Raw genomic sequence first — 72089 nt, 5'->3', positions numbered from 1 at the left:
GCACATTGAGAAGGAAACCAGAAGTGAAAGATCGTAATGTGGAGTTCATGGAGAGACTCTTCAGGAACAATCATGCTGAGTTAGCGTCTCCACCAGGCCCCAGCACAGAAAACCGGTGTTTTCTCAACTTTGGTGTTTAGCACCCTCAGAAAAATGCACAAGTACAAGTTGTCTCTGATTCAAGTATGCAGTTCAAAGGCGTGTCACTGAACAATGTGCTCTTGTGGGGTCAAAGCCTCAACAACAGTCTGCTCGAGGTCCTCATATGCTTCAGAGCTGAGCCCGTCACAGCGTTGGCAGGTGTCCAACCAATGTTCCACAGCCTCCTATTGAGAGGGGATCGTCAAGACTACCTCAGATTCTTGTGGTTTCCTGACTGCCAACTGGACAACGAGATTCTGGAGTACCGCATGAGCATTCACGTATTTGGAAACCATTCCCCCCCCCCCCCGCCCCAGCTGCAGACATCTATGACCTTAAGAGGACAGCTACCGAGGGGCAGAAGGAATTCAGGACCGAAGAACAGAGTTACCTGAACACAACGGATACGGTGGTGAAGCTGGATTCTTTCTGGGCATGGCAGAGTTTACTCCTAAACCAGATCCCACCACTCTTCTCATTAGATATTACCACAAACAAATAAACCACCAGGGACAACATTTTCGAAGTGGGAACAGTTACAGATGGTGTAGTAAGACTGCTTTTAAGACTAGTCTATGAGACCATCCTTCTTTTGCCGAAGACTCAATGAAACGATCATCTGACTTTTAGATTCAGTAGTTAAGTTTGACATCCTATGGATGGCAGGTGGGGAGTGTTCTGAAGTCTGGAGGCACAGTTTGTTTTGTATGGATGTCTTACATACTTCTTGTATGTAAGCTGTTTGTTTATAAAATTTTCTGCACAGGTTAGTTTCGATTCAATGTGAAGCAAGCAGTGGAAAGACATACATCTCCATCCACTCTTTATTTGACCCTGAGTCATAAGTTTTGTTAATATCGGTAAGCATTTGGTAGATATACTTTGAGGGAAGTATTATGTTTATCATTTACCATTATTAAGATATCACTGGACCATGAGATGACTCTTGTTTACTGGAATAGTTTCGGAGTACAGTACTGCACACATTATCACCAACTGCGAGAATAATCAACATTAGTATATTCAGGCACACAGCATTTCTGTATTGAATTTAATACTTATTTTACTTAATTTTCTACAGTCTCACAAGTAAGATCTGATTAAAAACCTTGAAGGAAGCTTCTGGCTCGGGTGATTGTTGAGACGGTGCTTAACTCACTCATAGCTTTGTTCACGTACGCACTGTGAGCGCATTAGAAGCAGTATTAGGCATTCAAGGGCAACACAAGTGAATCTGCGAATGCTGGAAATAAATAAAAACACAAAATGCTGGCAGAACTCCGCAGGCCAGACAGCATCTATGGGAGGAGGTAGTGACAATGTTTCGGGCTGAAACCTTTCATTTTTATTAGGCTCTCAAGCCCCATTGAGTCCACTAAGCCATTTTTATTTTTAGCCCCTCTCTCCTGCCTTCGCCCCGTAACCTCTAACCCCATTACCAATCAAGAACCTAGCAGTCTCTGCTTTTAATACACACAATGACTTGGCACCATTGGCAACTGCAAGGGAAAAAGAGTGAGGACAGGTGAAGATGGAAGAGGGAGCTGCTGATGTAAAGCCAATCGATGAACAATGCTGGTGGAGAGGGGAAAATATAATAGCAGCAAGGTCAAACAGGGATTTAAAGTTTCACCGAATAAGCACGTTGATATACTATAAGTACTGCAGAAGCAAGTACAGTGCCATAAAATTAGGTTAAATTCTCCATACTATCCCTACATCAATCTGAAAAACACATAGTTATTATTAATCATTGATTTGTACAACATAGAAACAGGCCTTCCAGCCTTTGTGTCTCTGCTGACCATGATGCCTACATAGACAAATCCCATTTGCCTGCATTAATTTCATGGCCCTCTCTTCCGTGCTCCCTCAAGTTCCCGTCCATATGCCTTGTAAATGTTGTTACAGTTCCTGACTTCGCATTTTCTCTGATAGCTCATTCCAAGTGCCAGCTGCCCTTTGTGTGTCAGGTCTGCATGTGCAGGCTCCTCCCAGTCTCCACCCAGCTAGCACCTTGTCTCCAACTCGTCACCTGCAGTCTATTTAAACCCAGCTCTTATCCACAGTCCGTATTTACTCATTGAGCCAGCCAGCCTCAACCAGTTGCTCCTAGCCTTCAGTTACCTTCTACCTGTGAATTTAGTTTCTATTCTCCCTTGTTTTGTGGCCCCCTCATGTCCTGTTATTTTACAGCTGATTATTAAAGCTATTGCTCAGTTAAATTTGTCTGCTGCTCTGCTTTTAGGTCAAGCCTCCTCTACATTTCCTGGTATTGTGTGAGAGATTTTACCTCTTGGATGTCCTTTAAACCAACCTTCCTTTCACATTAAACCTTTAGTTTTAGACACCCCTAGTATTAGAAACAGATTCTGGCTATATATCTTTACATGTCTCTCATTATTTTATATACCTCTATCTTGTCAGTTCTTGGCTTCCTTTGCTGTAGGCAAAACAGACCAAGCCTATCCATTCTCTCCTTATAACACAAGCCCTCCAATCCAGACAACGACCTTATGAATTTTTTTCTGCACCCTCTCCAGCTTAGTCATGTTCTTTAAGCAGAACAGTACAATATCCCAAGTGCAGCCTAACTGTAAATGTACTGATAATTTTCTTGAAAGTTTGGTAGATTAAATTTTATTGTTCATCATTATGTGCCATGTTGTAGGATGTAGCTGGTCATTATCTCATGACCATGATTGCTCTTAGCAATTTTCTACAGAAGTGGTTTGCCATTGCCTTCTTCTGGGCAGTGTCTTTACAAGATGGGTGACTCCAGCCATTATCAGTACTCTTCAGAGATTGTCTGCCGGTGGTCGCATAACCAGAACCTGTGATATGCACCGGCTTCTCATATGAACTTACGCCACCTGCTCCCATGGCCTCATGTGGCCCTGATCAGGAGGCTAAGCAGGTGCTACACCTTGCTCAAGGGTGATCTGTAGGCTAGCAGAGGGAAAAGCAGCTTGCACCTCATTTGGTAGAGCTTTATCTCCACCCCACCACTGATTGTTCATATGTAACTTCAATTCATATACATGAAGTGACAAGGTAACATATGTCATCTCCCTCAAAAAAAAATCCCATGGGTAATACTCTTACTTCCCCGTATCCCTGCAACATATTGGCTCTCATTCCCCCCTCACCTCCCTATTAATTTCTTTCTTTGCCACTTTTCTGTGCCAATTTATCAGAGGAACAGAGATCAGGATCAAACTGAAGTCTTCAGAGCTTTGTGAGAGCATCACAGACTCCTTTAGTACACACCACCTGTATCAAGGTGCTTAAATTAAATAAATGATGAAATGAAAACTAACAGTTGTAGATCAGATCAGTTTTATATTCAGCAAATTAATTTGCTTTGTATTATAGTGCTTTTGGTTCCAAATGATAATTTGCTATTATAGAACAAATAAATGGAGCCAAACTACAGACAGAATAGACCAATAGTTGCAATATTTTCTGAACTTGTGTTCAGAATTTGGTGTTGGTTAAATCATGTTTCATTGGACACCAGAAAAGAACGCTCAATTTATTAGGAAATCCAAAAAAAATTCCTGAAGCGATTATAACCACAACCAGCTGAATATTAAGAGACCAATGATGTACTGTTTTTAAAATGACCAATTTAAGAATGAGCGATTAGCAGTCCTGTGCATTCTGTATGAACGAGGCCAACAACTATAAACACAAGAAATTCTGCAGATGCTGGAAATCCAAATCAGTGCACACAGAACGATGGAGGAACTCAGCAGGTCAGGCAGCGTCTATGGAGATGAATAAGTAGACGATGTTTCAGGCCAAGACCCTTCTTCCGGACTGGAAAGGAAGGGGGAAGACGCCAGAATAAAAGGGTGGGGGGTGGGGAAAGAGGTGACAGGCTAGAATGTGACCGGTGAAGCCAATTGGGTTGGAAAGGTAAACGGCAGGAGGAGAGAAGAGAGGACCATAGGAGAAACGGAAGGAGGAGGGGACCCTGGGGCAGAGGAGAGGTGATAGGCAGATCAGAAGAGGTAAGAGGCCAGTGTGGGGAATAGAAGAAGAGGGGAGGGGGAAAGGAAAATTTTGGCCATAGGGGAAAGGGAAGACAATAGGAGAAAACCAACAACCATTAACAATTGTAAAACTATAGCTGTAAAATCTGTATGATTCCAGAAGTGTGAGATATAAAAATTAAATTAATAAAAGTAGATCACTGCAGCTTGAACACATCGGGTGTATTGACGTCTTTGATGCGCTGCAAGGTTTCATCACATGTGGCACTCCGGTTATGCCTCGAGCAAAGATGTTAGTTCCCTGTGGGAAGAGAGAGGAAAACAGTGTCAACTAATTCTGGGAAGCGAGTTTTTATGGTGTCCTTGAAGTTACAGGAACATTTCCCATCCTTCCCTTTCCAGCACATCATGATTGGACCACAAGTCCATGAGACATAGGAGCAGAATTAGACCATGTGGCCCATTGTCAGCTCCACCATTTGTTCATGGCTGACTTATTATCCCTCTCAACCCCATTATCCTGCCTTCTGCCCGTAACCTTTGACGCCCTGACTAATCAAAAACCTATATACCCAATGACTTGGCCTTCACAGCCATCAGTGGCAATGATTTCCACAGATTCACCACCCTCTGGTAAAGGAATTCCTGCACATCACTTTTCTGAAGGGACATCCCTCTCTTCTGAGGCTGTGCCCTCTGGTCCTAGACTCTCCCACTATAGGAAACGTCTTTGCAACGTCCATTCTATCGAGACCGCTTATTATTCAATAGATTTTAACATTCTAAGATCCAGTAGTATAAACCCATAACCATCAACAGCTCCTCATACATTAACCCTTTCATCCCTGGGATCATTCTTATGAGCATCCTTTAGTCCCTCTCCAATGCCAGCACAACCTTCCTCAGATACGGGCCCAGAACTGCTCACAATACTCCAAGCGAGGTCTTATAAAGCCTCAGCATTATACCCTTGCTTTTATATTCCGGTGTTTTTAAAATGAATGCTAGCATTGCATGTATCTTCCTCAACCTACAAGTTAACCTTCAGGGAATCCAGCACAAGGACCCCAAATCCTTTTCCGCCCATGATTTCTGAATTTACTCCCTGTTAGAAAACAGCCTACTCCTTTATCCCTTCTACCAACGTACATGACCACACACCTCCCCTACACTATACTCCATCTGCCTCTTCTTTCCCTTTCTCCTAATCTGTCTAAGTCTGACGCAGGCCCACTATTTCCTCAACACTACCTGACCCACCACCCACCTTTGCCACAAAGCCATCAATTCCATCATCTAAATCATTGACATATAACACGAAGAGAAATGGTCCCAACAGCAGCTTTCAAGGCGGTGCTGGTGAAACGCAGCAACGTTTTACGGGCAGCGTACAAAGTAGCTAAATATACTTCTGAAGTATCGCACTGAAATCTGCAGCCTGTAATTTCCCTTTAACTAATGTACTTTTGAACCGTCTTAATGAACTGGCAACTTCACGATCTTCTGAAGGACTCAGTGGATTTTACACTCGGGAGTGCAGCTATGACACCTTTAAGCAGACGAAAGTTCTTGGCCGTGGCTGGAAGAGAGGAAGAAGGAGAGGACTCCAAGCCAAAACAGCGGGGTGTAAAAGTTCCTCTACCCTGTATCTTGTTAAGAAACGTACTGCCACTGAGAACAACATTGAGGACCTGAGGGCAAGATTGCTGTATCAGAGGGAAATGAGAGATTGCTGTGTTCATTTCATAGAGCCATGACTCACCTCAGACATGCTGGATACATCGGTAAGACACAAGGGCCTCTCGATACACCAGACTACTGATTCGAAGAGGGCAGATGTTGGGGATCTGTGTTTCATGATAAACTCTTCACGATGCCCAGACATAGCAATCTTGTTGCTCCCTTGTTCACCCAACCATGAACATCCGATGATTAAAAGCCAACCATTCTGTTACCGAGGGAGTTCTCTCTGTGATGCTGGCCGCAGTTTACACACTGCAGAAGGCCAATGTTAAGTTAGCGCTCGAGATATTGAGCGCAGCGATTAGCGAACAAGAAGCAGCCTACTGCGAAGCCTTTCAAATCACTGCTGGGGAGACTACAGTCAGGCTGGTCTGAAGAAACCTCTGCCCAGTTATCGTCAACGTATCGCCTGCTGCACCAGCGGTCCCAACACACTTGACGACGATTAGGAACGCCCACCATTCCATGCCTGGACTGCATCTCGGGAAATCCAGCCATCTGGCTGCCCTCCTCCTACCTGCATCCAGGCAGAGACTAAAGGGCAAGACTCCAGAGGTAAGGACAACAAAGAGGTGGTCACAGAGGGCAGAGGTGCAGCTAGGGGGTTGCTTTGAGTTAGTGGGCTGGGCCATGTATAAGGACTCGTCAGAGGATCTGAAAGAAAACACCACAGACTTTATGAAAGCAGTTGTAGATGAGTGCAGCCCCACAAAATCATTCAGAGTCTTCCCCAGCCGGAGCCCTGGACGGCCCATGAGATCAGCAGTCTGCTGAGGGTCTGGCGACCACGAGCTCCGGGTGCAGCCTCCGGAAAGCCACCTCACACGCGAAGCGGCAAGCCCAAGCCGAGCTGGAATCACCGAAGGATGCCCGGCGGCTGCAGCAGAGCTTTAGTACAATCACCTCCTGCGGAGGGAAACCGAGTGACGGAGGTGACGATGAGGTCTCGCCAGAAAACTGACCTCGCTGCTGTCAGTGCTCACGTTGACCAGCAAAGCGCGGAGGCACCTTCACCGACTCCCACAGCCCCCGGCAACCCTGTGATTTCAGTCTCTGAGGCCGACGTGAGAGCCTCCTTCGGGAGGCGAAACCCACAGAAAGCATCTGGGCCAGACGGGTTAACTTGCCGAGCGCTAAGTGCTGGTCAACTAGCTGGAGTGGTGACCAATATCTTTAACCCCTCACTTTGGCAGTCTGATTTACCCATTTGCTTCATACAGGCTTCAATTGTACCCATGCCTAGGAGGAAACCTGTCTCAATTACCATCGTCCAGCAGCACTTACATCCACTGTGAGGAAGTGCTTTGACAGGTTGATGATGAAACAATTCAACTTCTTCTGAGGAGTGACTTGGATCTGCTCCACTTTGCCTGCTGTCACAACAGGTCAAGAGCAGACGCCATTTCATCGGCTCTTCACTCAGCCGTGGGACATCTGGACTGTGAAGATACAGACATCATTCTATCATTCCCTCAAAACAAGTCAATAATCTCACAGGGCTCAATACATTCTTGTGCAAATTGATCCTAAATTTCCTCACTTACAGAGCCCAGTCAGTTTGGTCTAGCAACAACATCTCCTCCACAATCTCCACCAGCACAGGTGCATCAGAAGGACCTGTGCTTAACCCCCTGTTCTACTTGCTTATACTTATGACTGCGTGGCGAAGCACAGCTCCAAAGCCATATCTCATTCTGCTCTGTCGCTGGCCAGATCAAAGGTGGAGATGAATCAGCATGCAGTCTGAATTTATTATCAACATACAGTCTTTGAATGGTGGAGAGTATATTGACCGGTTGCATCACGGCCTGGTATGGAAACAGCAATACCCTGCAAAGAGTACTGGATACAGCCCACTCCACAGGCAAAGCTCTCCCTACCACTGAGCACATCTACATGGAGCGCTGTCGCAGGAAAGCAGCATCCATCGTCAGGGACCCCCACCACCCAGGCCCTGCTCTCTCATTACACCTGCCATCAGGAAGGAGGTACAGGACTGACAGTTCCCACACCACCAGGGCTTCAGGAAACCATCAGGCTTTTGAACCACAGGGGATAACTTCACTCACCCCAATACTGAACTGTTCCCACAACGTATGGACTCACTTTCAAGGACTCTTACTGCTTAGTTATTTATTTATTGGTTGCCCATCTTGTTGTGTTGTTTTCATTGAACCTATTGTACTTCCTATTTACTGCGAATGCCCCGCAAGAAGTTGAATCTCAGAGTTGTATATGGTGACATTCATGTACTCTGATAATAAACTTACTTTGAACTTTGAGCATTCAACCCCTGCGGACACTGCAAGTCACTAGCAGCCAACCAGAAAAGGCTCCATTTATTCCCACTCTTTGCCTCCTGCCAGTCAGCCGATCTTCTGTCCGTGCTGGTTTCTTTCCTGTAATACCATGGGCTCTTATCGTGTTAGCAGCCTCGTGTACAGCACTTTGCCAAAGGTCTTCCGAAAGTCCGAGTAATCAACATCCACTGACTCTCCTTTGTCTATGCTGTTGTTATTTTCTCAAAGAATTCCAACAGATTTGTCAGGCAATATTTCCCCTTAAGGAAACCGTGCGGACTTCAACCTATTTTATCGTGTGCGTCCAAGTTCCTCAAAACTTCAGCCTTAGTGATGTGCTCCAATGTCTACCCAACCACTGAAATCTGGCTAACCGGCCTAAAATTTCCTGTGTTTTATCTCTCTTCTTAAGGAGGAGAGTGTCATCTGCAATTTTCCTGTCCTCAGGAACCATTCCAGAATCTAATGATCCTTGAAAGGTCACTAGTGATGCCTCCATAATCTCTTCAGCTACTTCATTAGTGGCGTGGAAAAAAATAAAAAGCTGAATTCAACCAAATTACAACTTCAAAATCCTGGTCTTCAATTGGTTCATTAACGGCCTCCACGGTTCTCAAGGGTAGAGAATTCTAAAGATTTGTGATCCTCTGAGAGAAGAAGTTCTTCCTCATCACTGTCCTAAATGGATGCCTCTCGTTCTGAAACTGTTCTCTTCCTAGATTCACCCAGTAAGAATCCTTTCAACACTTTATCAACTTCATTAAACGATAATGGCACGCACATTTTTACCAATTCACTTGGCTGTTACAGCAATCGTGATGTTTAGAAATCCAGGTAAGAGACTGACAATTTGAAATTATTGTAGTTTGATTAGTAACGTGAATGGGTTATTTTTATTGCAAAAATACAAATTGAACAATTTTCTGAAAGAAAGGTCCTTGACTCTCTTTTTCTGCCTCTGATGCTGGTTGAATTGCTAAGTGCTCCAAGCATTTATGTTTGATTTTGGATTTCCAGTGCTTGCAGTTTCCCCCCCCCCCCCACCTTCTTTTCACACTACATTTATTTCAGCCTCTAGCACTGGATTTTATCCATCACAGGGACAGCAAATCAAGAGCTTTTCACGTCTTTGAGCAACTCTTCCACGGACAAAATGCTCATCGAGGGGTGAGGGGAGCCAGTACACCACACTTTGCCAAACTCAGAGGCTTGCAGCAAGATGAACAAATAAAAAAAAGACAATTTTATAGCAAGAGCAAAATAAATATCCAACAAAAATATGTTAAACCCAGGCAGCAGAATGCTATAACAGTGGAAATGTAGTGATAGCTTAATACAAAGCAATGAGTAACCTATAGGTACATTGCAAATACCATAATATCCAGTCACCCAAAATTTTCGGTTCCTTTAAAAAGCATGTTACAGGAGCATTGTCAGGCCACATGAGGAGGTACCAGATTAAGCCACTTAAGGCTTGGTCTGTACATGTTAAGATACTTCTTAGGTGGGAATAGAGGTGAGGAGACTGAGGGGTAATGGAGGAGAAAGGCAGATTTTACAGCAGTAGATTTAGACGACTGAATTTATAATCACCAATGACAGGGAGCTACCTGCGGGATTCTCACTGCAGGAGAAAAGAAGGAACAGGAGACAGATGGGTCTTGGAAGTGGGGTTCCTTACTGAACCTTGCAACAAGAACCTCAATCACTAAGACACCCTAGGGACAAAACTCAAAGGAGAGCCCTGAATCAGGAATCTAGAGACTAAAGGAAAGCTAATCATCTTATGCCTCGACGAGCATAGTGCTGTGTGCATGCTTTCAAGTTATCTTTGCAATGAGCTGGTTTTTGAAAAGCTAAGTATATCAGTTGTCAGTAGTTCTGGGCCAGTCCTCACCGGGAGAGGGTCAGCAACCTTAAATCCTTCTCCGTCATCACTTCAGAGGACCTGTCCTGGGCCCAGCATGCAAGTCCAATTACGAAGAAAGCACGCCAGTACCTCTACTTCCTTCGGAGTTCGTGAGGATTTGGCAGTGACGTCTAGAAGTTTGACAGATTTCTATAGATGTGTGGTGCAGAGTATGTCAACTGGCTGCATCACAACCCGGTGTGGAAACACCAATGCCCTTGAACAGAAAATACTACAAAAAGTAGCAGATACAGCCCAGTCCATCACGGACAAACCATTGACATGAAGCATTGTCGCAGGAAAGCGGCACCTGTCATCGGGGACCACGCTACCCAAGCCATGCTCTCTTCTCTCTGCTGCCTTCAGGAAGGTGGTACAGGACCCACACCGCCAGGTTTAGGAACAATTATTACTCCTCAACCTTCAGGCTCATGAATCAAAGGGAATAACTTTACTTGCCTCTTCACTGAACTGTTTCCACAACATACAGACTCACTTTCTAGGATCTTCATCTCACATTCTTGATATTTATAGTGTATTTATTATTATTGTTGTTATTAAAAATTAAAAACATATTTTCTCAGCTCATGCTGGTAAAACCTGCATAGCCAAGCATGCTCATTTTTCAATTGTTAGGAACTTTCAGACTATTCTAGTGGTGTTTAACATTGTGGCTTTGGCAAGATTTATTTACAGTAGATATTACTAATTGTTCATTGCTATTGTGTAGTGCCTTTGGGGTGATACCAGTTCTAGTTATTACAATTGGGACAATGTATACCCTGTTCCTGTTCCAAAGTCTTTCAATTTTCTCTTTTAATTCAGCATTTTCTGGTGTTTTTTCCACTTGCCTGTATTGATTTCTGTAACCTGTGTGTGTTTGGAATGGCTATGTCTATTAAATAAGTTGTTATTGTTTATCCTGTATTACTATATCCAGACAGTTATGGATTGCCCTATCTGTAATAACTGATCGATCATAATATAATTTGTGATTTTCTGACTCTAAAGCTGGATTAGGTTTGTGTCCATAGTAAGGTGCAATTTAATTTGTGGGTTCGTATTTTAAAGCAAGATTTGATGGATGACGTTTGCCACCTGGTTCTGCCTGTGTAAGTCATCAGATTGTGTTAAACTGCTACAGGATCCTGTCATGTATTGGATTGTTACCGTTTTTTTCTCCTCAGCTTTTTCTACATTTTTCATCCTTAATTTATTGGTCATTTATTATGAATTTTTCGATTTTGGTGTGTTAACCACCTGGTCTTATGTTGCCAGGAGGAACTCGTATGTTTCTGGTGTTACGGGTGAGGAGCAGCTCTGATGGGCAGAAGGGTACAGAATCGCAAAGTCCCCCCCCCCACCCTTTTGAGAATCGCAAAATCGCTATTATTTCGGGTCTGATACCCAGGAAATGAGAGAGATACACAGCATGTCAGTAATGAGAGAGAGACAATGCAATGATACACAAGGTGGAATGTCTCCTATTGACAAAGACAGAGATTACTGCTATTGTCTCTTGAAGAAGGAATTGTGTATTGAGTACTGTTCTATTCATTGAAACCCCTCAGGGGGCAACCAGAGTGGTCTGGTTGAGGGATTGCATCATCCCAACCTGATTACATCTGAGACCCCATGAGTGGGGATAAAAGTAGGGTCTGGGGTAACACCCCTCAGACGCACCAGGAGAAACGCTACGAGACTGGTGGGGGCTTATGTGTGTGTCCAGCCTTGCCTGGGTGATGACCCCTCCACGGAACGGTCTAGCTAAAGGACGGATACAGATCAAGATCGTAAAAGGAAAGTCAGTGTCTCTCTCTCTCTCTCTCTCTCTCTCTCTCACTCACACACACACACACACACACACACACACACACACACACAATTGCAACACAGTGATCAACAACGACTGCAGCCTGTATGAACTGAACTGAACTTTATATTTCCATCGGACAATTCATTATCCCCCAGACAACGATAGAGCTTATTTCTTATTGATTATTATTATACCCACACTTTTAGGTTTAGTATTGATGACGTATATTATCTGTAGATTTGCATTGATATTATTTTTGTGTATTTTTACTAATAAAAGCGGTCAAAAATAGTATCATCAGACTTCAACGGATTCTCCTATCTTTGCTGGTAAGACACCCAGTTACGGGGTCCGTAACACTGGGAAGAGGTCACCATGTCACAAGGTGGGCGCTGGGAGTGGACCCAAATGTAAGACACAGAAGTACTAGAGTTAGGGACAGGACATTGACTAGGAACACAGACTCGGGCTAGGACTTTGGCTAGGAAAGCGGGACCAGGACAAGGAAGTGGGAACTAGGAGCTGGGCTTGGACTCCAGGCCAGAGACTGGACAAGGACCCAGAACCTGGGTCTTGACTCGGACTCAGACCCCGGAACTAGGCGAGGACATGACGTGGCTGCTGGTCTAAACATGGAACTCCTGCACAGGATGAGGCACATGGACATGACAAGAACCCAAAACCTTGACTCAATCTTGGGACACCAGAACACAGAGCCTTGGTCTTGAGGGGGACAGGAACACAGGGAGCTGGAACACAGAGTCAGTACCCCTCCTAGGGAGCAGGACTTGGGGTCAGGGCTCTACACAGAACATAGAGAGACAGTTCCCAACACAAGGTAGCAGCAAACAGCCAGACCTACCTAGCAAAGACAGGGACACAGAGACAGTTGCAAACACTAGACACAGCAAGGCTCCAGTCTTGCTCCGGCAGTAGAACTTGACAGCGATACAGGCAAGGTTGCAGGCAAAGGGCTTCAGGAGGAAGGTGAAGGGGAGGGAACAGTCCAACAAATGAAGTTGAACTCAGGAGCTATTTATGTAGCCAGCCCAAAATGAGAATCAGGTGTCTCAATCAGAGCACCCAACAGAACAAGGGAAAACCAGAAAACCTGGAATAAGGAGCGATGGACCGGACCATGAACCAGAATGCTAACTTCACAGACTGGACTATGACACACCAACTCCGAAACAGGAATTCAATACTTCCTTGTTGATATCTAGTCTGCTCAGATCGTGGGCTTGTCTTCCATGGGGAGGGGGGGGTCATGCTCATTATTATTATTTTTTTTAATTTTTTTTTGTATTTGCACAGTTTGTTATCTTTTGAACATTCACTTTTTGCCCAGTTGCTGTGATCTTTTATTGGTTCTATTATGGTTATTCGATTTATTGACTAGGCCCACAAGAAAATGAAAATAAATCTCAGGGTTGTATATGGTGACATGTATGTACTTTGAAAATAAATTTACTTTGAACTTTGCACTTCAATTCTAAGATATTTCTAATTTCAGCAGAACAGCACGGAGCGACCACTCCCCGCTGAACATTGACAACTCCTCGGTAGAGATCGTTAAGAGCATCAAATTTCTTGGTGTTCACCTGGGCCCTCAACACCAGCTCCATAGCAAAGAAAGCCCAGCAGCGTCTCTACTTTCTGCGAAGGCTGAGGAAAGTCCATTTCCCACCCCCCATCCTCATCACATTCTACAGGGGTTGCATTGAGAGCATCCTGAGCAGCTGCATCACTGCCTGGTTCGGAAATTGCACCATCTCAGATCGCAAGACCCTGCAGCGGATAGTGAGGTCAGCTGAGAAGATCATTGGGGTCTCTCTTCCCACCATTGCGGACACTTACACTACACACTGCATCCGCAAAGCAAACAGCATTATGAAGGACCCCATGCACCCCTCATACAAACTCTTCTCCCTCCTGCCGTCTAGGAAAAGGCTCTGAAGCATTCAGGCTCTCACAACCTGACTATGTAACAGTTTCTTCCCCCAGGCTATCAGACTCCTCAATACCCGAAGCCTGGACTGACACCTTGCCCTATTGTCCTGTTTATTATTTATTGTAATGCCTGCACTGTTTTGTGCACTTTATGCAGTCCTGGGTAGGTCTGTAGTCTAGTGTTTTTTCTGTGTGTTGTTTTTTACATAGTTGAGTCTAGTTTTTGTACTGTGTCATGTAACACCATGGTCCTGAAAAAACGTTGTCTCATTTTTACTATGTACTGTACCAGCAGCTATGGTCAAAATGACAATAAAAAGTGACTTGACTTGACTTGAGCTGGAAGTGCAGGTCTTTAGGTCAAAAAGGGGTTTTAGGCTTAGGGAAATGAGAGGCATAGAGGGATGTGAAACAGAACGAGAAGTTTTTAAATCACTAATTTTAGTCGCTTGTGATCTGTGAGTCATCTCAAATGTGAGGCTGAATGATACAGTGAAGAATGTGTCGGCAGATTTGGAGATTAGCTCAAGTTTATGGAGGGCGCAATCTTGGAATCCGACCAGGAGAGTTTGGAAAAGTCAAACACATGGTTGAGGGTTTAGGTAGTTGATCAGCTGAGATGGGAAAAGAGTTGAGCAAGGATATAAAGATAGGTGGTCCTGATACTGATAAATATGTGGGAAATAAAGGGAATGATTAAAACCCCAAAGGATATTAACAACTAGATTAAGATTCAAAATAAAAGAAAAATAATCTGATCGAAGAATTTGGAAACATAAATCGAATATACGAGAACTACTTGAGTAGCTTTTGTGGAAAAAGTAATGATAAAATTGTCTCAGACAACGTGCAGTCCACAGATAACCTGCATTTGCAGGAGAAACTTCACCACGAGAGCAGTAAACACTGAGGATTAAACAGAAAGAAATTACCTGAATGAAAATGTAACAATATTATGAATGCAAAGAGAATGAGGTGATTATGAAATGGATTTTTCTGTCATTTCTCAGATTAAAGCATATAAATTATATGCCATGTTAAAATATCTCGAACATTTAAAAGTTAAAATTAATCAGATTGGGCTGAGAAATTACTACTCCAGCAACTGATGTAGGAAGTTACGCAGCCACTTTACTCTGCAGCGTCCCTTGCTCTTGATAGCAGATGCTTAAAAGTAAATCGTTTCCATTGCATCATGAGAAAATATGTCCCACATTGGTTTTATTTCATAATCAGTGACTGTTAAAAAGTTTTAAAAGAAGCTGCACTACAAGTGAAATAATCATAAGGATTACTACTTGCCCGAGCTACACATGGACATATGAATTGGCATTGGACTCCTGAGCAAAATATGAGGTCTCTAACCTCAATTCTCAGTGCGATTTACTGTCCTTTATTAGCTATCAACGAAAAGACCCAAATGAGTGATATGTAGACCCATATATATTTACTGTATTGTATCTGTACTTGCAAATAAACGTGGACAAAGAGGTGGATTTGGTGTCACATTTACAGACTGCTATAGTGTCGGACTGCTTAAATTTAACACCAATGCCAACGCAATGTGTGGAACTGTGAGAACATTAAGTGACATCCAGAAGCTGTGGCAGAAGATTAATTTTAAAGTTTAAAAGTTAAGGAAACGATGTTGCAAAAGGAAAATGGAGAGGAGCCTGGGATTGGTACAACATTACGGGGCTTTCGTTGGTATATCTTACACGGGTTTCCCGGGATGACTGACCTCCCCGATCCTGGAAACTTCCATTAGCTGAATGTTCACGCCTGCGCAGAAAACTGAAACGGAGAAAGAGAGAAAGAGAGAGAGAGAGTGAGAGAGAGAGAGACAGAGAGACAGAGAGAGAGAGAGAGAGAGAGTGAGAGAGACAGAGACAGAGAGACAGAGAGAGAGAGAGAGAGAGAGAGAGAGTGAGAGAGAGAGAGAGAGACAGAGAGACAGAGAGAGAGAGAGAGAGAGAGAGAGAGAGAGACTCTCGTCACTCACGCCCTCAAAAATTATAATAGTAGCATTTTATATAGTATATCCACTGAAATTGAGACCGGCTGCTCTTGACACGCGGTTATTTGGGATTCATATTTAGATTTTTATAATTTACTTAACATTATATATTCGAGTACAACCAAGTACTGAGCCATTTAAGTACTTCTGTCATCGTTGGAATTCTTTTAGACACTTACACATCACAAGAAACCTTGTATTCACGTAACTCACTCCATACTCTTAAATTAGATTCAGAACCACTGGAACCATGAGGACGTACTGTAGTGACTTTCCATGGCCAGAAGGGGTCGCCTTTGTTTTATATTACACATGAAGTTAGAAAGACGTATACAGTACCCATCCAAAAATAGAAAAACGTTCTAATAAAGATGGACATTAATCAATATACACAAAGTTAAGCATACACACAAGTCGTGGAAAACTATGTATGAACTAAAATAAATAATATAAAGGCATATATCACAATTTGCAGGAAGGCATAAGCATTTAAAGACAAATATAAACAGCCACGTGCACAATTTAGCAAAACACGTGAGATGTATTTTTAAATAGATATCAAGCTGTAATAACCGTTGACTCCTGAAAAGAAGGTAATGCACAAGTGAAAATCAAAAGTGAAAGTTCAAGCTTTACACAAAGAAATGTATGACAGCAGCTGAGATCAATATCTAAAGTGTGGCAATGAGATGGATGTTATACTGAAAATCCACAAGAATTTGGACCAACAATGAGACCTTGGCTTTGGTCATCACTTCATTATTACATCATACAATAAAATATCCAATACATACGAGAATATAGAAGGGAAAGTAAACTTTATATTGATAGGAAGGTGATTAAAAGGAATGCCACTTTAGAAGAAGTAATAGACATTTTGTGAAGTAGATCAACCAAGGAATAAGAAGCGTGAAGAAATAAGAATATAATCAGATGAATTAAAGTAATATCACAGATTATAAGAGTTATATTTTACTTGAAACCACTCGGTGATGCTGGGAAATCTAACCCATCGCAGATTTATTCAAAAGCTTTTGGGCACTGATCCTGCCAAATTTTCCGATGAAATTGACTCCACCAAACTAAACAAAACTAAAAGGGACAAAACTAACTCAGGGGCAATTGAAATAAAAACTCCACAAAGTCCCTAATTGTCTCAGAAACTAATCAACCTCTTTTGTGCTTGCCCTGTTTAAATGTGAGACCAGATAACCTTAGCCCTACACAGACACAACCAATTACTTCTCTTTGAAGGAAGCCCATCATTAAAATCTTCAGCCAACAGCTGAATTTTTTTTACAAAATTAGAATAACCTGACCAATCTCAACGTTCATGTGGTGAAATCCACATAATGTTTGATAATCTTTGAATATTAAAGTTGAACATTGAAATAGATGAGCCAAACTCTGGGATCAGACAGCACTTAGTGTTTAATAGTCTGCCCAAAGGGTGGACAGCGCTAAAACTTAAAGAAGTATTGTGCTGCCGACACTAATATTTGAATTGTTCATACTAAACAGGCAAGCGTAATTAACATAATAATATTAAATTACATCATTGAATAAAAATTATATCAAGCAGTGTTCATTATTCACAGACAATTATAATTGATGTCTATCATAAATAGTGGAAAAATACATAAGTGATTAATAGTCTGTATTGAAAGTTGTCATTGTGATGTTATTTAAATGTCCTTAATCACACAGTGTTGCATACCAAAGAGAATTCAAAATGAATTATTCTTAACCAGTCTATTTTGCTTTGTTGAGATTGCATCTGGATGATTTTGGATACATGGTTTGTAGACAATGCAAGCCTTGGAAAGATTCAGAAAACCAACTACAAGCCGGATTCTGCATCCCACTCCTCTTCAGAGAAAAGAACAGTGGCAATTCCAGTCTATTTAACTAAATTGCAAACATTACTGAGAAAATGAGCACAGAACAAGAACATCAGGTAACAAGCTAACAAAGCTGGAGTAAAACGGAATCAACAGACCTCTGCAGCAGATCAGGTGAAGAGAGAAACATAGCATATCAGACTAAGTCACAGAAGGAAGCACGTTCTACAGCACAGAGTAGGAGAATGGGGAGGAGAACAAAAAATCTGCAACAAGGTGGAGGACAGAAGAGATTAAATGACAAAAATGGGTGAGAACCAGGTAAATGAAAGCAGTGAAGGTCTAGTGAAATAGGAATGAGGAATGAGGAATGAGGAAGCAAAGTAAACCCCTCTAGACATTCCACTGAGCGCTCTATAACACTTGACCACTTTATTTCATCATCTGTACCGTACTCAAGTCAAGTTTATTGTCGTTTCGACTATAAACTGCTGGTACAGTACACAGTCAAAATGGAAACAATGTTCCTCCAGGACCCTGGTGCTACATGAAACAACACAAAACTACACTAGACTACGTGAGACAGCGCAAGGCTACACTAGACTACGTAAAACAACATAAAAACTGCACTAGACTACAGACCTGTACAGGACTACATTAATTGCACAAAACAGTGTAGGGCTAATAAACAAGACAATGGGCACAGTAGAGGGCAAATTACAATATGATAATAAATGATGTAGATGCCAGTCTAGACTCTGAGTTTTGAGGAGTTTGATGGCTTGGGGGGAAGAAACTGTTACACAGTTTGGTCGTGAGAGCCTGAATGCTTCGGTACCTTTTGCCAGATGGCAGGAGGGAGAAGAGTTTGTGTGAGGGGAGTGTGGGGTCCTTCACAATACTGTTAGCTTTGTGGATGCAGCGTGTGGGGTAAATGTCTGTAATAGCGGGAAGAGAGACCCCGATGATCTTCTCAGCTAACCTCACTATCCGCTGCAGGGTCTTGCGATCCGAGACGGTGCAATTTCTGAACCAGGCAATGATGCAGCTGCTCAGGATGCTCTCAATACAACCCCTGTAGAATGTGATGAGGATGGGGGGGTGGGAGATGGACTTTCCTCAGCCTTCGCAGAAAGTAGAGACGCTGCTCTCTGTCGCTTGTCCTCTCCAGTGTTTTGCCACATCACGGACCTTCCTTATAACTATTTTACCCCTTATCTTTCCAGCTCTGATGAAAGTTGATTAAGACCATAAGACCTTGGAGCAGAATTAGGCTATCTGACTCAATTACTCTGTTATGTCATTTTGTCACGGCTGATTAACCATAACCTGTAACTCTCACAGATGCTACCCAATGGACTGAGTATTTCCTGTGTTTTTATTTCAGATTTTCAACATCTGCAATAGTTTTGACATAGCAAAAACCAAGTTTGTTTTTTTTTGTCCATGATAAATATATATAATCAATTCACAACAAGAATGGTGCTCACTTTTTAAGTAATATTGAAAGATAATGATGTTATATTTTTGTTGAAAATAAGGACATAAAAATCTTGCCTGACAGTGTTTTTCTCAAACTAAGCTTGATGTTTTGCAGCCAATAATATGCCTTTGCAGTGCAATAAAGTAGCAACCAATTGAACACAGAGACGTTCTGTGAACAGCAATGAGTTAATAACCAGATGAATTGTTCTTTGAAAGTTAACTGATGACCCTGATGCTGCAGATACTTTTCCTTAACATGAGAAAATGTTGACTGTTTACTGTTTTCCATAGATGTTCTCTGGCCTGCTGAGTTCCTCCAGCATTTGCATGTGTGCTTAAGATACTTTTCCTGATTTCTTTTAAAGTCGTGAGGTCTTCTATCTCCAACTACCAAAGCTTCGATAAAGCGTCCCATTTGAGGCCTGGTGCCATCAAATGGGCTTTGCTCTCTGAGTACTGCATTGGCAGGTTGAACTAAATTTTGAGCTAACATCTCTGTAATAAGTTTTGAACTCTGAACCTTTAGACTTAGAATTCTGCCATCTTATTCAGGAAAATGCCCAGTCAAATGTTAACATACTGCAAGTTGTAAGGTTACATAAGCAGCCTGTCCTAACTTGAGGAAGAGGGAAAAGTTCTCTGAAGACTTTTCTCAGGAGATGAGATGAATAGGGTATCATTGGCGTAGGAAGGTTATAGAAAAATGAATTTAATAGTAAAGACGTACTTTATTAATACTTTAGTTTAGACAAACAATCCAAAAAGGAAACAAAGTATTTCCAAATTAACCAGAAGACATTAAAAATACCGTGGGCAGACAAGACGTTGGAGTTATTTTTGTTGTTTAGCCAGGAATCCAGTTGTCCAATAAACAACACTAAACAGAACACAGAACAATATTGAATCTCTTTAAAAGTGCAGATTCTCCAACTTGTCAGAATTATTTTTTAAAACTATATATGTCTTTAAAAAAAAAACTCTCTTCGACATGCAATGTACAATTACTGGGGTATGATAGCCATGTAAGAGTGTCTAAGTATCGTCAGGGTCAAAGTAACGGTTTTGCTATTTCACCTCATAAAACAGCATTATACTAATCAAACTTGAAAAGAATTACAGATTAAGTATAAAGTTAGAACGAAGACCAGCAGGACCGGCAATCTGAAATGAAGTAAATTAGTATAGATAACATTGGACTTAAAACTAAACCGATATTTTAGAAAATCTTACATTCCAAAAGTGACATTCCGAAGCCAACCTGACGTAATTCCATTTATTGATTTATTTGACAGTGGAGTTTATTGAGATTGGAACATTTAGGAGATTAAGCCGTTTTTTGCAGTGTCCCGTCCTATAAATTAATTGTGGTTGTTGAAATAATGCCTTTCGGAGTTATGCTGGCGCTGCCTGCTTATAGCTTCTAATCACAGTATAATGTTTACATTTCTCACTCTAGGCATGCTGTAAGATCTCCTGAGCATTTCCAATGATACTCCAACCCGTTTACTTTCCCTTCCGGTCGGTCTGGAAAGAGTAGTAGGTCCGTTGTGGATTTTCCGGCTACATTTTTGGAAATCAGTTTTGGAAGTCAACGTTCCTGACCCGATTACTTACACCAGCGAATTCATTTATCAAATGGTTTATTAATTCTCGATAAATGTCCAATAACGGACTAAATGAAGAAAATACATTGCAACTTATAAGTTCTGAAACTAAGCTGTTGGGGTTCGAGAAGACGGGATCTTGCTGAAATATTGGCACGGGCTGAAAGTTATCGGCCAGTTATCGGAAACCGCAAGGGGACGGATCCGCGACAGCCCGTCTGCGCCGATCAAAACTTTTCCTATAGAGTTCAGAGCAAAGAAACTCTCCGGTAGAGGTGATTCGCGAAAAAAAAACCCAATAGCATGTTTCAAAACGGTACTTGGCAGAATTAAGGGTGTTGGGCCATGTCGTAGCAGCGAATGCCTTTATTGCAGAGCTGAGGAATTCATAAATAGGTTATGAAAACTCGATCAGGCCCACTGAAGCACAAAAGGCAAGTACCTGTGAGGTGTTGGGTGGGGTTCGAACGAGTGCGCCGCTTTCAAGCAGGCACTCCAGATTTTAAGTAATAGTTCTTGTAAATAATGAAAGTCTTTTTAACTACCCGCGCATTAACATTTTAATAACGCTCTGCTCTAACTGAGGAGTCACTCGTTTGATCTGAACCACCTGAATGCCCTTCACTCCCCCCACCCACCCCCATGCTGTAATGTAACTGGCTTGCTGTCTGTTGCATTGTGCCTTATCGTTCGCCCTCGCGGTTGCCCTGAACTCCAGGGGCATCACCAGTTCTCCAAATGCCACCTGCTCCGGGTTCAACGACAGGATCGTTGATGACCAGCCGTTTAAAAATAGCCATAGCGGGGATCACAAAATGCGGCAGGAACCTTCCTGTCTGAAAATAAAAGCAGAGCGTGTTATATTGACCTTTTAAAATTTCATTTGAATTTATAGCTCATAACTTCTGTTTTGAAGTTACGGTGTGTTATTTATACATGAGGGCTGCAAAATGATCTAAAGGACGTTGGGTTCTGAGATGCTACGAAACAATATTTAATGCTCGTCTTTCTGGTTTTTTTTGTGTATTGATTAAAGTAATCAGGACATTTTTTTGTGAAAAGGAAGCCGAGATAAGAGAATCTCAGCATATTATTAAGGATAACATGCAGTTAATTTTGCATGAATGTAATCGTGCTTGCAATGAAGTGTTAATTTGCATGAGATGCCGAGCCCAGTACAAGAGGACAAAAATCACTAATTAGGATTGCAGAGTGTCTTGTAAGCTTCAAGAACTGTTTCAAGTGCTTGGGTGATGCAGAAACGCTTTTATGCAAATCTGTAGCAGAACATAAAATTTGGGCATTTGATAAAATGAATGATTATGATAATATATAGATAATGAAATTTATAAAGAAAATGATCAATCGGGCAGTAATTGTGTTCGCGTTTTTTACTAAAGCAGAAAGCAAATCTAATTCAAATCGATCTCCAATTTAAAAAGCGAACGCAGGGCCGAAAAACCACTGGGACGAAACGTTCTTTCAATTGTGGAGATAAATACTTCCCTTAATCGCCACCCCCCAACACACACACACACACAGAGTTTATGATGGGCACCGGAATGATGGAATGATACAGTCCAACTTGTTTTTATTTACGTATATGCTCTTCATCGCTGAAATAAGAAGTCATCTCGGGAAAAGTCATTGAATTTAGATGTACGACGTCCGTGTAAAAACAAAATTAAATAGGTCCAAGAAAGTTTGCAGCGGTTTATCAAAAGAAGGCTTCCTCCCTAATAATAAAGCCACTCGACTCTCCTGAATTCTGGTATCTGCAACTATGTCCAGTACAACCGCCCAAAAAAAACTCAGAAGAAACCGGTCGGGAATGAGGGTGGGAATCGCCTGTATATATATTTTTTTGTTGTTGCCACAAATAGGAGTCAAAACATGATCAACTGCGTAAAGTTCCGAAATTTTCCATTAAAAACCGAGCCACTGCATAATTAATTATTTATAGGCCGATGTGTTCTGCACCGCAAACGCAACTGAACTGCAAGTTTACCCAGTGCATTTTAAAATTACACGGCAGAAGTCCGTCAGACTTGTAAATCCCCCGAATTTACTTCTGTTTATAAGTATAAAGCGTGGGTCCTGTTGATATCAAGCAAAGGCGCGCTATATTTAATGGTAGGTAATAGTGGATGGGGGATTGAAAGCGGCCTGTTCAAAATGTGAGATCTTTTGGTCTAAAATATTATTCTATACGTCGTGTGAGTCTCCCAACCCACCACGACCTTATAGTCTTCTCTAGGTGTCTGACTCGAATGACAAAATAGCTTATTTTTCACTACATAGCTGGGAAATGTAGTGACTGATAATAGAGATTTCTCTTTCATTTTTTACGCTTGACTTAGTTATTGTTGCTTTTCTTTTCCCGTGATTCCTTCAGAGGATTAGCTCTGACTTCACCACTATTCGCGGTCAAAGTGCCCCAACTCTATATGACAATTGACGTGGATCAAGGGATTGCTAAGATCTGATCTGTGCCAGGCAACTCATCGAGCAGGCTGTTTGAGGCGCATAATAAAGGCGTTTTTGGTGAAACGTTTTAAAAAGTAACGCTCAATTATCAATAGGTTTTTTTTTGACGGATTACAATTCTGGGAGTTGGGAACTAGCGCAAACATACAGCGTTTTCTGCGCACAGGCTGCAGTCTTACACATAATCTGCTTGAAAATTAGGTAGATAATCTTTTGATTCGTGGTATGTGATACTTACCAGTTTTTTTAAAAAAGCCAAGATTGGGGATATTACTCGACCAAAAGAATTCGTAAATAATAGTCTTAAACGGAACTCGACTTTTACGGGCTGAGGGGCACTTATTGGACCGAATACACTGGTTGAGATTTTAAACAGAGATGCTTATCTACCACTCCGTTATCGGCTGATTTGTAGACTCGCGTAGGGGCTTGAGTTAAAAGTTGCCGAGGGATGAAGTTTTTTTATTACCTAATCAAAGTTAATCTTCACTAAGTGCGTGTTGTCTGTCTACTCGGTAAACTGGGTGGTTCTCTAGGGTTCAGACAGGGGGATAATTAACAAACACGCAGCCGAGAGGAGCGCACAAAGGCGGCTTTGACTTCCTCGCTGCTGGTCGCCTCTAAGATGGTAGCACATCTTGTGCTGGTCCAGCTTGTGTCGGTCACCCTCTCCCTGGCCCCAGCCCCCCGTAACTCCTTCAAAAGAGACACACAGGCGCGGGTGGGAGACGTCCCGTCTCTGAAAAGTCAGGGAACTGACTTATTTCAACTCCGCTAAACAGAGTTTCAGATCTTGCTAACAAGTTCTGCCAGGCGATGACGTGATCGAGGTAGTGAGTGGGGGGTTGTTGGGGGCGGGACCCCGGGAAAATGTAGCACATCGCAGTCGGGCCCACAGCACCGCAGCCTTCGACAGGGTGCTCATCAAACTAATCATAATTGTCAGCAGAGCGCTGGACATCATTACAGCCACTCATCCCTCACTTTCCAAGCACCGCACCTAGCCCTTGCGCGCACACACACACACATTCAAAGTCAGTCGTACTGCATTTTTGCAGGCTGTGAGTTCCCCCTTTCCAATTAGTTCTCTGCCTAGAGTAGCGGGAGTTCAGTCTGCCCGAGCACCTCCGAGGAGGCGCATTGGTTTGCGTTTTCGTGAAATTGCTCCTTAAATAACTGTTTACCTCCTTGTTAGTGGCCAAGACTCAACCTTTGAAGGACAACGAGCCTACATTTTTTTGCGCCTGGGCTCATTCACTCGCGTCCTCTGGTAGGACTTTCTTCTTTTCAATTCTCAGTGTGTTACACCAATTAAAGGACGACGTGCTGTAAATGTAATGGGCTGAGGGGTGATTGTTTTTGACAAGCAACAAAACACATGGATCCACCCATCAGATTAAGCGATTGAAGGGAGGTTCATGCTGGTCAATTGCTTGAATGGTTCATGAACTGTAATACTGGGACTCCTGTGAAAAGGTCTCTTTGAAAGGGGAACGCGCAGCATCTGCGGGAAATGAGTCTAGCTATAGTCAAGGCTTGTCATTAGGAAAATAGATACCATCCACCACATTTCATGATACTAAACACACAACCTCTAGAAATGACTTTCTGAAGTAAAAACTGCACCTGAACTTTAATGGTTTTAATCTGCAAATATTAACCCTTCCAACAGATTTCAATAGTCTGTCATCTTTTCAAATATTTTAAATCTTTTAAAATTACAATAGTGTGACTTCCTGGAAACTCATGGCCGACATCAATTCCCAAATAAGAAGGCAGGTCGTTAAATATTCGCTTGCTATTTACCAACGTCCTGCAGCTTCCGCAGTTGTATTGAATCGTTTAAGTTACTTGCCTGGGTGTTTCAGGTCTTGCATCGTGTGTGATAGAACAGCGCTGATCACAGGCAGAGCAAACTACCCAGAAGGACCGTGTAAGAAAATGAAGGGAAAGGCAGAGAGAGAAGGAGAAAGAGAAAGTGTGTGTGTGTGTGTGTGTGTGTGTGTGTGTGTGTGTGTGTGTGTGTGTGTGTGTGTGTGTGTGAGAGAGAGAGAGAGAGAGAGAGATTTGATAACCAGGAACTTCCTACTGTTATCCAGAGCACATTAAAAAATTACATTAGATTTTAAAAAATCACATCTGTCTCCTTGCCAGGGTAGATTATACCGAAACAAATGTGCGAGACACATAAAGGCAAAATCACAATGACACAATTTTCTTTGTTTTATTTTAATTACTCAATCATTTTGAAACATAGTCAAATGCTACAATCCATGAATTCTTGAAAACGACGTACTAGCGTCCAATCAAGTAGGTAATAATTATTTTCATTGAACAGTAATGACTTTATATGTTGTATGTTTGTTAAACCCTTCTTTAAAAAGACAAATGTCCAAGTTATACCACAATTTAGTACTAATAAATGACAGGGCGGCCAAATAAAAACATTATTTGTATATTGACGTCTTAGCTTATGTATAGCTGATGCGCTCAATAAATAGTATTCATTAATATCTTACATTAATTTGATATGTATTTTATAGCATTGAAATTTATGCGTCTTATTTATTGATTGCCCAAATCGTGTTAGCAAATTTCAGACGTAAGAACGAATATTTTTTTAATCTTTGCCAACAAGCTAACCCTCCATGTGATGGTATGCCTGCCTTCCTTTGCAACACGAATAATGTTCCCTCCTACAACTCATAATTATTTCCATTAAACCCATTATGTTCTTCGTCCCATAAATGATCGTCTCTTTCGGTCTCCTGGCCAAATATTTCAAAAGCTTGGCATCTTCCCTGCTTCTATTCCCAGCTTAAAACCTGAAAAATAATATTATTTTTACTGAAGTTAAATAAAGTCATTTGCCGCCCTCTGACTTCTTAAAAGATACAGAATACTTATTCGTGATAGTTACGATAATGAAACTTGATATGTCGCTCCCTTTTGTGACGCTAAGCACAAAGCCTATACTGTTTACTGGTCCGTATTTATTGAAGGCATTTTCGATGTAGTGATAACTCTTTCGAATGTTGTAATGAGACTAATGAGAGTTGAACAAGAATCCTAGGTAATAACAGTGCTGGGTGCGATATGCCGTAAAAAGCCAAGGGCAGGTGGAAGAGAAAGAGCGCATTTCACAAAGTGCAGGGCATTGCGTGGAAATAAATAAATAAATGTACGCGCGTGTCAACAATGCGCCAAGGGGGGACAACCTTCCTTTCAGGGCAATTAAAATCTGGTCCTTGCAACTTCCAGTCTGAACCAAGCCTCTCAGAGACGCTTCATGCCTTCTATTTCGATAGTTCTATAGATGTCCCAAGTATATACTTGAAGCTGCAGAAGTGGCGGCGCAGGTCAACTTCTCAGCGTGAAACCTGACGTCTACAATACTTTATCGATGTGTACATTGAAGCATATCACATGCATGCATATATGCACAAGTATATACGTATACTACAACCATCTATAGGCTGCCTGCTGGAGTTACTGTATGTACAATGGCAGATGCATTGGCCATAATTTTAATGTTGGTGTCTGTCACATGATGAATTTTAATTGGCGTGGGGACGCTTTTATGATTTAACAAATCGCGGAGTGCGTAATACAATGGACTGATATAAATATAAAATGCGGCTCCCATTCAGTTATGGGAACATAAAAGAATCCGCAAGTTAATTAGATGCAAGCAATGAAACTACTGTACATGTCTTCTCTTTGGTAGACTGTGGTGGAAAACAGATGTTTTCGGGCCTTTACGCTTTGTACGTAGCTGGTGTCTGCTGAAAGGAAATAAAATAAGGCAAACTTAGCTTGAGAGTCATTATGTTAACTTTTACTAGTCGGTCAGATTACCAGGTGGCATCTCTGCCCACAGATTCTGCCGATTACATCATAGACAAAATATGTTTGGACGTCTTGCGAAAGAAGGCCGGGACAATCGTCGACTACTTTAATTCGAATATATTTCTTGAGACTCGCACTCGCCGATTTTGAGATTGAGGTTTGGGACGAGAAAAGGCGACCCATCTCTCTCTTTCAATTTAACTAAACGATATTGGCGCTGGGACATGCTGATCAAACCGTTGACCGCCAACTGCAGGTTCTATGCGGGACAAAAAGCCACCTTAACGATTTTCCTAATTAATAGTTAACATCTTCCACTAGATGAGAGTGATGTATTCTGCTGCAGTTTATTCTTTGTTAACCTCCTAATTAACTTTCGTAGGTCACCCAGGTCTCCCCAACCTAAAAGTGAAGAGAGGCTTTGTGCGACGTCTCGAAAACTTATTCTTTTTTTTGGACCGAACGAGAGATTAAGGACAAAAAGACTCAATTTTGGCTTGATTGCGGCTGCACACATGCAGATACTTTTTCTGTCAGAAACGTAACCTCAATCCATTTCACTATTTTTGGTGGGTAATTGCGGTATTCGAGGAGGGGGGGGGGGTGCTGCCTCCATGCATTTTTAAATGACCACAAACACGTGTCCAAAGCGGTATTTTGATGGTAGCATTGTCAATTGGTCGTACAGTCAAGTGAGCCGTCCAGTGGCAACGTTAAATGCGCGGTATTTGTTCACTGGGTTTTTGAAATTTGCTCTGAACGCGACCCAAAACCGGAGCAAGTGACGGTACGGGTGCGGTGTTCCACATACCCCCCCGGGGGGGGGGCGGGAGGGGATAGTTGAAACCAGGTCCGGGTTCAAACTGAGAGGCAGTCAGTGAAATACAAACTGGAGTTTAGTCGAGCCCCCACCCCTCCATACCCCAACCCCCTCCCAGCCTCTCCCCTCTCACAATGAATGAAATTTAGCATTTGGCCGTACAGTACACCGCTTTTCATGTGACTCTGTATCAACTCAAATCAGTATTTCCAGCAAATCCTTTGCACTTTCCATGTGCCAGAACATTCCTGTACTTGTGTCTGCAAGAAAAGACGATTTTCTCACACTCATTAGAGGCGTACCTAGACGCAAAGGAGAGTCAAGCTCCTAGCCTGCCCGTCACTCCGACAAGTCACCTCATAGACCAAAAACACGGGGATGATTTTGAAAAGAAATTGACTTTTGTTTCGAGTTTGTGAAAACTCGGAATCAGGCGGGGGACAATGGGACTCCCCGCAGTGCTGAATGACTGGAGCCATCTCGAATCAGTCAGCCAAGGCACCAATTAATCCGCTCTTTGTGAGCTCCGAGCCAGCTCGGCCACAGCCACCACACTGCATTCGGCCATTGTTCAGACCTTCATGTGGCGGGATTTATCCATTTCAACAGGAAAGTTTTGTCTAAAATAGTTCGAGCGGAAGTTTCTCACTGACAATTTGCCCCAAATTGATAGATTGCCGTATCCCGACCTGCAGCAGGTTCGACAACGGTGTGGAGCGACGTTGCAGAAATAAACTCTGCTTCATGATTTATTTTATAATTTATCCCAAGCACCTTCAGAGCTAGGGACAATTTATTATTAAAGGATTGGAGGTCCCCCGTAAGCCACCTTAACTTTCTAGTGACCATATATCGTACAGTTCCCATTTGGCTTCTGAGGCTCGAGAGATGCTAAAATCACACGTCGATGCAAACAATTAATATTACAGTATGACTACTACCTGCACTACCAAGTTACAGTCTGTTACTGACGCGCATTATTAAGCACTGACGAGCCTCGTGCCTTCAAGAGAGCGGTAATGCGATGTTTCTCGGGGTCAAGTTGGCTCCGAGATACAAAATGTCTGCTAATGGGATTCCATTCCATGCAAGTGGGACTAAAAGCACGCCACCGCACTGTAGGGTGACCTCCTCTGCCCATCAGTTCACTGGGTCCTTGACAGAAACACAACGGTGAGTGGGGTTCTTCGCAATTCCTATTGGCTGCACATATTTTTTTAAAGAATCGAGTGTTCCCACGCGCGCAGTGATTCTGGCGGGAAACACCACAGAGCTGTGCGTGCCAGCATTGCGTGCTTCCAGTTTGTTCGGCTCCTGTGGCATCCTGCCGACACTTAAAGCACCGAAAGGTCTCCCCTTAAGTTCGCTCTTACGTTCTTTAGCCTTGCCGTAGACCCCCGGAAGAAAAGAAAATGCGCGTCATGTTGCACCAACCGTGTAGGTTCCTGAGAAATATGGTCTGAAATTCTTTACCCATCAAATGTTTTAAAAATAAATTCCAGGGACAGTTGAATGGAAAATAAGCACTGACGCGATCTCATTGTGTTAAGCGTGGAGATATCACTCTCATTTTAATAAATCACGGAATGCCTGGCCTTGAACTTGGTTTCAATCGATTTCTCAACCTACCTCGAGAAAAATTCCCAAGGTGGATGCTACAGTTCGATATTTCTGCTCCTGCAAATGTCATAAAAGAAATAAATATCTCGATTCAATTCTTGACTTCTCGTACCTCAAAGCGCCCTGTGCGATTTACCACGGTGGAGGACATTAGCAAGGGTGGGACCTGTTCTGCCGCGGTTGGAGTGCACGATGACACGTTCCCCGCAACAGGATCGCAGAAATGACTATCTGACGGGGAGCGGAAAATATGCATCGGGTAAATGTTTTTTTTATTGCACAATAAATAATGACCTCAGGGGGAAAACTCCCTATTTTTCGAAATGGTCATTGGGACGTTTTGTAATCACCCGAGACAGTCGACGAGAATGATTTTAAAGGTTCATGCATAAAATGGCACCCCCTGCAACGCGGCACGCCGCCGGCGTAACGTTGTGACTGAAATAGAAATTAAACAATTAGGTTAAGTCCTTTTCAGTCCTGATGAAGGGTCTCGGCCCGAAACGCCGACTGTTTATTCCTCTGCTGCCTGGCCTGCTGAGTTCCTCCAGCATTTTGTGTGTGTTGCTCTGGATATCCAGCACCTGCAGAATCTCTTGAGCTCGGGTTAAGTACAACAATTGGTATCACTTTGACGTGGAATTTTCTTCTGACAGAGTGGGGGTTATATTATTTGTAACGAACTATAAATCTGAACCAATCTCACTTTGTTGATCATTAAGGTTGTTTGTCGCCAACCCAGCAATCAATGAGACACTAATGACTGTGTCACGATTCAGAGATGAGGTATGCGGTATATTGGATATGTGATGTATTTTCATATGCACTAATAAATGGAGCCCTTTCGCGCAACAGTCATAATGACTAGTGACGCAGGGAGTTAATAATCCGGAAGCACGAGCTCAAATCCCATCACGCCAGCTGGGGAAGTTAAATTAAGTTAATCAAATACAAAACTAGTATCCGTAATAATGACCATGAAACTACCGGATTGTTGTTTTAAAAAAGCATCTGGTTCACAGTTGGAAATCTGTCGCCCTATCGACTTTGGCCTACATGCGACTCTAGACCTAGCGAATAATGGTCGACCCTTCACTGTTGTAATCAATAGTCAATCAAGCCGCGCAGCTCAAGGACAATTAGTGATGGCACATAAATCCTGACCGTGCCTTCGATCGTCAGACATATCGTTGGAAAAGCATTTGCTTAAAGACATTTTTTTTCTCGTGTTTTTTTTAACCTGAAAAGGATGAACATGAAATCTGGTGTTAGGGGCGACAGAATTCTTGTTGCGGATGTCACTGAGATTAATCGCTAAAATAGGAAATGTTGCAGTTGAAATCAAGACGATGAGAGCATTACATATTTAACAACAACTTTACATAACGTGATTTGTCAGCAGATATGCCCGCTTATTTTAAGTCTGCCTCGGCCCAGAGGGGCTGCCTAAGAAGATGGTCTCTTTTACCAATAGGGTATAACGAAACTTCATAGTTCACCAAGGATATAAAGATAGCGAGGTTAAGATTATGTGTGTCGCTGTAGAATAGAATATGGCCAGTTTACTGTACGCCGATGGATGTTCTGCAATAACTTTTACAGCATGCTAAATTGAAACAACTTGCCCTTTTCTGTTATCTAAATCAGCATGCTATTGGTCGGTTAGCCCAACGCCAATATTTTTGCATATGTTATTCCCAGAGTGAGGCTCAGATTAGATTATATCATTGGCACAGTCAAATTCGGGTGTTACTTTGACCTCGCGTTGCGATTGTCAGAGAGGCGCAGAAGTTTACAACTTCCGTTGTTCGTTCGTTTAAAGATTCGACGCATTCTGTAGATTCCGTCCCGCGTTTCAAACTTAAAATTAAAAAAAACATTAGTTTTTATTGACCATTGAGATTTACACTTTGCTTCATGTAATCGCCCCAAGAGCTTTGACGTAATCGATAAATGTTAAGTTTATGATCTTTTTCCATACCTGTTAAAGTTTATCACTGAACTGGTTAGCTGTGTACTCTTTGTTATTTTGCGGCCATAATCGATGCTTTCATGCCGAGTATCTTGGGAATCAATGAAATATTAAAATAGAAAGGCACCGAAGTTTGCAGTAAATAATGCAAACGCAGTGAAACCATTTAAACGTGCTCTAGAGACGCTGTTTTAAAGTGAATCCAGTTTTGAAAGGTTTACTTCGTGAAAGTAAATAAAACGATGGACTTGATCATTTTCTGTTTGTATTTAAAGTTTCTGTATATACGTTGTTTAACCCATCCCAATATCCTCTACAGTTACATTTTTACAACATGCATTGGGCAATTGAGATGACAATATAATTTGGTGCTCTAGATGCCACAACAACATAAAGAACTCATAACCTCATGAGTTAGTATTCAAATGTCCAAAATGACCGTAACCTATCTTTATAAACTAGGATTTTCGTGGGTCACGTGACAATGATGCTGGCAACGGACCGCGGGGACTGACTGTCACCGCTTTACCGCAAGGAATTTGTGTCACTATTAGAGTAAAATCGATAATGTTATCACCTAGAAAAGATCCCGTTGAGGTCGTCAACAGAGTCGGGCCAAAGCCGAGCTTACCATCCCGCCGTGATCCGTTTTGCGGCGCGGTCTGCTTCAGCAGCGGCGGATCCTCGCCCGTGATGTAGTTAGCGACTGGAGCAGTCTCGATGCGCTGAAACTTTTGAGGAGCGTTTTGCTGCGGCCCGGCCCAAAGCATTGCCAAGATCAATGCTCCCGACCTGTGATCGAGTAACAGCTCAGAAGTCGAATCTTCATCCGGGAGAGGTTAGTAACCTCTTGTTGCACATGTTCTCGCCACTCGGACAGAGCGTAACCTCGACACGAAGAACTGAACAAATTCGGGCAGTGGGGGTCTTGTTTCTGTGTTCATTGAAACCGGCACTGGATTCACAGGCTGCATTGTCAGTAGGCGATTTATAATAATTATATCTTGCTATATTCGTTGTTACGCTATGGAAAAGATACCATGTAGACATTAGTGGCATATTGAAAACAACTACAATAAACGAGACTATCCCGGACTTGGTTTCCTGCATTACACCGCGTTCATCAACGTATTCAGAAAACCATGCCTCGGTGCTGCTTAGACCAGTTGCTAGATTTGTGAACCAGAACTTCGCTAAACAAAAAGCTGCAAGTTTCATCCTGAAGCGGAATTCCTGGCGAGGTTGACCAGGGGAACAACATAACAGACATAATTTTACATATCTGCGTACATCTTTACTCACCGGAGCGCGTCTATGGCCAAGAACTGCAGCTTAGAATGAGATTTTATTGAAAGTGAATAATTCTGACATTTGCTGCTGAGGATGGTGTGAGAAGCAATGCACGTGACTGCTCCAGTTTCCTCGCCAGTTTTCAACTTGCTCGATTCCGAAGATAAACACTGTCCTGACGATATTTGTTTTATTTCATGGATCAGATGACAAGAGTGACGGTTTCGTCATCTCGCTCCCTTCTCGCACAGCCCGCGATTATTTTTTCAAACTATATATTTTAAAGAAATCTTTTGTAACTTTAAAGTCTCAGCACCGCTCCGAATGCCAATGGCATCTTAAAAGCTGCTGACGTAATGGCTTAATAGTTGGGAGGAGGTGGCTGGTCGAGGGTGATGAAAGATAAAGCGGCGAGCCACACTATGGAGACTGGGGAAGGAAGTTTGTGCCCGCGTTGATCTATCAAATCCCGTGCTTGTGTGAAAGTATTGATGTTCGAACCTGGGTCCGGGGAGACGTATTCACTAGATATCGCCCGAATGCTCAAAACAAATCATAGTTTGGTTCACGTTACCGGAAGCTGCTTGCAACTTGTTCCTTTTTATCCGGACCGAATCGAAAGTCAGGACTCTTTTTCTCTCTCTCTCTTTTAACCGCTGACAGCTCGAAGGTTCGGAACTTCCAAGGGCTTGATGTATAACGGATGGACCTGCTGAATTCAACAATAGAACTCTTCCCACTTTGCAGGAGACGGGGTGAGAACGGGGCACTTATGGACGGCACTGGCTGAAGACTTGGCCGGAGGAAGGTGGCTGATATTGTTAGAAGTTACCGCCCCGCTTGTTGGGTCGCCAGCGGTCAACGAAAGGAGAGTTATCGGAATAAATCCAAACATACTGTTGAACCAACTCAAGCCACGCGATACATCTCTATATGTTAAAAATATTCACACACTGCCATATATATCCATACGAACCAATTTCAGTCCAAGATCGCAAGAATGAGCAAGCCCGCCGGATCAACAAGTGGGTGATGCGTATAAATATGGATTTTTTTTGTGATATGAGATTCTGGTGGAGCAAGTATTCCAATAATATTAAATTAAGGAGTATAGGGAAGACGTGTGAATGGGAGATTTGTGAAGCTCTCTGCTGAGTGGGTGCGTCAGTAACAAGTACAATTTGTGCAGGTTGAGAATATTTTGCTCCTGGGCCTTGAACTACTCCTCGAGCTGCTTTAGCCGAGGCAGTTTTAACGGGCGGAGCACGGAGAGACGAAGTGCTCGAGTGAAAGCTTTTTATTTGGTACTGAGCAAGTTCGCAGGTCTCGGTTTACGGTCTTTAACGTTAGCCTCGCTTACTGTATTTTAGAGATCCCGTTCCGAGCGTCTGTTTACGCTGATGCTGCTCGAGGACCTGTTACTCAGGCTGGGGATTAACAAATGGAACCTTGATTCTAGTCGCTGTGGTCTCTGGGTGTGAGCAGTGTGGCGAAGGAGTTTTGCTTTTCCTTCCTAGCTCCCATAGCATTTAAAAGGAGAGGGAAAATGTATAGAAGCTGCCAATTCCTTTCTTTAGCAACACATCTAATGGGGGGGGGGGGTGTTAATATGAGGTTCCAACAGCAATCAGTTCCTGTCTTTCTCTACATCCCAAATGCACGACCAATGCTTACCTTTCTAACCTTACCTAGAGTATTTTCACCACATCAGGTGATTTACATAGATTAACGTCTATCTATAATTCAAGTCCAATCAGCACACTGACACCGGGATTTAATTTTACAGAACCAGAGCTAGAGTGTCGGTTTATTAATAATAACACTATGCTCACTTTATTTTAGCGTGACGCACAATCGCTAGTCTTGGTAATAGCCATCGAATTCTCATTCCCAAACGAAATCAGGAGATCCTCTATAGAATAGGGATTCATTTTATTTAATGCATTTTTTTGTTTGCCAAATCCAGGCATTACAGTAAACGTATTGAAGCGAGTGAGCAACGACCTCAGGATTTGCTTGCTAAACAGACTGGGTTTTAGGTAAAATGTAGTCCGAAACCCTGGCCAGCAAGAAACGCGGGTAAATGGCCTCGAACAGAACATCTTTATTAAGATTCACTCTATTTGGCGAGAACCACTCAGAATATCACATAAGTGGCACTAAAATTATTCAAGGTATTACTGAGGAATTCACAATGAAGCGCATCGATAAAAGCATTTCATCCTCTTTACATGATGTAGACAGGCCCAAAGAGTTAAAGTTTTACAGTACAGAGCAAATGCTAAAAGATGCAAATCTATGGTATTATAACTGTAACATGAAAATATATATCCCCAAGGATATTGAAATGGAAATGATCGCATTTACTCGATTCATTGGCTGGCTAATGGGGAATGCTCTCTATATAAATGCTGAACCTGAAAACAGAATTATTACCAGTATGTTTAGTATCACAACGGAAGAAAAACCTAGATTTAAAAAGAAATGAAGAAAACATTAAATATACGCGAGCAGAAGGCAGGCTGAGTTAGACAGATAAACAAATGTCCTTGTAACCGAACCGAGTGAAACATTCCGAATTAACGAAACTACTGTCCTCAGCATTGCAAGTTTTGTGTATTATACCATCATTGGAGATTAAATTACAAACAAGAATGCTGATACATATTAAAATGTACAAACCTCACACCCCCGACAAGATATGCTTAATTATTTTGTTTTGGTTTTATTGCCAAAAGTGTAAGTTAGATTACCGAGGTGATGAATTGAACACGCTAACTTTAGAAATGGTTAATGCAGCAATTTCTCCCACTCTTGCCAAGATGGGGAAAGGTATCGCACCTATGGAGTCCCATCAATGCGTGCAAATTACATTGGTTCCATGTGTTGAATTTCTTACTTTCTGTGAGCAAATGTAACGTTTCTTGAGATTTTTTGTAATTTCACTATGATTTGTTAGAACGCAGTTTGATAACCCCCCCCCCCACCCCCCACCCCCCACGCTGTTAGATGAACTGTGCTGGGACTGGAGCTTTCACTAACTCTGCCTATTAGTTTATGCTGAGCACAAACAAGAATGCTATATGGGTGGCAATAGAAACCAACTCGTCTCCCAACAATCACTTTCCTCGAATCAAAGATAACTTCTTTCAACGGCTTATAGCATTGATGGTAATTACAGTAATATAATATGCCATATACTTTTAAGTAATTATTATACACAATAAGTGTCAAATGACCCCCTACTGACAGAAGTTAAAGGCATGTTTCCTAGTGAATAATATCTTGCTGCTTTTTATTTTACAAACGTCAAGACTAAAGCAGTCGATCACCTGTTTAATTATTTGCTCTGCTAATAATGTTGCTACCTTAGTCAGTCGATTTCTTTTTTGTTATTATTGAGAATTCGTTCTCCTTGGCTGAACTTTATTTGAAACGTATTCCGAAAGCGCGCGCGAGTGGTATTATAATTAGAAAAAATATAGAAAAATAAAAGGGATAACATCTATAGAATTGAAAACTCCATTGTTTATTCTTACCGTGATATTATTGAATGAAAAGGTCTGATAAATATTTTGAGTGGCTTTTAAGTTTTACATCGAACTTTTCCATGGCAGAACTCGTTTATTAAGAAGTTTTTAAATTGTTTAGTTTCGGCAGCGGTATCTCTGTATGCAAGAAACAAGAGATAGTGAATAATATCTCGTTTTTCAATTTTTAAAGAAAATCCAATATATATGTCCATGATTACTTGCATGAGGAGCAAAATAAACCTCTTTTCACATTTAAGTTCACCTTTCCCCATCGAAAGTAACTTTGGTGAAGTAACGACTAATAAACTCAATACTTTATGTTAATCAGATCTTTTCTTTTCCACATGAAGAAGGCTATGCGCGGTCTGAGCTTTGTGATGTTAAATGAAATTGAAGCCATACGATTGGACCTTGTCTATATATATCGATTGCTTTCCCCTGCATCCATGCTGGCATTTCCGAATTCTCATGCTACCGTTTTTGACGGGTCACTGGTAAATCAATGGGCAGGTGGGAATATATTCACATAATTACACATTTACGAAATGATTCCATTTTCACTGGACGCTGATGTTAATCAGATATCCGACGGAATATCTGTTTTAAAATGACTTGATGGTCCATATCTTTCCTGTCTAGGCTCATTATACCACTTTTTAATTCGCGTCTTTGGAGAAGGTTTTAATCCCCCGCACTATAGCGCTGTTTTTCTTCAGCTCTTGTATAAAGCAGCTGTCAGGACTCATTTAAGAAAGTCATGACAGCTTGTCCTCATTGGGAGCAGTCAACAAGTTCAATGGGAAATCATTAACTCAACACTTTCCCCCCAATGTTCCGACTCGTAGTTTGACTATCACAGACATTGTTACAGCCTTCTGTACTTCTAAAACCCTGATTTTAAATTCCCATGGTCTGCATAAGCAACCTGCGACATAAAAAGTCCTCAAAGTCCTAAGATCCAATGATGTTCAACATCAGATAACTGCTGACATCTGGACTAATAAGGATTTTCAAGAATTATACAGATGTAGAGTGTAACTGCAGTTAATAGTATCGGACCGCTCTGACAAAGTGCCTATTTATTACTCACCTGCGGCTTCTCTGCCAGATGCTTTCATCGCATCAAGAAATACATTTTAAACAAGTCGTTTCTCGCTCGCTTTTCATGTCACTTTTATCCACTGACACAAAACGAGGGGATCTGTTATCTTTTTGAAAAATAGTTCCTGGGTTGTGACACGATAATGTTACTGCCCAGACTGCTGCCAGGATCCTTAAAGCTCATCTCTCCTTTTGGCAATGCCCTCCTGCTCATGTACTAAGAACTTTTAACCTGGTCAGTTTACTCTCGCCCCTTCTTTCGCTTGTTGCCCACTTTTTTTTTGCCCATCCCCGTCTCTGAAGTAACAAATTGACCCACTTTGAACTGAATCCAAAGTTTCAAAAGAGGATCCACAAATAAGAGTGTTTAAAAATCCTCCAAAGTAAGCGCACTTTTAAAACTTGTCCGGGATCAACGCGTCCATCAGTCAGCTTACAATTTATTTACAATAGTGCTTTATCTATTTTCATAGTTTTTAGGGACCAATGTAAGCAAACTTCTGTCTGTTTCAAAGCGGCACTTGGGTATACCGTGTTTTACTTATTCATTGCAGCAAGCTTATTTTGAACAACGTCTTTAAAAAGTTTATTGATAAAAACACAAATGGTGCCAAATTCGACATAAATGTAAAGCCGCTCATGGTAGTTGTATTTAGTTGGAATGGTAGGTCCGTTCCATGTAAATAAATTAAAATCTTTTGCTCTGTGGTAGATGATTTAACTCCAACTCTCTCTGTTGAGGTTGGCTGAGTCTGTTGATGATAACCCTATCCTCTCTAACTTCTGCTATGGCTGGAATAAACAAATAGACGAGCAATAATTCCCTAATGCTAAATGAAATAAAACTGACATACTCTTGGATAGTCCCAAAGGTAAAAAGAAGTAAACTTCTTGATAAACTTAGGAACTTGGCTCCCCTTGTAAAATCACAAGTAACAAGCCTGAGTTTTATCCTTGATTTAGAGTTGAATCTTAAATCCCACATAAAGAAAGTGGCTCGAGTATTTCTACACTATTGCAAAGGTACTGTCACGTAAAGATGCCGAAAAACTTACTCACGTCTTTATACCGAATGGACCAGATTACTGTAATGCAGTCCTCTCCCCCCCCCCCCTCCCCCAACTCACTCAGGACGCCGCTGCTAGACTTTTAACAAAAACCAGGAACAGGGGGCACATCACTCCCGTCCTAGGTACTCTGCACTGGTTTTCTGAATCTTTTAGAATTGATTTGAATATTCTCTTACTTGTTTTTAAAGCTCCCACTCGTCTGGGACCGGAGTTCGTCTCATAAGCGCGTTCGTTTTATAGTCCTGCGCGAGCTCTTGGGTCTTATTCCGCCGGCCTCTTAAATTTAAACTATCTCCCTCAAACGACCATTGGCAGGTCACCTTTTTTGAACTACGCTCCCAAACTATGGAATTCAATAGCCTAAACTATAACGGATGCAGCCTCGGTTGACAATTTTAAACCCCAACTCAAAACCGATTTATTTAATCTTGCTTTTAACTAACATCTTTCTGTCTTTTATTTTCATGTGTGCACTTTATCCCATCGTAAAACACTTTGAACTACACGGGTTCTATGAAAACGCTCTATAGATAAGTTGTTATTATTATTGTTACTGGCATGACGGCAAATCCCCACTAGCTATGCCTGTTTAAGCTACTTGCAAGGTTGTGTAATTACTCAGCTCAAAACACAATCTCTGAAGGAATCTTATTACCGCATATTTTATGGTTCGAATCTAATTAATCCTGATTAATTACTAGTGCTACATGCAATATATCTGAAAATAACTGTTGCTGGAGCCACCGATGTGGATATTTCCATGGTTCAAAAATGATCGATGCTAGACACTGACAACTTGGACCCGTGATTTTGTTTTGTGCATCTTACTCGTTCTCTTATGCAGGTCTGTGGCTAACGAAACCAGTGCATAAAACATTTATTTCCTGTGAGATTTCCAGTGTCTCGCTAGAAGGTCATCACTTCATAATTCTGAGAATATGATCTTCATTTTCAACACCCTTGATATTTCTTTGTATTGGACTACTGTGCTAAATAAACCGTGCTTCTAACAATAACTTCAATTTGAAAACCTGAGAGCCCTTCCATCTTCAGCTTAAATCATCCAATTTGTCATTCCGTAGGTCGTATTTTGGACATTCCGTGCAAAGTCTGTGGAGACCGAAGTTCTGGTAAACATTATGGAGTTTATGCTTGTGACGGCTGCTCGGGTTTTTTCAAGCGCAGTATTCGCCGGAACAGAACCTACGTTTGCAAATCAGGAAATCAGGTACCAACGAGGCTCCAAGACCCGACGCGATTACCTTCTGTGCTCAGAACATTTGAGAAGCATTTCGCATCTCTTCGACACGCACGATCGGCTGAAATGTTCTTTCGAAAGGATGTTATTTCGAAAGGGCAAATCCGGTTGTGTGTTTGTCGGGATTCGCTCGTTTGCGGCAATTTATAGGAAACAGATCTCTGTCCAGTTACGCTGGGAGTCGCCATAAAGATGCACCTACTTTCTACCAGTATACCCAGCCTAATTTTTTTATGGGGGTTGGTTGTGGGAGTGAGAAATTACTGTTAAAAGTAGATAGGTTGCCGATTTCACTTTGTATTGCAGGATGGGGTGCTCGCCGGGGTTCCCATACGGGAATCTTCCTTGTTAGGTTCCAGGCCCTTATGGGAATTGTTAGTGAAATGGGCGAGGGGTGTAGGATCGACTTCGGCTGCTCGTGAAAAACTGCGTGGCGGCAGCGATGTTAAATTCTTAAGCAAGTTTGATTGGACGCAGAACGTTTGAGATCATTGTACTATTAGACCGGTCAGGGAATAAATCAAGTTCATAAGTTAAACGTTTGTAAACTTATTTGGCCTGTGTATAACGAAGATTTTCAAACTGACATGTTGCAGGGAATGAGAGACAGTTTGGTTCTAGTTACTCAATCATAAACACAATATTTCGACTTCCACCTTCATTAAAGCACTCATCCGCGACGTCTAAAGTGAAACAACATTTCATCTCTACCAGGCATACTGTGTTTATATTAGGCTACTTTTATCTTTTTTAAAGGGTGGCTGTCCCGTAGACAAGACTCACAGAAATCAATGCAGAGCCTGCCGACTGAAAAAGTGTCTTGAAGTTAACATGAACAAAGATGGTAAGTTTTTTTTCGTCATGTCTCAATCCTGCCACACCGCAACTCCACCGGCTCGAGTTGCTGGGTGTTTCGATCTGTGATTTAAACGAATCTTCCCTTCTAAGCATAATATCGTTCGCCCGATTTGAGTCTCTAAACCATAAAATACAATTTTCAACTTTTTGTCGTAGATGGAAAGCGTTTCTTATAAATCTTACTTAGTTCAAATCGTAATTCTTTATTGTATCGCAGCAGGAGACGAACCGCGCCATGCCACCGAATCAACTTGAACCCTACCCAAGCTTGTTAATACTTCGCTGGGAGCCTTCCATTGCGAATGTCCTTCATAAATTTCTTCTATTGTTGTTTGACATTCAAAACAAAAATGATTGCTTTCCATCTTTTTGCTCCTTCGCGAGATGTTGACATCAGTGGCAATGCCGACATCGTATTGTCCAAATCCATCCCTAACTTGCCCGAACCGGTGAGGTAGTTAAACACTTTCAGGTTCAAGCATGTCACACGCAGGCCAGACTTAGCAGATTTCCGGAAGGATATTTCGGAAATAGGCGGGCTTTTAGTGTTTTAACTAAAAGAGCTTTCATTTGGAATATTCAGTATCTATTTGATTACTTGAATTAAAGTTCCTATCAATCACCCCAGTAAAAAAAGCTTCCCTCCAATTCCCCTTTAAAATTCCTTCCTCTCACCCTAAGCTAATTTCCTCCTGTTCGTGATGCTCCACCACGAGAGAAAGTTTCTGATTATCCCATCTGTGCTTCTATAATATTATCTACCTGTTTCAGATCACCCCTAAGCCTTTTTCGCACCAGGAACATTAAATCCAACCTAATTAAGGTTCTCAAGTCCTGCTGAATCTCCTCTGCGCTCTCTTTAGCGCCATCACCTTCTTCTGAGTTGTTATACGCCATTCAACGCTTAGAAAAATAAAATGCTTTGGGACAGTTAGTAAGAAAGTTTATCTTCGATTCAAAGTGCTGCCCAATCCTCATCACAAACCGCCCAATAATTTTCAAATTTAGTGGAAGAAGAACATTTTTCGGCCGGTATTGAACTATTGACAAGAGCTTTCAGCGGAAACTTGAATTAGGTCTAGATATCCTCCACCAGACCCCAGTCATTTCCTTCTGGCGCTTTCTTCTCTCTGAGTGTCTCTCTCTCGGCGTGTCCCTTTCGGGCAGTCCACACGCACGATAACCTATTGATTAGGATAGCTCAAAGCGTGTGGTTTTAGTCCCAAATGGGACCCAGTTCCTAACTGCTCTTCTGGAGCAGTTTGGCAGAAACCGTTTCTCGAGGGTGTCATGCAGGCACCTTCCACCTCTCCCTCTTCTTTTGCCTTAAAGCCCCAGATGAAACCAAGGGTCACTTTCCCGCCATTCTTATTGGTTAAAAACTATTTATTCAACGGGCAAATCCGCGATTCAACCCCCAATCCACTCAGACTGAAATTTTTTAACAGTTAATTTGAAGATTGTTTGTTATTTGGTTGTTAGGTTAATTAAATCGAATGACTGATTTGCTAAGACTTAATTAGAAGGATGAAATTCGCAAACATCCCAAGTTATAATGGGGATGAATGTCATTTAATTAGTGTTTCATTTTTATGATTAAAACTACTGATATCACGTTCAATATTTTGGCAGCAAGTGCGTGACGTTTTACAATTCATGATGTACGTACGATGTGGATCAGCTGGTGCCACACGTGTTTCGTGACTTCTCTGTTTCTCGTATCGACGTGGTGTCCATTCAATCGGACAGTTGAAATAATCAGCTTTTTTAAAAAATACACCCATTCTCAGTGCAAATTTCAATCAGCAGCCACAATCATATTTTGTGGTCAAACGTTGTTTTCGTTAAATGACTAATACTGAACTCTGACTTTTCCTTCTGGATGCGGAGGCTCGGTGCTTAATTCAGTAAAGTAACCGTTTCGAACCGATAATCAGAAACAGGTCTTCAGATTCCTCCCCGGCACCTGGGCCATGTTGAACAACACGCCTGGAGTACGCTAACTCCAGGCTAGAAAGAGATCATTAGTTATGGACAACGTGAAATTGGCGGATGATTGTAAATACTGGTTATATGTGATACAGGGAGATTTTTTTAAAGGCCATTCGGCCCAACCAACTCATCCTCCACTCAAGCCTACACCCAAGTTTCCTCGTCTAAATCTACCAGGGTGACGGTCAACTATCTTCTTCCATTGTCTAGCTTCTGTTTAAATGTATTCGCTTCACCTGCAAAGGAGATTTCCTCATTCTCGCTTTGCTTTTGGGTCGGGAATTTTCCGGATTTCCAGATGATTTGCTGTTGACTTATTTTTACTAATGGGCTCCCCTTAAAAATTTCCCGACCAAGGAGACAATACTTCGCCATTCTTCCAACAACACCTTTTGTCTTTGGAAAGACTTGTTTCAGGTCAACTCTTTCTTGAAGAGGGAAGACATCTGTTGAAAATCCAAACATTTGCGGATGCCGGAAACCTGAAACTTAAAATAATGGAGACAGCTGGAAGCACACAATAGGTCAGACAACACCTGTGGAAAATAAAAGTTAGCGTTTCCATGCTAAAGACAATTCGTCAGGTTTCTGATGTGTCCGCCCTCACATTCTTGTACCTCTTCTCCGCACCCCCTCCTCAGGCTTTGTTTCCTCTAGTATCTTATATTTATCACAACACAGAGGTGTCCCTTTCAGCCCATTGGGTGTACGTTTGCTTCCATGGGAGCCATCCCCTCAATCCCATGTCCCCTCTTCTCATTTCTCTATACCCCTTGTAATTTGTTCTCAGATATGATTACCCATTTAGTCCCCTTAACTCTTTTTAAATAAGGCAAAGAGCATAGAGTATAGACCATAGAGTATACAACATAAATGATTGACCATAGACCATAGAACATAGAGCATAGACCTTAGGGCATAGATCAGTACCTTTAACCTATGTTGAGATATAATTAACAGCTACCAATCAGCCTACCGGTCTTTCTTTGGGGTGTGGGAGGAAACCGGAGCACTCAGGAAACCTAAGTAGTCATGAAGATGAGTGTAAGTACCGCACAAACAGCAGCCCAGGTCAGGCTTTACACTGGGACCTAAAGATATGAGGCAGCATCATGAACTGTGGTATTAGCGTGGCATGTATATGTCCAATCAAGGTTTGATATAGGTTTTGCAGAACCTTCCTACCTCTTAATACTTCCTCTCGAGAAATAAACCCTGGCAATTGATTGGCATTCTAAGGCCCTGTTAATCTGTGGAGAACATTTCAGTGATCCTAGCAGTTGTTTGTCTGCCCAGTCTGCACTCATACTTTCCAAGAGATGTGACCTTCCTACTCCTTCTGCCAAAATGTCGTGGTGTACATTTAACTGCACTGATTTTTATTCACGTGTATTTGCTTATGATGCAGATGCACTAACGAATTCATGATTTGTTGTCTCCATTGTCTTTCTCACAACCCACACTTCTCACCCTCACGCCCCCCCCCCCCCATCAGCCTGAGTACCTCAGCCATGGCCACCACCTCTGCCACCTCAGCATACCCATCACTAAATCTAGTATCATTCATAAATCTGGTAGTGGTGTTTATGTTTCTATAGTCTAAATGGTACTGTCAATTAAAGTTAATGATATCAGGCAAGGTGATTCACCCTATTGTGTATTTGCCAGCTGTGAAAGAGCTATTGTAAATAATCCACCTTCTCATGTTTTGTCCTGCAGACTTAAGCTTCAGGCTGAGCCCAGCTGTACCAAAAACTTATCCTAGTATGTCTTAAAAGTATTCAGGGCTTCGACCTCCACCTCCCCAGAGCCAGACGTGAAAAATGGACCTGGTAGATACAGGCAGATGGTTGAATGAAGTTACATTTAGAGATAAATTTTAATCCTCAATTGCAATTTATGAACATACAAGTTACCCAGCAATTGATTGAATGTGTGTTGCATCTTATATTCCCCATTCACACAGGTTTCTTATTTAGACTTGCAGTACTTTGCTAAAGTCTTGGGCACACTTATATAGCTAGGGTGCCGAACACTTTTGCACAGTATTGTAATAATTTTATGTATTTCACTGTACTAGTGCCTCAAAAAAAATCATGACATTTATGCGTGATGATAAACCTGATTCAGATACGGGTCTCTGTGGTGGACTGAGAATGGGGAGGGTGCAGGAAGAGGAGGGAGTCCTGATTGGGAAAACAGAAGGGAGAGGGAATGGAGTGGGAAGCGCCAGAGAGACACTCTGTAATGATCAATAAACCAATTATTTGGAATCAAATAACCCTGCTTGCTGTGTTGGGCTGGGTGAAACTGCATCCACGCCACCCCTCACCCCTGGCACTCCTTCTCTGTCACCTATCCCTTCCCGCAATGCTCTACACTCACCAATCCCAACATCTTTTGCTCCTGCCAGATTTACCAAACTCTCTCTCTGCTCTGCGTTGACAAATACAGTACTGTGCAAAAGTCCCAGGCACTCTAGCAACATATATGTGCCTAAGACTTTTGCACAGTACCGTAGCTACAACAGTTTTGACTTTATCATGTCTCCCCTGCCATGCAATAAATACTATACAAAAAGATCATTGTAAATATTCCTAATGGGGGCATTCGCAGCAAATCATTCTGTGAATGTTTCTGTGGACATAACTTAACATTCTTGCCTCCGTCACTCTTTCAAAGCAATGAAGTCCTCTCTAATTACTCTACCTATTATCTTACATCAATGTCTCTGTTATTGACCTCTTTACTGGGGAAATAATCCCTTCTAATCATTCCACAAAGTCCTCCCTCAAGTTATCAAACTTTAACTGAGTCCCTTTGTCCTTCCATTCCAAAGCACATTACCACAAGTCCTCACAGCCCCGTTTCACCAGTTTGAGCAATATACTCCTCTGAAGCTTGTACAGGGCTATCATGTTTCCTGTAATACTGCAATTGGAACTGTCCATACCTCTCTAGATGTTGTGTACCAAGTGTTTTCAACAACTCTTGAATGGTATCCTTGCTCTTATATTCAAAGCCCTGGGCAGTAAAGAATCATCACACAAATCCCCTTAACCAGCACATTCCGTTTCTCAGCAACTTAAGGGATTTTTAAACACATAGTCCTAGATCCTTCTATTTCTCTACACATCTCAGTTACAATGTACACATCTTTGCGTTCTTTACCCTCACAAATGCATTTCTTGCAATTCTCTGGACTGAATTATACTTGCTGCTTTTCAGCCATTGATATCTATCTGCAACCAGCAACAATCTCTTTCCTTTCAAATGTTCAAAGGTCCAATTTAATGTCAGAGAAATGTATACAATTTACCTCCTGAAATGCTTTTTCTTCACAAACATCCACGAAAACAGAGAAGTGCCCCAGAGATTGAACAACAGATAAACATAAGAACCCCAAAGTAAACCCCCCCCCCAGCTCCCCCTCCCCTTACTGGCAAAAAAAGCATAAGCAAAGCAACAGCCAAGGCACAGACTTGCAGTTACCCCAAAGACTTTGTGTTTCATCCAGCATTTGACATACCACAGGTTCTCTCTCTCCCTAATAAGGGAGAAGGAGGTGTCTTCATTTTCCCAGCGAGTGGGGAGACATAACAAACAACTCATGGGTTTACGATGTTAAGAAGTCTGTTAAGTCGCCTTTTTCAAGCTCTGTTCCCAAAGATCAGAAAGCTCCAGGGTCTTCGGGCCCACAGCAGATATCCTGACAGCCCCCCCCCCCCGCCCCCCCGATGACACAGTGGTCTCCTGTCGTGAAGTCCTGAGACCCCGAGACTGGGTCCCATTCCTGCAAAGATCCGAAGTCAGCGTGTAACTTCAGGTCAGGGTCTTCAAAAGAACCCTGAAAGGGAAAAATAAAGATATTAAAGATGGAAATGGCATTGTTTCCGAAGATGCAAGCAAAGGATTCGCCTTTTAGCGTTATGTTAACTCCGCCTCTTAATCAATTATGTTCTGGTTTGAGTATCTCAGAAACTGCTGCTCTCCTATCTGGTAATCACAATTATCCCACAGTCAAAGTCACTGAGATCACATCTCTTTCTCCATTCTGATGTTTGGTTTGAACAAATGAACCTCTTGACCATGTCTGCATGCTTTTATGCATTGAGTTGCTGCGACATGATAGGCTGATTAGATATCTGCATTAATGAGCAGGTGTACCCAATGAAATGGTCACTGAGTGCACATAGTGGAAAATGGAAAATGGTAAACTACCGTCCACCAAGTGAAGAAGTCATCAGTGTAAGTGCACAGAACTGTTGTTTCAGGATAAAGGGTGGACTGAGAATGTTCCTCTACCAGGACGGTTCTGAAATGGAATTCTCTATCTCAGTGAACCATGTCTGAGTAAGGGCAAGGCAGATATATCTTCGATCAATTACATGGAGAATTGCAGGACATGGCAATATAATAGGAGAGTGGAATTAGGGCAGGCATGAGGTTATTGAGAGGCAGAATAGGCTCAAGTAGGTGTATGGCCTATTAATTTACATTGGGTCTTTCAAAACCTCCATTGGCCAAAACACCTTAAACCCAATTAAGTACTTAAATATCCACTGTTGTAAAGTGAAGATCATGACAGATAATGATGTATTGAATATCCAAGTGGGTACAAGGAATAAGAGCAGGAATCGACCATACATCCACTCAGACTTGCTCTGCCTTTCAACAATATCATGTCTGAGCCCACTTTACCACAGTATACTTGTATTCCTTGATTTCCTTTATGCTTCAGAATTTATCATTGTTGTTACGGTGACAATGACTGCCGGTTACTGGTGTTTAGGGCAGCAACGAAGGTCCTCCATCTCTGGTGGTGTTCATGGCTTCCTTCATTGTGTCAGTAGCTTCCTCTTGGTTTTCACTACTGTCCGTCATGCAAGTCCCGGGTGGAGACTCAGAAATAGTGCCACACTCAGATGTAGAAGGATGCTTCATTGCCGTTTCCAAACCAATTTTGCTTTACCAGTCAGGGTTGTGAATTCCGAACTGAACCCCCGAACCTGGAGGACTGGTGGACCACTCTTAGTCTGGCCTCTACTGTTTGGCATGGGTGACCCTACCAAGAGCCAAAGCATAAGACCCTGATTCCAGCCAAGATAGTTCTCTGGGTCTTTGAGGCACACAAGCCTCCAAACCACGACAAGGTTGTGTTCCACTTGGAAGATTGCATATAGTCAGCAGCTAAGTGACCAGGGTTTCCTGGGTTAGAGAATTTCACTTTAGAATCCTCCTGCATCTCAGTCCCAATGTCCTGCTCTTAGCCTGAAGCAAGAGACATCAGTTCTAGACAATCTTTCCATCAAAGGAAACAGGCTTAAGTAACTCAAAAACTCTAAGATTCTTCCATGTATTTAATAGGATTTCATCTCATCCTTGTAAATTCAAGCACTGCAGTCCATTGCAATCAAAATATCCTTAAAAGTAGGCAAATAATTTGGATGCATTGAGTGTGAACTACTTTGAAGATCTGCCATATCTAGAGTACATTTTTCTTCAGTTCTTCTGAACAGCACGATTCAATTAGGGTTAATTAGTGCAGCTCAAATTTCTCATTTTTTTCTTTGCAACCAAAGGGAATTCCCTGCGTGGCAGGGAACTCTTAAATTCCCTGCGTGGCAGGGTGGTGATACACCTCTGCCACAGGAGGTGTAGGGAGCTCCTTCCCTCTGTTAGCCTACAGGTCACCCTTGGGCTAGATGTTGCAACCGCTTAGCCCCGCAGTCAGGGTAACGTGAAGCCATGGGAGCAGGTGGTGGGTAGTCTTATGAGCAGCCCGTGCACATCACAAGTCCTGGTTATGCGACCACTGATGCCAGGCAGACAATCTCTGAAGAGTTTTTGGTAATGGTTGTGGTCACCCATCCTGTAAAGACATTGCCAGGGAGAAGGCAATAAACAACTTCTGTAGAAAAGTTTGCCAGGAACAGACATGGTCAAGACCATGATTGCCCACATCATACAACATGGAGGTAATGAATGAAAATGCCCGGATATAAGTGAATGACTGATCATCAAACTAAAGTACACCTGATTTGTTTCCCTTCAGCTCCTCTCAAGTTTTCTTACGTTTTTTCTCCACAGCTGTGCAACACGAAAGAGGACCCAGAACATCCACGATAAGGAAGCAAGTAGCTCTCTATTTTCGGGGGCATAAGGAAGTGAATGGAGGAGTCACTCCTTACCCATCTGCTGCATTGCCTGGACCAGCCTTCTTCACTGCTGTAACCCAGCTAGAGACACACAACATTGACCTCAATACTGGGTCAGATCATCAGGCATTAGTAGGCTTACCACAGCCGACTCCAAAGGTAAATGACCATCTACAATAGTAATGATACAGATATTGATAGTGACCTTTAAGATGCATTTGACAAACACGTGAACAGCCACGGTCGGTGGGACTTTGATCACGTCCAGGCAGATGGGATTAATTTAATTTATCATCGTGGTTGGCACAGACATCATGGGCCAAAAGAGCTGTTCCTCTGCTCCACTCTTCCATGATCTATGTCCCTTTTCACCTTTGATATCAAACAGCTGCTTTCTGAGTGAAGCAAAGAAAATCTGTGGATAATTGATGCCATTAATTCTTAGTCAATACAGCCAGAGGCAGAAGGGTTCCTGCATAAAATATTTCTCTATTTATTTAGTCACAAAAGCATTTGTATCAGTAAAAAAGAGGCCCCTGTTTTTATTTCAATATTACTAGTAGCTTAGCTCAGATTGTTTCTTCAAATGCAGATGGTGTGAATCTGAAACAAAAACAGGACGTGCTGGAGGTACTCATGAGGTCAGGCAGCATCTGTAAAGAGAAGAGAACTAGCACAGACATTTCTTTGTAAGGTCATCGATCTGTAACATTAATCTCCCCAGATGCTACCTTACCTGTTGAGTATTTCAATAATTTCAAATTTTCAGTGACTTGTGTTCTTGATTTCACAGTTCTAGTACATAGTTTTTTTTAAAAAAAATCTCCTTTGTCCTCATTCATGTGTGTCTCCCTCTGATGATATCTCTTCCAAGCAGCTCAGCTGTCATTACCCAACCCTCACTGCCCTCAACACTAACAGTATCCGAGTCATCTTGACTCATGTGGCCTCCATTTCATGAGATGTTCTCGCCTCTCCAAACCCCTGCCTGCTCTGTCACTTAAAACGTGCTTGTCTTCTCATAAGAAGATAAGAAATAGGAGCAGGAGTAGGCCATCTGGCTCATCGAGCCACTTCCATCATTCAATGAGTTCATGGCTGATATGACCATGGACTCACCACCTACCTGCCTTTCCCCATAACCCTTAATTCCCCTACTATGCAAAAATCTACCCAACCTTGCCTTAAATATATTTACTGAGGTGGCCTCCACTGCTTCATTGGGCAGAGAATTCCACAGATTCACCACCCCCTGGGAAAAGCAGTTCCCCCTCATCTCTGTCCCAAATCTACTCCACTAAATCTTGAGGCTATGTCCCTTATTTCTAGTCTCACTTATCAGTGGAAGTGACTTTCCTGCCTCTATCTTATCTATCCCTTTCATAATTTTATATGTTTCTATAAGATCTCCTCTGATTCTCCTGAATTCCAGCGAGTACAGTCCCAGACAACTCAATTGTCTAATAGTCTAATCCCCTCATAGTCTAATCCCCTCATCTCTGGAATCAACCTGGTGAGCCTCCTCTGCACCGCCTCCAATTCCGGTACATCCTTCCTCAAGTAAGGAGATCAGAAATGCACACAGCACTCCAGGTGCGGCCTCACCAGGACTCTCTATAGTTGTAGCATAACCTCCCTGCTCTTAAATTCAATCCCTCTAGCAATGAAGGCCAACGTTCCACTTGTCTTCCTGACAGCCTGACTTTTTCTCACAAGTATACTTTCTGATGAAAAGTCATTGACCTGAAAGAGCTCCTCTCTCCACAGTTGCTGCCTGGTCTCCTGATTATCTCCGTTACTTTTCTGCTTTGTTCATTACAAAAGCCTGCTTTCTGTTCAGCTGTTTGCTGCCACAATACTGTGATGTAATCAGCCACACACACAAATATGCCGACACAATAGGCCAGGCAGAAACAAACCATGAAACACCCAGGCACAAAATAACCATCACTGCTCATACTGATAGGCCGGTACAAAGAATATCCACAGGTATTTGTAGACACAGACGCATGCTTTTATCTACATTGATTGGCATTAATGTATCGAAATGCCTTATAGACACACACACACACACACACACACACACACACACACACACACACACACACACACACACACACACACACACACACACACAGTGTCACATACAACTATATAAGCAGGCACGGGATGGATATTCACAAAGGAAGATATCTTCACCTACACAAGCGACTCACACGCAATGATCATCTGACTAAGATGTTTGCGGTCGTTCTCTGCCATACAAGAAGGGGGAGGGCTGTAGTTTATATCAGCTAGCGCCTATTGTTGCCTGCTCTACCCCGCGAGTGAACCCACGCTAACCCCCATGTGAAAAGATTCAGTCGTTTAATCCGCGGTTGGAAAATGGCAGCGCGGCAGTTTCCATTTCCCTTTGTAGCCTTGTGTGGCGAACCATCTCCTATTGATCCGAGAACAATACACCTGACTACTGTAAAATGCGGATTGACTCCAGTGCAACCCGATGCCGTCAGCTGAAAACGATCCCGGTTCACGGGGCCAAAAAGCACCCTCTACCTACATCCACAACAACCCACCGAGGACAATGACATCACCACTTTGTTCTCAGACTCCGGCTCGCGTTTGTACTCTTCAAAAAGAGCGCAAATCGCTTTAGATTACGTAAATATGTAAGTGTTAAAAAAAAACAGGTCCGGGGTTCAACAGGCATAGACATGTTTGCTTGCAAAGGCTCCTTACGGTGCAGATATCAATTTACTTATTAGTGCCTTTTGTAGACCGTGAACCACTATTTCCCTCTCCGTTGTGTCAACCTTTGAAGGAAGTACAACTATGGTCTCAACCCGTGCTGGAATAGGATTAACGATGTGTTCCCTGGTCCGAGAATGTACCTCCCTCGGTGAACTAATACCGATCCCGCAACCAAAAGATCCAAGGTACCAAAGCCCTCGGGAAATCCGTGGTTCCCCGGAGCTTTGGGTACGCGGAGGCAAACCCGTCATTTGACGACTGCTCAGTAATACATCGAGGGACTGGCGTTGGCCGGGGGCTGTGTCTTGTCCAACTTTGTGGCTTCTCGGGAGGGCCTGGTTAGGCAAAATTGCTCCTTGATTGAACCAGATATGACATAGTCCCTGCAGCAAACTCGGTGACAGCGGGTCGTCGCTTTACATCCGGTCGGGTTTGTCCATTTGGATAAAGTCAATGGGCTGCCGGTTCGTTCTCGTCTGCTTAGCGTGACATTCACCCCTCAAAATGATATTAAAGTCTGCCCTGACAACGTTATTCGACAGCGACGTTGGTATAAGCGGTTCTCCTCTACCAGGACTTCGAAGTGAAACACTTCGGAAACATCACAGGCACACATTAACGAGAAACACGAATTATGCATAAATTATATAAAACAATCAAGAAAGGACACAATGAGAAGAAAGGACGTCCTCTATAGTTCAAAATAGTCAACGTGGTCATAGTGCTGAGACGCTGGGGCAGTGATTAGGGTTGTTCAGGTGGGTTAAGAACCGAATGGCTGAAGGGAGGCAACTGATCTTGAAACTAGGGGCGTGAGACTTCGGGCTTCTGCAAGAAGATGGCATGGCTTGGATGGCAGATGTTGCCTGCTTGAGGTAGAACCGCGTGTAAATACTACCAGGACTGGGGAAGGATGTACGAGTGATGTATTGGGTTGAGCCCATTAGAAGCCATTGAGCCCACTGAGCTCGCGGTTGTCATGCCCGAGCATAATGCATCCAGTCAGGATATGTTCAGCAGCACGTCTTCAGCAGTTTGACAGAGTTTGTTTCTAATGTTGAGAACTGTGGGGAATACAAGATTGTGAACATGAAGACGAAGACGACGAGGTGACCAGAATTGGAAGCAACATAAGATAAAAACAAATATCTTTTAACAACATATTGTAAAAAGGCATAAAAACACATTATCGGGAAAAATCTTCCTTCTGATTGTAGTACAGCTTGTACTCAGCTTTGGGTTTTAGATGAGGCTATTATGCTCATAGTGTCTCTGCTGGCTCTGATTATCTGATTAATCTCAATCTCACGCGCTTTCCCCATAGTTTGTTAAAATATTAAATATGCATAGAATTGTTTTTGAAAAGTTACTATTGCATCTACTTATACCATTCTCTCAAACGTCCCCATCAAATCTATTCAAAACTTTTGGTAATGTTTCATCTCCAACTTCTGCATACTTATTCTCTGGCAAAACCTAGACATCCAAAGAGCAATGACAGACTTCAGCCAGAGTCTAGGTAATTTTCATCCCTCAGTAACCGAGGATATATTCCCAACAAATTGGTGACCTTTCCACTTTGAAAACTCTTGACCAATTGTATCCTATCTTATCTTGTTGTCATAGACTCATAGAGTCATACAGTATGTATACAGGCCGTCTGGGACAACTGGTTCATGATTCCTATTGATGTTAGTCTTAGTTGTCTGCATTTTGCCCATATCCCTCTAAACTAGGAGTTCCCAAGCTGGGGTCAATGGAACCCCTGGTTAATGGTTGGGAAACCTTTCCTAATCATGTACTAGTCTAAATGCCTTTTAATTGTGGTTAATTTACCTGCCATAACCCTTTTCCAAAATCCAGTCCCTTGAGTATGGGCAACATCCCTGTAAATACCTTTTGCACTTATTTGCTTAATGACATCCTTCATTTAGTAAGGTGACCAAAGCTGAACACAATTTTTCACTTTAGCCTCACTGACATCTTCTGCTACTGAAGCATAGTAACCCAACTTATTTTCTCAATGACTGGTGGAGGCCAGTATGCTAAGAACCTTCTTCACCATCCTGTCTACCTGTGTCATCATTTTCTGGGGACCATGTACTTATATTCCTATGTTCCTCTTTTTTTTTGCTCCACAAAGAAGAATGTAGTGCTTCTATTGGTACTAGGGAATATTACATGTAAAATTTCAATGGGAAAGTGTTTTGGGAAACAATGATCACAACATAAAAAACTTAGAGTAGTCATAGAAAATGACAAGAATCAATCAAGTGTAAAAATATATTGTTGGGGGAGGGCTAAATTCAGAGAGTTGCATAAAGATAGAATAAAAAAGGTTAATAATTAATGGATTAACAGATGAAAGGAGATGGAGTACGCATCCAACCCATCAAGTCCATTCAAAAAGAAAGGCTTAATTTCTACCTCATAATCATTTTCCTGATCTTTCCCATATTTCTTGATTCCTTTAATATCTAGAAATCCATTGATGATTCAGTAAAAACAATCAATAACCAAAAATCCCAAAGATTAACCAGTCTCTGAGTGAATAAATTTCTCCTTGTTTCATTTTTCAATGCTCTTTGCCTTAATTTGAGACTTTGACCCTACCCCCATATTCCTTAACCAGGGGATACATTCGTCCTAAGTCTACATTATCATGGCCTCTGACTGGTTCACCTCCTAGGAAACAGATGCCATAAGACCATAAGCCCATAAAACATAGGAGCAGAATTGGGGCATTCAGCCCATTAAGTCTGCTCTGCAATTCCATCATGGTTGATCCCAGATCCCACTCAACCTCATACACCTGCCTTCTTGCCATCCTTTGATGTGCTGACCAATCAGGAAACAATCAGCTTTCACCTTAAATATACCCACAGACTTGGCCTCTACTGCATTCTGTGGCAGAACATTCGACAGATTCACTACTCTCAAGCTAAAACAATTCCTCCTTACCTCTGTTCTAAAATGTCACCCCTCAATTTTGAGGCTGCGGCTTCTAGCTCTGGAAACCCCCACCATAGGAAACATCTTCTCCACATGAATGCCGAGTCCATTCAGTCAATCCTCACATGAAAACCCATCTTTACAGGAACCACAGTGGTGAATCTTCGATGCATTTACCTCTGTAGCAATATTTTCTTCTTTAGGTCAGTGGACCAGTATTTCACATAATACTCCTGGTGTGTTCTCACAATGTCTGATATAATTGTAGCAAGAAATCCTCAATTTTGTACTCAAATCCTCAAGCAACTAAGAATAATCTATTCAGTAGTTTAATGGTTACCATTAAAGAGGCAAGCTTTTTTTCCCAAAAAGAATTCCATATTTACTTAATTAGGTTTAAATTCCCCTGCTGCTGTGATAGGATCTGAACCAGAACATAAGGATCAATGGTCAAAACTCTGGTTGCTAGTTCAGGAACTTATTAACCACACTGCATTAATTAGTAAACACATCTCATAAAGGAACATGAAAGGTCATCAAAAAGTAAATATCCTTGTATGATCTTAAATAAAACAGAAAAAAGATGGCCTGAGATACCTATAAGGTTTATAATGTACTAGACAAACAAGTTGAGTATAGAAATTATAAATGAGATTTTAAAACTGAATAAGGTGCTAAGAAAGGCAATGAGAATAGATAGAGGCACACATAAAAGGTAACCCAAAAGCCTTTTATAAATGCATGAATAGGAAATGAGTACACAACTATAAGGTAGGTTTGATTAGGAATTAAATAGAATGCCTGTTTTTGGACACAGACAGAAAATCAAATTTTGAACTGAATGTATCCGATTTTTCACTAGAGAAGACATTGGCCATAGGGGCTACAAAATGGAGTGGGTCAAAGAGACAATATTGGAAAGGAAGTTACAGCTAAATATTGTTGATAAATGGCTGGTGGATCTCAAAGTTTTGAGAAGTATCCAGGCTATAGTGTCAATATGGTAACAGTACATAGGGATAATGCCTGGAAATGTTAAAATGGTGCTGGAAAGGAGAAGAGGGATAAAGCTGACATCTACAGTCCATTCACTAAACAATGAGGATTGGAAACAACTCCAGGAAGACTTAGATTCTTCAGTAAAATTAGCAGGCATGGCATATGATATTTAATACAAAGAAGTCAAGTAACAGTTTACTATATGTAAAATACTGGTCAGATTTTAGCACCACACTTTTAGATGAATTTGGAGAGGATGCAGAATGGATTTACCAGAATGAAGGAACTCATTTACACAGAGATGGAAAACCCCAAGATTTCTCCTTAGATCAGGAAAGGTCAGGAGATTAGTTGGTGGAAAAACACGTGAAAGATTTTGGTAGTGCAAATGAGAGGCATATTTCTAATGAGAGAAAACTCACAAAGTAGACAACGATGATTTAAAGCGATTGCCAAAAGATATATTTTTTCAAAGTATCTTGCTGTATTCAGATATGCACTGCTATAAAGCAGATTCACAAGTAACAGTGAAAAAATGCTTAGAATGGAAATGATTAGCTAAAAGATTACGAAAAGGGCACAGGAGATGAATTAATTGAGCTGACTCTACCAGACAGGCATACAAGGGCAATGGCCTCCTTCTGCGCCGAGCCATTCAATAAATTAATGAGCTAGGAGAAAGAATTTAAATACTCAAGAGGCCAACAGTTAGCTCAGAATTCAGCATCATAACCGGGTTTAATATCATCGGCATATGTTGTGGAATTTGTTGTTTTGCGGCAGCACTACACAAGGATAAAAATTATAAATTATAATAAGAAGTACATATAAAAATAAGATTAATAAGTAGTGCAAACAGCGAGGGAAAATAATGAGGTAGTGTTCATGGGTTTATTGTCCGTTCAGACACCTGATGGTGGAGGGGAAGAAGCTGTTTCTGAAACGTTGAGTGTGTGTCTTCAGGCTCGTGTGCCTCCTCCTTGATGGTACCAAAGAGAAAAAGGCACGTTCGGGGTGATAGGGGTCCTTAATGATGGATGCTGCCTTTCTGACTGAGGCATCGCCTCAATGTTGTGGACACTCTTGCCCATGACGGAGCTGTCTGAATTTACAACTTTCTGCATCTTTTCCCCCGATCCTGTGCAGTGGGCCCTCCATACCAGACGGTGATGTATCCGGTTAGAGTGCAATCCACTGTACCTCTGTGAACTTGCGAGTGTCTTTGGAGACATCCCAATTCTCCTCAAACTCCTAATGAAAGATGGCCGCTGTCTGTGCACCATAAATATCCTCAATTATTCCACTGCATGACGCCACGTTCATTTTCACAGTACCCACATGAAGTCAACGGAGCGCCAATGTACCTGTACGAAGTGGCGACTGAATCGGTGTGTGAATCGGCCGCGAGGCTTCTCTTCATGAGCATCAAGTGGGCGAAGAGCGTGCCCGCCTTTTCCACGCTCCCATTCCAAGATCAGGTTAGTGCGCTCCTTTCTATCCAACTGTCGATTATCCCAAACACTCAAGCAACGCTGTCCAGTTGACGGAAATCATAAGCGACAGGTGTCTTCACACGAGAGATAGAGAGGGGAGCTAATTCTAGGACGAACACCTGAATGTGGGCCTTTTCATTGGTTCGGTGAATGCGTTCCCCTAGGTAGGAGGGCGCGCCGACGCTGGACAAGAAATCAAAATCAGGTCATAAATCTTTGGAGAAAAGCCATTAAAAAGCCATTGCAGCTGTTTTCAAATATATAGTGGGGGGGGCACATTGTCAAAACTAACAGAGACATTTCTGCACTTCGTCTCATTCTAGCTAATTCTGTTGGAAGATGCATGGAGGGAGCTCTTTGTTTTGGGGATAGCCCAATGGGCCATTCCAATCGACTCCAGTACTCTGCTGGCCGTATCCGGTGAGTCGCCGCATGTTTATGATATACAGTAATCACCGTAATGTTAAAACACAGTTCACTCGCAATTCTTGGTACTTATGTAGGTTACACGGAGATAATCTACTTGAAGAAACCTCCATTTGCACTTAGATTAGTTTAGTTTATAATCAGGATACATTGAAATTCCTTGCTGCAAAATAGTAAATACAATATTAACGACGAGCGCAAAACTACAGCGTCGTACAAAGGTTGTTGATTTTAAACTCTTTGTTCAAGTTTGTGGCATTACAAGTTTAACAATGTGGTAAGTCCCTGGACAAAAAGATCTGCAGATGCTGGAAGTCCAAAGTAACACACACAAAATGCTGGAGGAACTCAGCAGGCCAGGCAGCATCTATGGGAATATATGGGTAGTAGCCAACCTGATGTCATGAAAATCGATTTCTCGTACTAATGCCCCCCCCCCACCATTCCCTCATTCCCGTTTCCGCCTCTTACTTGCCCATCACCTCCCTCAGGTGCGCCTTCCCCTTCCCTTTCTTCCAAGATCTTCTAGCCTCTCCTATCAGATCCCCCCTTCTCTTTCACCAATCAACTTCCCGGCTCCATACTTCATCCCTCCCCCTCTCCCGGTTTCATCTACCACCTGCCACCTTCTACCACTTCCTCCCCTCCCCCACCTCCTTACTCTAACTTCTCACCTTTTCTTTTCCAGTTCCGATGAAGGGTTTCGGCCCGAAACGTTGACTTTTTACTATTTTCCAAACTCTTTTCCTGGCCTTTTGAGTTCCTCAAGCATTTTGTACTGTGGATGCCAGTTTTCCTGGTTTTAAAATCGACTCAGAAACGAGAAAATCGGCAGATGCTGGAAATCCGAGCAACACACACGTACCTCCACTGTCGCGATAAGGCCACACTTAGGTTGGAGGAACAACGCCTTATATTCCGTTTGGGTAGCCTCCAACCTGATGAACACCAACTTCTCAAACTTCCACTAATGCCACCCCCTCTCCTTAACCAATACCCCACCCCCTTGCCCCTCTCTCATGTTATCTCCTTGCCCGCCCATTGCCTCCCTCTGGTGCTCCTCCCCCTTTTCTTTCTTCTATGACCTTCTGTCTCTTTCAACCAATCAACGTCCCAGCTCTATTTCACCCACGCCCCACAAGTTTTACCTATCGCCTGTTGTTTCTCTCTCCCCTCCTCCCACCTTTTAAATCCGGTTTGTCCCCCCTCCAGCCATGCTGAAGGGTCTCGGCCTGAAACGTTGACTGTACTTTTTTTTTCCATAGATACTGTCTGGCCTGCCGAGTTCCTCCAGCAGTTTGTGTGTGTTGTTTAAAATCAGCTGTCGGGAGCCTCAGCCCTTCCAATGAATTCAGCAATCTTGCTAAACTAACTCACAGCAAGGACAGTGACAACCCGCCTGAGAATTCTGCCGCTACACGGTACTGGAGTTGTCCGTGTGATGGAAAACTACCAGTACGGCGGGAAACAACCGATGGGTGGAGGGGCCTTGTCTCGCTGCCTCTGGTGGCGAGACCTTTCTGAGACTGAGCCAGTTCTCAAGTCACAGACAGCACAAGCAAAGCATTAACGGCGTGTTAATGTTAGAATCCATTTTCTACCCATCAAGTGGTGTAAATTTGTGTCCATGAACGGAGACCCAAGTCCCAGGTGATGGCATTGCTCGTTAACCTCACGTATATTAGTCCCATCGTTTTACAATGCTCGCTGAGTACTTGGTAGGTCAAATATGACAGCAGATCTTACCATATCAATGGTAAGACTCTTGGCAGTGTGGAGGGTCAGAGAGATCTTGGGGTCCGAGTCCATAGGACATTCAAAGCTACTACGCAGGTTGACCGTGTGGTTAAAAGGCATGCGGTGTATTGGCCTTCGTCAGCTGTGGGATTGAGTTCAAGAGCCGAGAGCTAATGTTACAGCTATGTAGGACCCTGGTCAGACCCCACTTGGAGCACTGTGCTCAGTTTTGGTCACCTCACTACAGGAAGGATGTGGAAACCATAGAAAGGGTGCAGAGGAGATTTACAAGGATGTTGCCTGGATTGGGGAGCATGCCTTATGAGAACAGGCTGAGTGAACTCGGCCTTTTCTCCTTGGAGAGACGGAGGATGAGAGGTGACCTGATAGAGGTGTATAAGATGATGAGAGGTATTGATCGTGTGGGTAGTCAGAGGCTTTTTCCCCGGGGCTGAAATGACTAGCACGAGAGGGCACAGTTTTAAGGTGCTTGGAAGTAGGTACAGAGGAGATGTTGGGGTAAGTTTTTTTTTACTCAGAGTGGTGAGTGCGTGGAATGGGCTGATGGCGACGGTGGTGGAGGCGGAAACGATAGGGCCTTTTAAGAGAATCCTGGACAGGTACATGGAGCTTAAAAAAACAGAGGGCTATGGGTAACCCCAGGCAATTTCTCAATTTAGTAGACGTTTGGCACGGCATTGAGGGGCCGAAGGGCCTGAATGGTTTCCTGTCTGTTTTTGAGACACCGGTTACACAGTCCGATGTCTGACTGAGCGCCTGCCTCTCTTCTCTGGTTATTTAGTCCCCTTGACCCATGGATTTCTGAGGGCGGAGTGAACGACGTCTGTGTCGCGGCGTAGCTCTGAGAGAGGCAGCTACCAACTATTCAATAACCAGTTAAAATCTCAGCAAAGATATGGATCACTAGTTTACCTACACCATCGCAATACGCAAATACATTTGGTGCTATTCCTAGTTTGAAGGTTTTATAATGAGCAGTGCCTTTTTGAATTACGCACTGAATTATTAATGTCAAAATCGCATAAATTTAGTGTAAAGTTTTCCCTAACGATCTGAAATCGTTGAGAGTGATGAACTGGACTTTGAAGCGGTTGATGTGGTAAAACTTGCGGGAGGGTTTCCTCCACAAGTCCAGACACCGCTCTGATGCCAGGAAGGAACCGAGTCACGCTGAGTGACGGACGGAGAGTAAGGCTGACTAAATTCGTCCCTTTTCGTTGTCTTTTTCCTCAAGGAATGAACAGCGATAACACCGACTCCCAGAAGCTGAACAAGATCATCGCGGAGATCCACGCTCTGCAGGAGGTGGTGACGCGATTCCGTCAGCTCCGCGCAGACGCCACCGAATTCGCCTGTTTGAAGTGCATCGTGACTTTCAAAGCCGGTCAGTTCGTACTCCGTAGCGAGGCGTGAACCTTCGGCACGGATTCTCATTTTAAAACCAAAAAGTAAAATCGCAACATTTCCCAAAGCCCGGGATTTTCGGGATGTTGTTATCCACATCGCAAACTATCACTGGGAATCTTGTGCGTGGAAAACGGGCTTCGTCGTTGCTGATGGCTTTTGGAGTGGTTTTAGGACGAGGGATTCGTCAGCAGCATTTGGGATCTCTAAAAGTATAATGAAGTATTTGACGGGAACTTGCTTTAAAATTGGATACACTAGAGACTGCAGGTGCTGGAATGTGGAGCAATAATCTACTGCAGGAACAGGGGGTCAAACAGTATCTGCGGGAGAACGTGTGGGGGGAAACTGTTGGTGCGTCCAGTCCAAAACCTTTCATCGAGATCGTCCTTACGCAGGGATTCCGTCCAAAATTTGACAATTTTTCCATCACCACCATCCCTTCAATACCACCCCCCCCCCCACACACACACACACACAAATACTGTTCCCCCTGCTGAGTTATCCCAGCCGATTGGAATTAATCATTGTCACATGTGCCAAGATACAGTGAAAAGCTTGTCTTGCATATTGTTCATACAGATCAAAGCATTACATTCAGTTAGAACAAGGTAACACAATAACAACACAAAATAGAGCGTAACAACTGCAGAGAAGGTGCAGTGCAGGTGAACAATAAGGTGCAAGATCATTATAGAGCAGATTGTGAGGTCAGGAGTCCATCTTAAGGTACTGGGGAACTATTTAATAGTTTTATAACAGTGGGGTGGAAGCTGCCCTTGAGCCTGGTGGTATGTGCTTTCAAGCTTTTGTGCCCGTGATTCGCTGCGATGAGGTGCTTTAAGAGATTGGTGATGAAACATATCAACTCATATCAACTGAGTATTCAAATCTGATGGCAGAATATAGTATTAGTGGTAAGACTCTTGGCAGTGTGGAGGATCAGAGGGATCTTGGGGTCCGAGTCCACAGGACGCTCAAAGCAGCTGTGCAGGTTGACCCTGTGGTTAGGAAGGTGTACGGTGTACAGTATTGGCCCTCATCAATCATGGAATTGAATTTAGGAGCTGAGGGGTAGCGTTGCAGCTGTTTAGATAGGTACATGGAGCTTAGTAAAATAGAGGGCTATAGGTAAGCCTAGTAATTTCTAAGGTAGGGAGTGTAAAGCACAACTTTGTGGGCCGAAGGGCCTGTATTGTGCTGTAGGTTTTCTATGTTTCTATGTAACTCCTTCCTGAGAAGTGACTTGGACCCTCTCTACTTTGCCTCCCGTCACAAAAGGTCAACATCAGATGCCATTTCACTAGCTCTTCGTTCAGCGCTGGAACACCTGTATAGTGAAGATGCAGGCATCAGGATGTGCTTCATGCACTACAGCTCAGTATTCAATGTTACCATCCCCTCATAACTAATCAATAAGTTCCGAGGCCTCGGATTCAATACGTCCTTGGATCCTCGATTCCCGCACTTGCAGACCCCAGTCAGTTTGGACTGGCAACAACATCTCCTCCACAATCACCACCAGCACAGGGTGATTAGCCCCCTGCTCTACTCACTTTATACTGTACTCATGACTGTGAGACTAAACACAGCCCCACTGCCATATTTAAGTCCGATGATGACTTGTTGTGGACTGAATCAAGGGTAGTGATGAATCAGCATGCAGGAGGGAGGCTGGGAATCCGGCTGAGTGGTGCCATGACAACAACTTCTCACTGAATATCAGCAAAACGAAAGAGCTGATTACTGATTACAGGAGGAGGAAGTCAGGGGATCAGAGGTGGAAAAAGTCAGGGGCTTTAAATCCCCCAGTGTTATCATTTCAGACTGATCTGTCTGAGGTCCAAAACGCAAAAGCACAGCAGCACCTCTTCCTTCTTAGAAGTTTGCACAGATTTGGTATGACATTGACAAACTGTACACACTTGGTGAAAAAAAAGCAGAGAGGTTTAACTTATTCCTCTTTGGGGATCTGGGTATTACTAGCAAGGCCAGCATTTACTGTCCATCCCTAAATGCCCTCAAACTGAGTGACCTGCCAGGCTACTTCAGTGGGCAGGTAAGAGTCAGACACATGGGGTAGGTTTGGGGTCACATATAGACCAGACTGGGTAAGGGTGGCAAATTTCTCCCCTGAAAGGTATGAGAGAACTAAATACCAGATGCATTTTTACAACATTCCAGTGGTTTCTATAATTGTCAAAGTCAACGTTGAGTTTATTGTCATATGCACAGGTAAATGCATGCAGAGGTGCAATGAAAAAGTTACTTGCAGTAGCATTGCAGCTAGATAGCATCAGAGCCACAACCTTCACAAGAGAAATATAAAATTAAATATAAATAATAAAAGAAGCACACATTTAGAGTTTTAAGAAAGCCTTGTGTTGCATGTTTACAAGCTTTTGCATCTTCTGTTGAATTGAAGGTGGGGTGAGGGGGGGGGGGAAGAAGATAGATGGGAGGCATCTTGGATTAATTTTTGATTTCCTGGGTCAGTGAGAATGTAGACAGAGTTAATGGAGTGGAGGATGGTTTTTGTGATGGACTGGTCTGTGTCTGCACCTCTGTGCAAATCTTTTTGGTCTCGGGCAGAGCAGTTGTCATATCACATTTTGATGTACCTGCATATTTTCTGTGGCCCAGCAACAACAACTAGTGATGGTCGATGAGAACTTGCCAGATCTTCTTAGCCTTCTGAGGAAGTAGAGAAATTGAGTGTGCTTTCGTGGCCATAGCATCTGTGTATATGGACCAGGTCAAGCTTTCTGTGATATTTGCAGCTGGGAAATAGATGTGTCCATTTCTTTGATTATTATTCCTCAGATTGTTAGCTGAACGTATGTTCAGCGGCAGTCTAATGGAGCTTGAAACAAACTGTGGTAGGAACTCAGGGAGTTAGCCAACACCTGTGGAGGCAAAGAGATGGTTGACACTTGGGGCATGATGCTACATCATGACTAAGACTGTGGAGGAGAGATAGCCAGTATAAAGAGGCGAGGGATAGGAATAACACATGGACTGATAAGTGATGGGTGGATCCAGGTGAGGGGTGTTGATGGGCTTCAGCCCTCCCCTTCACCTCTTTGCACTGTCTACCTCCCCCCTACACTCTCAGTCTTGATCTGAAATGTCAACCATCGCTTTGTCTCTGCACATGCAGCCCGATGAACATATTTCCTCCAGCAGTTTGCTTTTGCTCTGGATTTCAGTGCCTGCAGTCTCTTATGTCTTCTGGCAGAATTTGGACTTGGTTTTCTGGATCTCGAGCTGGTTATTCAAAATGCTCAGTAGATCAGGCAGCATGTGCAGGGGGATCACCAGAATTAGCACTGAGTGGACGATCTTTCATCATAAGACATAGGAACAGAATTAGACCATTCAGCCCATTAAATCTGATCATCTGATTCACCATCTTATTTACTTCCTGCCCCAACCCCATTCTCCTGCATTCTCCCCATAACCTTTAATGCCCTTACTAATCAAGAACCTATCAACATCCACTTTAAATGTACCAATAACTTGCCTCCACAGTTACCTGTTACAATGGATTCCACAGATTCACCATCCTCTGGCTAAAGAAAGTCCTCCTTATCTCTGTTCCAAAAGGACATCCTTCTATTCCTGAGCTGTGTTCTCTTGTCCTAGATTCTCTCTGTATTGAAAATATCCTCTGCATGTCCATTCTATTCAGGCCTTTCAATGTTCAGTAGGTTTCACTAAGATATCCCCCCAACTTGTTGCGCAGAGCCATCAAACACTCCTTATATGTTAACTCTTTCTTCCCAGGATCATTCTTATAAACCTCCTCTGGACCCTCTTCAACGCCATCCATCCTTTCTTAAACTTAGGGTCCAAAACTGCTCATTATACTACATATGGTCCTCAGCATAAAGCCTCAGCATCGCATCCTTGCTTTCATATTCTAGTCCTCTCAAAATAAATGCTAACATTGCTTTTGCCTTCCTTGTTACCAACTCCACCTGCAAGTTAACCTTTAGGGAATACTGCATGAGGACCCCCAAGTCCTTTTGCACCTCTGAGTTCTGAATTTTAGAAAATAGTCTACACCTGTGTTCCTTCTACCAAAGTGCATGGCCATACACTTCCCTACACTATACTCCATCGGTCACTTCTTTGCTCGTTCTCCTAATCTGGATGACATTTCTCAACACTACCAGCTCCTCTACCTCTTTTTGTATCATCTGCAGACTTGGATGCACAGTCATTAATTCCCTTATTAAGGTCATTAACATACAACGTGAAAAGTAGTGGACCCAACTCCAACCCCCGTGGAATACCACTAGTCACTGGCAGCCAACGAGCAGCAGATAAAAGTAATCAGAACAGATAAAAACTTAGATACCAATTACCTCCTCATTTTCAGAGAGGGATGAGAGGTGTGGAGAACAATGAAATATGTGTGATAGGATGAGTGCAAGAGAATGGTGTTGGTTGAAAGAAGGTGTGAAGGGTGGAGAATAGCTCATTTGGAAGTATAAGTAGAAGATGAATGACAGTGCCAGAATGGTGATGGTGCAGATGTTTGAGATCTAAAGTAAAAGAGAATGCTAGAAATAAACATAGAAACATAGAAAATAGGTGCAGGAGTAGGCCATTCGGCCCTTCGAACCTGCACCGCCATTCAGTATGATCATGGCTGATCATCCAACTCAGAACCCTGTACCTGCTTTCTCTCCATACCCCCTGATCCCTTTAGCCACAGGGGCCATATCTAACTTCCTCTTAAATATAGCCAATTAACCAGCCCCAACTGTTTCCTGTGGCAGAGAATTCCACAGAAATAATACAATTCCACACAATAATAATTCCACACAAAATAAGCAACATCTACAGGGGGCACCTGGGGGCAGTTCCAAAACAAACTGCAAAGGTTGGCCATCTGAAGTTGTTGAAATCAGCGTTCGTTTTGATAGGTGCTCAGATTTAGATCAAAATGTTTTAAGATACCTTTGGTCCAGAGAACCACTTAGCTTATTAATGGACGGCCAACAGGGCACTTGGTTACTGTACAGAATCCATCCAAGTATAATCCTGGACAGTGCAGAAACACCTCCAAAGGTGAAAACAGCAAAAGAATTAACACCAGTTATGTGGAATACAGATTCACTTATCGGAACTCAACATCACCAGCCTTACACAAGGCCATATATTTTGTATGTAATTGACTTGTGCTTTTTGTTGATGCATGAATGTGCTCTATAATATTCAAAATCAAAGGGGAAGTTAGAGGTTCACTGAAAGTAGTTCACATTTGCAAGCCTATGTGTTTAGAAAATTGCTTCTTTTCTTTTTGCTTGGTCTCAATCATGAGGTTGTCATACCACAGCAGCTCACCGTGGCCCTTTCTCACCAGCCCTTGCCCACCACAACACCCAGCCCACTACCTGCAACCTTCACCACCCATCTTATCACAATCTACCACACCCACCATCATCTCCCGATCTACCAGCACATCTCGACTTCCATGACCACCTCATTTTTCAAAGCACCACCACCCAACCTCATTAACGCCTAACTCCCTCTCACTCCGTCACCATGCTCTGCCACCATCACCCACTATACCCTCCTGCTTGGATTTGTAATTTGATGAAGCCATTTGATAGAACGATTTTTTTTCCTCTCTAGGAAAAGATTACCAAAGGCTACAATGTTACTAAAAGCAATTTTTCTCTCTTTTTTTCACTCCTAGTTCCAACTCAGAGTGGCTCAGAACTGAGGAACTTCCGCAATGCTTCAGCCATTGCAGCTCTGCAGGATGAGGCTCAGCTCACTCTTAATAGCTACATCCACACCAGGTAGAGGAGAGTGGGCCCTGCACCCACACTGGAGTACATGTTAAGTGCATCTGGGTCGCTAGGGTGAAACCTGTTTCCTTAGGGGTTAATTATTGGCACATGACCTTCAGATTTGCTAACCGTAATAAGTAAAGAAATCCTTGAACTGATCAAAATAGCTTAAAAAGCTCAAAATAACGTATACCCCTGTTCTAAAATACATGAGCAAGCCCTGAATTCCCATTACTTAATTTCTGAATGATTCCCACTGTTCACATGTAAACAGACTGGCAAATAGATGTTTCAGTCAATTTTTGCCAGCTTCTGTCTTAGGATATTGAAATCAGCTTTCCCCAGGACTATTCCAATCCTTCTCTGTAACTACCTTGAAACTTACAGAGCTATGTTCACGGTCTTGGAAATGTTCTCCCACAGACACTCCCCTCAGTGTGCCTGACCTCGTCCGTGTATTGCCTCCTCTCTCATAGGATTATCCACATACCAGCATAACTATCTATCCTGGATGGATTTTAAAAATCTCACCCCCCTCTGAACCTTTCACACTAGATCAGTTTTATCCCAGTAACGAAAACAGAAACGCTCAGCCGTTCAGCCACTTCTGTAAGTGTAAAGTACAAGGATGTGGTCCTAAATCTCCAGTGGAAGTGGAATATGCTGCACATCCTCATCAAGCCTGGCAGCATATGTGGAGAGAGGAACAAAGTAATCTTAAATCTAAGCTGCCAGTACAATTTGGGAGTGATTTGATGGTGATCGTATCTGATAAAGGTGAGGGGAAATGCCTCTTCACAACTCTACGCGCCAGCTGTAGAGAAGATCATTTGAAAGATTGGGGGTGGGGGGGGGGGGGTTGCTTTTCAGTCTCTGAGGTCGTTCTCTGCCGCCACACAACACACGCCGTGGATATATGCTGGTCCCCTCTATCCACCTCGGGTTAGCCGGAGGGAGATTTGTCTCTGCACAGGTTCAAGAAGGCAGCCCACCAACGCCACCGTCTTCTCAGGGGCGGTTGGAGATGGGCAAGGAAATGCAGGCCCAGTCTGCGAAACGCACACACCCTTCTTGCGTGAATAAAACAGAACTCCGCAAGTGAGGAATTGTAGGTAGGGAGTTGTGAGCGAAGGCGCGTCAAAGCGTTCACCCGGGCTTCTGCGCTTAAGTTCTTGATGTACGAATACCGCGTTACCCTTTCAAGGGGAAGTATTGTCTGCCCTCAAAATGCTAACTCTCTTTTCTCCGTACTCCCCAGATACCCAACACAGCCGTGTCGCTTTGGCAAGTTACTTCTACTTCTACCAGCCTTACGTTCCGTGAACCCTTCGACTATTGAAGAAGTGTTTTTCAAGAAAACCATCGGCAATGTCCCTATCACAAGACTTTTGTCGGACATGTACAAATCCAGTGATATTTAACTCTCAAGTCTTTCCGACACGGATAATCAACCTCGCCGGTGTTATAATTGAAACTTCTTAAGCAGACTAACAAAATTCATGACTCTTACTGTCAAACAGATGTTTTGTGCGCCTATATAAGACTGGACCCAGGGTTGTTGATGTTGTGTAGCACGCCGCCCGAGAACTGCCTGTCCTGCGACTCGAACTGTTCGAAGCTCGCACCGATTCAAACTTGAACATTGCTCTTCTCCACAGAAGCCATCAGAAAACTGGCAAGTCCGACATGTCCCTAAGAACGTCTTGGGGGCTTCTCGATGCTGACGGTGGGCGAGATGTTGCTCAGGTGACTGGTGGCTAGACCCACTTGACTGACCTTGAAACTGAACGGAATCGAAGAAGCGGCCGAAGCTAACTTCAACGTGGCAAAACTCAAAACTTCCCTTACGTCGCGTTTCCAATATAATTCTTGCCAAAATCACAAATGGTCTTTAAAACATAGTCTTCACCTGATCCGTTAGTTCTACCAGGCTGCAAGAAAGCAACTGTTTAGATTATTCACGAACAGGCGCCTGCATGTTTGTACGGTTGTGGTATTCCTCAGTTTACTTACTCCTGCGGTTCTTAGTAGATCGTTTTAATTTTCTTTTTTTTTTCGTTGTTGTTGTTAACATTTCCAACGTGGGTGTATAAGGTCAACACGTGTACACGAGACAAGCCAAAAGTGAAGTCTGAAGCGACGGATCCAGCAGCTGGTTGCTGTTCGGTTTCTTAGTACTGAGACCAAAGGAGAGGACAGCTTGACTCTCGGCGGGAGAACCGCGGGAACAAATCGTGCAGTCAGGTCCTAAAACTCGAGGTCAAATCCTGCTGCTCTCACACAAGATGGAAGGCTTTCGTTCTGGCAGGAGACCAACTGGAGAAAGTTTGTCTAATCACAGACTCCGTTATAAGTGCCTTTTTTTTTCGTCGGCTTAAGGTATTTGGTTAAACTAGCAGTGCAGTTTGAAGGCGGTGGGGAGGGAGATCCCGCTGTCGGTTGGGAGGCCGAAGCACCGTTTATTCCGTCTTGGAGCGAGAAGCGTGGAGTGGACGAGTTATCTTTCAAATAAGCACTGAGAAAGTCAGCACTTGGATATCCCTTTCTCTCTAACGGAACGTTTATTGCGTTGTTCTGTGCATAAGTATCAAATGTAACTGAGTTGTCAAGTCAAGACCCTTGTAATTCATTTGGAATAGAGAATAATTATACGATTAAATGTCAACGTTCAGAAGTTTTCTTGGACGACAAGGTCAATCTCTGAAAATACAAGTAACTCGGGTTACTCTCAATGGTGTCCGCCGCATCTTCTTCCATATGTTTAATACCCAATAGTGTGTTTGCCCTGGCCGTCTAGCGGTTCGGTTTTAGCTGAGTAACTGGAATGCCAAGTTTGCAAAGATGAAGCCGATATGAATCTGAAATAGAAACAGAAAATGCTGTGGATGTGCAGTAGGCCAGGCAACGGAGTGTGGAGAGCTGAATAGGTTCTGCATTTCAGGTTGACAGTCTGTCGTCAAAGGCTGTGGTTTCATGAAGGACGAATCTCCAGAAACTCGGCATAGAATTGATTACTTGCATCATTGTCTGAAGCAATATTTTAATGCCAACTAATAGTGGATAGACCGTGTCTGACTTTGTCTTTTATGTCTGCTTGAACCATTGCATCATTAGATGAGTAATCAATTTTGCAGTATCTTTCGGCCGCCCTACTTGAAACCCGGTCTCACCTAGTCTCACTCACCACTCATCATCCCTGTCCGAGGCAAACGCCGATAGCTGGTTGATCATGCAGAAAATTACAATCAAAATCAGTCACCCGGTTTCCAGTTTCCTTAACAACTTCCCATATCCTGCCTCTAAAATTTCATGCGGGTTTAAGACCCGCTCTGAATTACAGGAAGGTTCTAGCATGAAAGTCTAGTCACCTCACAAAATTCCTGTCGGGTCACTCTTTGAACAGCTCGCAATCCGCGCCTTCTTCCAAGAATCCTGCAATTTTCCCCTGCATTTCCCAATTACATTTGACTCTACGTCCAATAACCCCAACCTCAACCTCTTTGCCAGTGCATTCCAAACTCCAATATATAAAATTTTTTTCTTAAAAACCACTTTGAGTTTGCATTCAGTCCAAAGCATTTGGTTTCTATCCCTTCCGCCAATGGGAACAGCTTACCTTAAGAACATTTTAAAAAGAGGCAGGAGTTGGCTATTCAACCCCTTGCTCCTGCTTTAATCTTCAAGAAGACCATAGCTGATCTTTTTTCCTTCTAACACTCGTTTGCAGTAACCCATATCCATGGATTAATTACCTAAAAAGAACATCCATTTTCTTTTAATCCCTGTCTATTCCGTGTAGACGTTTCATGATTTAAAATATATCATACAACCCCTAATCAACCTTTCTTTTATCCCAAGGAAAGCTGCTCTGCTTCTCCATTCTAATACAAAGCTAATGTTCTTCATTACCAGCCCCGATGAAGGATCTCAGCCCAAAATGTTGACTTTTTATTGCTCCCCATAGATCCAATGCCTGACCTGCTGAGTTCCTCCAGTATGTTGTCTGTGTTATTTTTCATACCTGAAATAATTGGAGTAAATCTCTCCTGCACCATCACAAAGGCTTCCATGCATTTCCCTGTGTGGAGCCAAGAATGACACAATACATTTTTCTTATAAAGGTTCGTCATGATTTTCTTTCTCTTGTGTTCCATGCCTCCATTTATAAAGCCCAGGATAGTCAATAATTCTTTTTTTTTTTCACTTTTCTTTCAGCTCTCCTGCCACTTGCTAACAACTTAAATACTATTGTTTTCGTATTGTATCGTATTTAGAATTCTGCCCTCCTGTCTATATTTCTTCTCTTTGTACTTTCCATAAAATGTAACATGTTACAACTTTCTACACTGAAGTCCACATTTCCACCTAGTCCTCTAAGCTTTTTGCATCTTCTCCCATTACCATCCTCCTCATCGTTCACTATGCTTCCATCTACATGTTTGGAAGCAAGTTTCTGTAAACCCAGTTCCACTGCAATGTATGTTAACAACAGCCATAGCCCAGGTACCAATCCCTGGGAAAATGCACAGTATAACATCACCCAGCTGGCTAAATAACCTTTCACTACTCTTTTTTCCCCTATCTCTGCTGCAGTTGCACCTTCTATTTAATGTGCTCCAGATTCCTTTAATCTGGCCTCTTTATCCTAATGCTTTTCACTTGGTTGCAGTTTCAATTATATTGACATTCTGTGGAACTCTCTTTGTAGGATTCTTTCTCTATTGAGGTGCTGCACTTGAGTCAGTAGTAGCACTTCTTCTTTTGAGTTCAGAGATTATGGGTTCACGTTCCACTTCTTCACCATCCCCCCAGCATACTACAACGGCAAGAGCACAAAACTTAAGATGTTGTTGTTCCATTGTTCTGCATGGTCATCTTGTATTATATCCTTGAAGAGCAACTACAAAATTCCAACAGGTTACCACATTCATTTTCTCTTCCGGAGAGGGGAGCTCCAAACTCATCTCCAATTCAATTCTGATGAATGCAACTTTCCCATCCTTGCAGCAGTTTAGTAAACACATTTAAGACTTTATCTCATATCACCACCGCTTTTTGATATCCAAATCTCCACTGTCCTTCAGGGATATGGTCCAAGTGATATTGTATGTACGTTTAAAATTATTTCTTTATTTTAACACCCTCGACTTATATCTTGATGCTTTGTCCTGTCTTTTTTTATGGCACCGAGCTCTACCGACCATTTTATTGAGTTATTTACCCTCATATCCCTCTGCTCTGCAGTCAGACACCAGCCTTCTAAGGGAGCATGTGAATTCCAATATTTTCCATCTAAAATGAACCATGTTTCACACTTACAACAAAATTTGGTTACCAGTTAATTGCCCAACAGAAAATCCTCACAACTTAATCTGATTCAGCATTCGTATCCATCACTCCCTTACCTCCCCATGCATTTTGAAATTGCTCTCTCAATTCCTGAGTTAAGGTAACTGGTGAGAAACAGTGGTTGCAGCAACAACGTTTTTAAAGAAACCCTTCCCAGTACTGCTTGCCTAATTTGGTGTCTGTTAATTAGAAAAATCCCAATGCATTCTGACCTTTTTATGTGTTGCCTGAACTGAAACATCGAGGGAGTGATGTACTGTAGACGACACAATCTTTTCAAACAGATTTTTAAAGAGGCAAAGATCTCAAGAGCCTAAATGCTGGCAGATTCTCAAACC

General features: G+C 42.6%; 1 protein-coding gene across 2 annotated transcripts; it reads left to right on the top strand.

Moving 5' to 3' along the window:
* The first annotated feature begins 33842 nt into the window (after window positions 1-33842).
* Window positions 33843-67823, top strand: nr2e1 (nuclear receptor subfamily 2, group E, member 1). 2 transcript variants are annotated; one of them, XM_059981304.1, is made up of 11 exons: window positions 33843-33874; window positions 35622-35637; window positions 38349-38358; window positions 39629-39774; window positions 40561-40648; window positions 48745-48971; window positions 56846-56992; window positions 57331-57427; window positions 60426-60575; window positions 66306-66411; window positions 67661-67823. In XM_059981304.1, the coding sequence occupies exons 1-11, from the start codon at window positions 33843-33845 to the stop codon at window positions 67821-67823; spliced, it is 1182 nt and encodes a 393-aa protein (XP_059837287.1). The 2 variants fall into 2 exon arrangements, with proteins under 2 accessions (XP_059837287.1, XP_059837286.1); XM_059981303.1 differs by lacking the exons at window positions 35622-35637; window positions 38349-38358 and having other exon boundaries at window positions 33843-33867.
* The last annotated feature ends 4266 nt before the right edge of the window (window positions 67824-72089 follow it).

Source organism: Hypanus sabinus, chromosome 10, assembly GCF_030144855.1.
Source record: "Hypanus sabinus isolate sHypSab1 chromosome 10, sHypSab1.hap1, whole genome shotgun sequence".
Classification (NCBI taxonomy): Eukaryota; Metazoa; Chordata; class Chondrichthyes; order Myliobatiformes; family Dasyatidae; genus Hypanus; species Hypanus sabinus.
Note: the sequence above shows the minus strand (reverse complement) of the source record. Positions and strands in the feature narration are given on the sequence as shown.

Coding starts and splice junctions, on each gene's coding strand:
- nr2e1 (XM_059981304.1), top strand. CDS start 33,843: ATGAGCAAGCCCGCCGGATCAACAAGTGGGTG. Junction 39,775..40,560: donor TTTGCAAATCAGGAAATCAG/GTACCAACGAGG, acceptor TCTTTTTTAAAG/GGTGGCTGTCCCGTAGACAA. Junction 60,576..66,305: donor CATCGTGACTTTCAAAGCCG/GTCAGTTCGTAC, acceptor TTTCACTCCTAG/TTCCAACTCAGAGTGGCTCA.